At 37.0% G+C, this 70,370-nt stretch overlaps 7 protein-coding genes, 2 long non-coding RNA genes and 1 pseudogene across 21 annotated transcripts in view; 6 read left to right on the top strand and 4 right to left on the bottom strand.

The window, feature by feature from the left end:
• The window catches only part of LOC133743403 (uncharacterized), an 8,347-nt gene extending 7,575 nt beyond the window's left edge, over window positions 1–772 (top strand). For 2 of the 3 annotated variants that reach the window (XM_062171335.1, XM_062171334.1), the window contains exon 15: window positions 318–772. In XM_062171335.1, coding sequence (XP_062027319.1) covers window positions 318–541 — 224 coding nt within the window. In that variant the 3' untranslated portion in view covers window positions 542–772. The other variant, XM_062171336.1, reaches the window with a different exon arrangement.
• Window positions 773–2,264: 1,492 nt separating this feature from the next.
• Window positions 2,265–4,922, bottom strand: LOC133743587 (uncharacterized). Of its 2 annotated transcripts, none has more exons than XM_062171569.1 (3): window positions 4,763–4,922; window positions 4,189–4,264; window positions 2,265–3,008 (listed from the first exon to the last, which is right to left on the bottom strand). In XM_062171569.1, the coding sequence occupies exons 2-3, from the start codon at window positions 4,255–4,257 to the stop codon at window positions 2,436–2,438; spliced, it is 642 nt and encodes a 213-aa protein (XP_062027553.1). In that variant the 5' UTR covers window positions 4,258–4,264; window positions 4,763–4,922; the 3' UTR covers window positions 2,265–2,435. The 2 variants fall into 2 exon arrangements, with proteins under 2 accessions (XP_062027553.1, XP_062027554.1); XM_062171570.1 differs by lacking the exon at window positions 4,763–4,922 and adding an exon at window positions 4,588–4,750.
• A 1,162-nt stretch (window positions 4,923–6,084) lies between these two features.
• On the top strand, window positions 6,085–9,120 carry LOC133707284 (uncharacterized). The gene is made up of 3 exons (XR_009845032.1): window positions 6,085–6,484; window positions 6,952–7,013; window positions 7,547–9,120. It is a non-coding gene; the product is annotated as an uncharacterized LOC133707284 (long non-coding RNA).
• Window positions 9,121–19,830: 10,710 nt separating this feature from the next.
• Window positions 19,831–21,124, bottom strand: LOC133744576 (ferric reduction oxidase 6-like; annotated as a pseudogene).
• Window positions 21,125–23,488: 2,364 nt separating this feature from the next.
• On the bottom strand, window positions 23,489–36,746 carry LOC133745840 (uncharacterized). Of its 10 annotated transcripts, none has more exons than XM_062174001.1 (20): window positions 36,592–36,746; window positions 34,763–34,852; window positions 34,443–34,490; window positions 34,045–34,332; window positions 33,878–33,968; window positions 33,664–33,782; window positions 33,350–33,540; window positions 33,035–33,245; window positions 32,081–32,318; window positions 31,379–31,842; window positions 30,786–30,900; window positions 30,277–30,470; window positions 29,838–30,178; window positions 29,470–29,566; window positions 29,181–29,399; window positions 26,839–27,078; window positions 25,301–25,510; window positions 24,714–24,983; window positions 24,404–24,607; window positions 23,489–23,972 (listed from the first exon to the last, which is right to left on the bottom strand). In XM_062174001.1, exons 4-20 carry the CDS (start codon window positions 34,285–34,287, stop codon window positions 23,808–23,810), a joined length of 3,612 nt encoding a protein of 1,203 aa, XP_062029985.1. In that variant the 5' UTR covers window positions 34,288–34,332; window positions 34,443–34,490; window positions 34,763–34,852; window positions 36,592–36,746; the 3' UTR covers window positions 23,489–23,807. The 10 variants fall into 10 exon arrangements, with proteins under 10 accessions (XP_062029985.1, XP_062029984.1, XP_062029989.1 ...); XM_062174000.1 differs by having other exon boundaries at window positions 36,568–36,724; XM_062174005.1 differs by having other exon boundaries at window positions 34,045–34,317; window positions 36,568–36,724.
• Window positions 36,747–38,916: 2,170 nt separating this feature from the next.
• LOC133741725 (uncharacterized) lies at window positions 38,917–42,529 on the top strand. The gene is made up of 4 exons (XM_062169441.1): window positions 38,917–39,337; window positions 39,427–39,590; window positions 39,786–39,886; window positions 40,928–42,529. Exons 2-4 carry the CDS (start codon window positions 39,485–39,487, stop codon window positions 42,527–42,529), a joined length of 1,809 nt encoding a protein of 602 aa, XP_062025425.1. The 5' UTR covers window positions 38,917–39,337; window positions 39,427–39,484.
• Window positions 42,530–42,654: 125 nt separating this feature from the next.
• On the top strand, window positions 42,655–46,629 carry LOC133744575 (uncharacterized). The gene has a single exon (XM_062172666.1). The coding sequence runs from the start codon at window positions 42,655–42,657 to the stop codon at window positions 46,627–46,629; it is 3,975 nt and encodes a 1,324-aa protein (XP_062028650.1).
• Window positions 46,630–52,046: 5,417 nt separating this feature from the next.
• LOC133744574 (uncharacterized) lies at window positions 52,047–52,785 on the bottom strand. The gene is made up of 3 exons (XM_062172665.1): window positions 52,704–52,785; window positions 52,390–52,580; window positions 52,047–52,278 (listed from the first exon to the last, which is right to left on the bottom strand). Exons 1-3 carry the CDS (start codon window positions 52,770–52,772, stop codon window positions 52,047–52,049), a joined length of 492 nt encoding a protein of 163 aa, XP_062028649.1. The 5' UTR covers window positions 52,773–52,785.
• Window positions 52,786–53,463: 678 nt separating this feature from the next.
• On the top strand, window positions 53,464–55,195 carry LOC133744572 (3-isopropylmalate dehydratase large subunit, chloroplastic-like). Its single transcript, XM_062172664.1, has 5 exons — window positions 53,464–54,112; window positions 54,202–54,372; window positions 54,550–54,702; window positions 54,807–54,875; window positions 55,154–55,195. Exons 1-5 carry the CDS (start codon window positions 53,900–53,902, stop codon window positions 55,193–55,195), a joined length of 648 nt encoding a protein of 215 aa, XP_062028648.1. The 5' UTR covers window positions 53,464–53,899.
• A 683-nt stretch (window positions 55,196–55,878) lies between these two features.
• On the top strand, window positions 55,879–57,609 carry LOC133741998 (uncharacterized). Its single transcript, XR_009862312.1, has 4 exons — window positions 55,879–56,065; window positions 56,929–57,063; window positions 57,270–57,364; window positions 57,527–57,609. It is a non-coding gene; the product is annotated as an uncharacterized LOC133741998 (long non-coding RNA).
• Window positions 57,610–70,370: the final 12,761 nt, after the last annotated feature.

Below are 70,370 nucleotides of genomic sequence, written 5' to 3'. Positions count from 1 at the left end.
GACTCAACATATTGCCTGTTGATTAGGATTTCATGTTATATTTGAAGACTAGCCTGTTTCTGACTCGACATGCATTTCTTGTAAGCTTGAAGGACTTGTTACCCCGATTTTCAGTGAATTATGTATTTGATTGTTCACATGTAGCCATATATGTAGGTATATACGTACCTAACCATCAGTCTGATTTCAAATCTTTTGCTGAGATGAGAAATGTATTTGAATTTCTTTTCTGCCTTGTGGTCATGATGTATTTTCCAGTTTCATGCATTTCTTATTATGTTAACTATTTATTCTCACATATGAATACAAACTGACAGGGCACACTGATCAAACTGGCACAGCCAGTGGATCTGGTGAGACCCCCAATGAACCTAGAGCAAGCCAAGGAAGTGACAGCGCGATTAAGAGGAAGAACACATTTGCGGTTCCGAGGAATGTTGCTGCACTTGGTTGGATCACGAATAAGCCAAAAACTCAGGATCCAGATGATGAAAAGCCAAAATCTAATGATGAGTTCAGAAACATGTTCCTGAAAGGTTAGAGATATGTTGTTGGGTTTAGGGGATGTCTGTAATCTGCATCAGAAACATATCAAACCAACTTTTGCCATGCATAGGGATAGTATTGGGATTAAGAGCTTTCAGTTTCTGGATGTATGGAAAAATGAATAGGATCTGTTATCAGCTACAGGATGTATAGGACAAATCTGATTTTGCTAATGCACAATACATGAGATCTTTGTGACTTGTTAATTTTTGACGGCCTTCGGATTTTTGATCTCACATTTTTATTATATATTCATGCTTGGTGCTATACTCTATATCCATAGGATAAGCATTTTGTTTCCACCAAGCTAAAACAATTTCTCCACGTCTTTACCAAACCAAAGACATTGTGTAATTATAGTTAGAGCATATGATATTGGCAATGGCAAATCAGTAGTGGTAAAATACCTTTTACGACGGCACATTTGGCGTCCTAGTGGCGATGAATTGGTGGAGTGGGGTATCTCCGGGGACAGGGGAAAGGTAGTGGAAGATGTGCTCTTTGTAATGCTAGAGTTTTATTTTTCTAGACACTGTATAAGTGTGCAATCCGAGTTTGTAATAGTAGAAACGCTCCCGGTCTGACCAGTTTGTGGCTTTGATACTATGAAGGTGTTTATGAGTTCTAGCGTATGTCACTCTAGCGCTGACCTTGTAACAGTGCTACAACTTGAGGGGATCCGGATGATGGTTTAATTGATGTTGCGACTTGCGAGTTACTAGGATGATAAAGCTGACATTTTCAAAGATCTCCAAAGATGTGAAAGCTTTGTTTGAAAATCGTTAAAACTCGACATGTTTGATCATTTATGGTTCAATACTAATGAGCTAATCTAAAATTCAGGTCTCAACAAATGTATCAGTTTTAGTATCAAATTTTTGATTATGAGCAACATATAGAGCAAATTAGATGAGCTACAAAAGTATAGTTATGTACATGAACAGTTTAGGCCTATAATAGTCATATAATTATTATTTATTGTGATAAGTAAAAGTTAATCATCTTCGTAAGTTTAGGCCTAAACCAAATGCCCTAAAAAAAAAACCAAGGAAATAATATTACATAATTAATCCTACTAGGAGACAAAAGCTTGCAATACAATTTTCAAAATGGTACTTAAAAAATTCAACATCATGTGCTAGAGGGAAGAAAAGTCCTCTAGGTTGTAGCACTTTGAGGGATAAAATGACTACTTTTTGTAAAGAAATCTACTGAACTTGGTATTCTCAAAGTGGGGTGGACTGATTTCGAAATGTATTAAAACTGAAATGCACTATCATTTGTCTGAGATAATATTTAGTGCACTGACGTGTATTTGCACAAACAAAAATAGATGATTGGATAACATCAAGTATATTCCTGTTTTATTAAAAAATAAAAAAATTGCCTATAAATATCAAGGTTGAGATATGCTGAATTTGCTGGTTCACTACATAGAAGAATTTTCCTCATTTGCCTATTGTTGTTCTTATGTATTTCTCCTTTTGCTTGGCCTCTATATTAGTCCCTTGACAAAACCAGTAATGACTTGAAGTATAATGTATCTTTATGAAAAGTAAAATTACACATTAACAACAACAACCTGAATTTCATCTTTCAAAGTCCGAAATATAAATACGGTAACACAATTAACAGAATGAAACCATGAAAGAGTTTTTAAAAGCACTCACAACACATAACTTCTCCACAGAATGATTGAACTATTTACGAGTCAAAGAAGACGCAAAAGCATAGTACATTAATTTCATGTATTTCCTCTCAATTTCATGTATTTGATTTTTAAAGATCGTAGACCTACAAATTATACAAACACGTAAACATTGAATCCAATTCACCATATTGCAATAAATTTGGAACAAGGATGCAAAAATGAAGTTCTTCTAGGAAGTCTAAAATCGAACCCAGCAACGGGTGCATTGTGCCATACAATCTCCCTTACAATCAACATTGTAACCCAACACCCTTGGATTTCGAAGGAGGAGATTTCGAAGAGATTTTCCTTTTATTCCCCATTCCTTTTCCAAAACTTGGACATTGGTTTTCAGCTCATGTTCAAGGTTACATCCAAGAACTTCTGGAAATTTTTTAAGCAACTTACCCAGATCATCGTTAGACAGGTTTAAACTCCTAAGGTAGTCCATCTTTTCGCATACAATCTCAAATTTTGGAACTTTGTTTTTTCTTTCTTCACCCCAGTAGGGTGAATGAATCAGACCAAAAGCTTTCCCAAGTATCTTGTCTCCCTCTTCATTGCTGATACTCAATGCAGACAAAGTATCACGACATGCTTCTAATGTCTTCCTGTCGTCATCAGTCAAAGTCATATTTTCAAATTTTGCAGTTGAATGCAATACCCATTTCTTCTTAGAAATACTTGGTGCACAAGTTGCTCTATTCAGATTTTGTGAAAAACAATTCACATGTAGAGATCCGATATTTGGTGCAACAGTTATAATATCAGGCTGCAGAAGAATCACAATATATTAAGTAAAGCACGCTGATTACTTAAAGAATGAGAACGGAAAATCTTTAAAGTAAAATTAGAAGCAATGCGTCATTCCTTTGCATACCATAAGCTGACAACTTGAACTACAAATATAATGCAAGTCAAAAGTTAGAATGTGAATTGATCATATCTGTCATGCATGCACACACTAGCAATTTGTTCACATGAGAGAAAAACATATTGGCTACTAATTGTAAGGCCAAAATTCTTGCCTGGAAAGGACACCAAAAATCTCTACCCTTCCATCGCTTGGATAGTGACAATGTTTGTTTGTTGTGTGCATCCAAAGCAGGTGTTATCTAAGGCTGTCTTCATTACACTTCATAAGATGCTTTTGGCACATCTCACAATGTTCCTTTCATTTTAAGGGAAAACCTTATGGACCAAACGAAGTAAGAGATGAAAGCATTATAACCACATGCGGCAGGCAAACCCGAAGGGGAAAAGTATGACCCTGAATTGATTTTATTTATTTTTATATCTTTTCTCCCCCAAACACTTCCAACCATCATTTCCATATGGTAGACCACTAAGGTGATAAGCAAATATAGGTTTTTTCTTTTTCTTAACATCACTGGTCTTTACTTCTTCCTGATCAATAATCTAAACAAGCTTCCATCTTAAAATGTACTTACGCCTTTTAAACCATCACATTGGGTTGAAAACTGAAAGAGTTGGATCATAAATCCAAAGTCCAAAACAAGAATTGAAGAGAAGTTCTAGATAACAATATTCCAAAACATATCATCCAACATTCAAATTCAACAACTTCCATGGAAACTGAACAACTTCAAAATCATTCAAGTTTAAGCAGAAACTGAGAACCCAGCCCACCGGAAATGAGGAGCCACCCACAAACTACTATCACATAACATTCAGGGGGAAGAGAAGAGTCCCAAACTCTGTATGTCTAGGGTTATTTCTTTGTATGTCTAACATAAAATAAATACATAAAAGGAAGCAAAAAAAGCTGAAGGAGAAGAGGGGACCAAAAAGGGTAAATACAACAAGTTTAAACATTTACCAACATATAAGCCATTAGAGTTTCTAAGCCGTTACAGAGTAAAGCATCTACTATAAGAAGCAGGTTTCATAACAAACTAAGACTAGCAATGTTCCCTTGAAATTGCACTTACAGTGGTAAAGAAAAAGCGTATTGCGAAATCATGGGCTAGCATTGGAGAGGCTGAGGATACTCCGAGCATCGTCTAACTATAAAAAAATTAAAACAACAAGTCAACAAGGCTAGGAAAACAAAGACACCAGGCAGATAGTTAACCACGTTTACATGTTGAGACAGAAAATTGGAACAAAACAAACAAATATTCCATCTATGTAACTAAAAGAAAACAAATTTAGTAGACTGAAGCATGAGTAATAGTAATAGCAATAGCAGAAATATGATGCTAGTAGAACAGTTGTACAGTTAAAGAGCAAGTAATTCTGTTATGAAAATGCATTGAAAGTCAAATCTCAAGTGTTGTCAGAAGGAAAACGGACAACCCAAATAGCATAATTCAGTAAGCATTTCATACATCTTGAATCGAGACTCTCTCTGGACTAATCTGAGAAAGTCAGCAGCCCAGGGCTTCATTTCATGCATATACAAGTTGGCAAGTAGATGGGTAGCAATGTTTTTGATCAAGTATGAGTAGTGGGGATATTTGGATTTGGGATTTGTTTGTTTGAGAAATGAAGCAAGAAAAATACCCGTCGGAGTTTGGTCAGCTCTGCTGTCTCTGCTTCAGAATCTCAGAGGAGACCTGGCCTTCCGGACTCCACACAAATACAAATATGTATGGAATTGAATCGAAACGGCCACAGATTTATGTTCATTTTTCACTTCCCACATTTTACCTAACTGCACTCGCTGTCATCGTTCATGGACAAACTGAATCCCAGTAATAGCCCCGCCGTAATTCACGAAAAAAAAAAAAATTATTTTCTGGTTTTAACATTTTATTAAATATACAAGCAAAGTATCTAAAATATCAGTAATTTCAAAAACTATGAAAGATCATATTATTTGACTATATTAAGTTAACTATTTATAATCATATTATCTCGTATATTGACATTTTATAAATGACCATATATTATAAATATTATATAAATGTGGTTGTCCACTGTAAATATTTGTTAGTTATGTCCTTATGATGTAAACATTACTCCAATATAAAGGGGTCTAATGAGAATGAAATACACACTTTTACCTCCTCCTACACTTTGTTTCTCTATTCTATCTCTCTCTAATTCTCTAGTTTATAACACGTTTTCAGCACGAATTTGCTCTTATTTTTTTTCTTCTTCTTCTTTGAACTCCATGATGATCCGCAAGCCTTATGATGCAACATAGTTGCTTATGACCAAGGTTAATGATCTATGAGCTTTTCTTCTTTCTCTCCTAGATGAATATCAATTTTCTTTATATGATCATTTACATTTATTTGTACGTATCTTTTATATAATATAATTGTTGAAAATTTATATTTCATATACGACAATGAAACAACATGTTCCATTGCTCAAGACTCGAGTCCTCTGACTGAGTAGCCTTAGAACCTATGGTTTTATAGACATCACACGAATGTTTTTCTCGTGTGTTCCCTATGGGATCCATTGTTCATATTTATGAACTCTTCAAAACCTTTGTTTCGTATATGAATTTTTCATAGAACATACTGTTCTAATAATTATAGATATTGATATATCTCATCTTTTGTAACGTCCCGAACCTAAATTTACCAGTTTACGAGTCTTTCGATGGGTAAACGACAATTACATTTAATTTTTGTCTCCGTTTTGACATTTTAGGGGGCCCTAAAAGTTGACTTTTTGTTCGGATCAAAATTTGAGAAAATTTTGTTCATGAAAGTTGTAGAGGACGTCAAACCGGGCGCGTGCATATGTGGTACGTAAAAATTGGAGTTTGTATGCGAAAGTTATGACTTAAAATGTGAAATTATTGTTCATGATAACTTTCTATATATATCAGAAATTACTGTGGTAGGTTTCAGAAACCTACCCCCGACTCTCTCTCCTCTCCCTCTTCCCCTGCATCGCCCTCCCTTCTTCTTTTTCCGATTTCTTCGCCGTCCGGCGTCCGATCGATGTGATTCCAATTGGTCGTGGACCGTCTCTTCCTCCTCTACACGGTAGTACCAGTGGGTATCGGCGATTTGGCCGGAAAACCTCGAATCCCGGAAATCATTGTTACTGTAGCAGTTTGCTTCTCCGGCAAAATTCTCTGTTTTCCAGCCATTTTCGGAGGTGAAATTGGTTCTATTAGGAGCACCTCGAGCCACTGATCGTTTTCTATGAGGCTTCTAGCAGAAATTTCCACGTTTGGTAGGAGAATTTAAAGGATTTCCAAATTGGTGGGTTTGGAAATTTCTGGATTTGTGTTCATCGGCAAAATTGGAGCAGTTCAAGGTATTTTCTCACTTGGTCACAGTTATGAAAATTTCTTAGAATGTTGAGATAATTCTGTGCTTGAAATTTGGTGGCCGGAGGAGGAGTTGGCCGCCGCATGAACAGTATCATATGTGAACAGTGCAGTGCGTGAACAGTAGTGACCTTTAAACAGTGATTTAAAAAATTAACTAGTTAAATCCTATAATTTTTGTAGAGGTTGAATATGTGAATTTGGTTGGAATTGGAGAAGTTTTTAATTGATTATGAATTTCTGGGAATTTAGGATTTCGATTATCGATTTACGAGAATCCGACCGTCGGATATCTCTTGGTTCTGACTTGGAACCTTCTGAGATAACGAATTGGTATTAGATATAAAATTTGGGTTGAATCAGAGAAGAAGTGGAGAGATGATTTATGAGGATTTGATTTTGAGAATCGTATTTGATTGTTGAATAGTTATTCACGGAAAATAATTGTGTACAGGGCGACGTACCGAGCTATTGCTCGACGAAGGAACTCGTATGCATGGTCGCCTAAACAATCCTGTGAGTGGACATTTATTTTAAATTAAATGTGCATGCAGTATATTATTATTTTCCGATTGAGGTTTATTATTTGAATTATTGAGTATTATAACTTTATGAGCTTGATTTCTTGAAATTTATTATGCTCTATGAGTTACGGGATTTTTAGTGGATTTCCTTCCCGAGGGCTTTCAATAGATTTTCAAGCTAATTATTTATGAGTTATTGAGTTGGGAAATGATTTTCGGGAAGTGATTGATTCAGAAAATATTATGAGAATTATTGATTTCGAATATCAATTTTTATGATGATATACGAGTACGAAGGATTTAGCAAATATTTGAGCATGATTGAATTATCGAGATTTATTGAGTTTTGAGCTCCGCAATTATCAGCCTTGAGTTAGATTGAGATTTCTTTCTGAAAGCATTTATTGATTTGCAGAGTATTTGATTTATGCTTTCGAGAATTTATTGAGATATTAAGATTTGAGTTAGCGAGATAATCCTGAGTTATGCTTTCGGTGATTTTTTAATGTTTTATTGTTGTAACAGCAAGTTTCTTCCCGAAAGTAAGTAATTGGGAGAGGTTGTTTCCAGTTTATTGAGGAGGCTATTCAGTTTATTGAGGAGGCTATCTTCGGCGCATGCGTATATTACCTGGTTGGCAGTCCCTTCTAGGTAATAGTCAGGTTGGCAGTCCCTTCCAGACTACATCCCGGTTGGTAGTCCCTTCCGATGCGTCACTTGGTTGGCAATCCCTTCCAGATGACATGAGGTAGTTAGTTGGCAGTCCCTTCTTACTACCTGTGGCTAGTTGGCACCGCTTCCTATTCCAGTTGGCAGTCCCTTCCGATGCGTCACCTGGTTGTTAGTCCCTTCTAACTACCTGTGGCTAGTTGGTAGTCCCTTCTACCCACAGCCTCCTATTCTGGTTGGCAGTCCCTTCCGATGCGTCATCTGGGTGGCAGTCCCTCCTACATGGCATGAGATGACTAGACAGCAGTCCTTTCTAGTCATCAAGCGAGCCTCATAAAATGGATATTTTTTATAAGGATTGAGGATGAGATTTTAAGTGATTGCAAGATGTTCTATTTTTACGTGCTTAAGATTGCAGTAAAGATGATGATTAAAAGTATTTCCAATATTGTTACTGCATGCGAGGTTTTAGAGAATAACTTGGGAAGACATTAAGTTTTACTTATTCATTCGAAATTACTTATTTTCGTCCACTCACTCTAACGGTTTTTAAATGTTTTCCCCTGGGCCCTTCGGTTTTAAATGCCCAGTTTGCAGGCCAGTTTAGTTTGAGGTCGAGCGTACATGGGGTTGAGGCATAGCTGTCATAGCTTCCGCATTATAAAAGTATCAGTCCTTTATCTTGTATTCTATTCTCTTGTACGCCTGTACAATAGATTGCTCTGATAACCCAGGATATTGATATTCTTAAGTTCAGAATTGTTTATGAAATGGTAGACGTTGTGATACGGGAAGCAGGGTGGCTCCAGAAGAATAAGGGTGGATTATTTTAGAAGTGTAAATATCTTTCTACAGGTTTTTGGGTAGTCCACTTTTAGAGGGAGTTCCGCCAAATTTTTGGTAGAATTTCTTCTAAGATGGGCCCCGCAGGGCCACTTTGGATTTCAAGGTGAAAACCGGGGCGGGTCCTGTCAGTTGGTATCAGAGCACTAGGTTGTAAGATTCTGTAGACTTGTTTCGATCTAGTTACCTTATATACTTGATGTTACTCAGTACCTCCCGAGTGATGGCCTGACTGCAGCGGTTCCCCGTCGTTTACTCTTCGGTGCTGAAGTATTCATCAAGTGTGTAACGTACATGGTTAGTTGATTTTCCTTCAGGTGCTATGCCTCTTATACGCCGATCTCATAAGGATTTCTCTGCATAGCAGATTGTTTATGTGTCTTGCACCTTTTCCTGGTGATGTTGATGTAAGAATACCTTACACGGTTGAGTTATGCTACGAAATGTGATCCAAGGGAATGTGGTGGTTATCTCTCCCTCGATGCCAACAAGTTTGTTGGGGTAAGGTTTAAGGTGCAAGACTGGATTTTGTGTTTCATTGTTAGAGACTTAGAGTTGAGTGGGCATAGCTTTGGGTTGTCTCAATCTGCTATAAATTGCTTTGGAATCAAAATTGTTGATGGAAATGGAACTAGTAATATTGGTGGTTCTGACGTTGAACCAAGTTTCAGGAGATGTGCTACGTGATGTGATATGGCATGTAAGTGACATTTGTGATATCATTGATAGTTGTTGGAGATTACTTAGAAATCATGATTGGTTATCTTTGGCCTTTGACCTGACCATGATATTTGGATCTAGTTTTGTTCAAACCGGAAGAAATTGATCCTAGATACATTGACTTATATTTGATCCTTTTGAAGTTTTGAATTGTATTGAGTGAGGAGATAGACAGAAATTAAGTTTTTGAAATAGTTTTATGTTTGAAACTTGAGTATTCAGTTGGACGCTTAGAGCTTTACAATCAAATTACGATCTTTGGCAGTATTTAATTGAGAGGATTAGAAACAACTTTTATATATGAGATTGTACCAATGCGTGTACTTAATTGGTTATCCGTTTTTGGTTGAAATGGTTGTACTTGAAAAAAAAAATTAGAGAATAGCGGTAGTGATATCGTTGGGTATTCATAATGGTGCAAGTGGAATTACTTGCGATACGGAGTATGATTCGAGTTATAAATTGTGGAGTCTTGAAGATTAATTGTGATATATTATTGGTGAAGTTTTTGCTAGACAGTTGGATTGTGATATTGTAAGAGTGGTTAGTGGAATAACTCTGAGGAAATAAGTCTCCCAATTGGCTTCGAAAATATTTCTAATTAAGGTTTTACCAAAATTCTTGTTATATGTGGGTAAAATGTAATGCGGTATGTCAGTGTAGTGGCGTATTTCTACGGTAATTAAATGGAGGAATTGGATCGCCATGTGGTTGGATTAAATTTCAGATCCAGGTACCGCTTGGTGTGATACGAGATGTTGGACAGGTGTCTATTTTTCATCAAGGTTGTTGTTCGAGGAAAGACTCTGTGAACGGTGTTTTGCTATCTAGGAAAATTGATTGTTGCTTGAGTTGAATATGTATATTAACAGTTTGGTTTTGAGGAATTAAGTGAGTTTTTCTACCTTGGTACCGTTATTGGTGGTAATGGGTTAAACAGTTTAAGATTTAGTTCTCACTTTGATCGATCTTTCTACCGTATGGTGGCCCTTGATTGGAGAAGTATAGAAAGTTGTTGGTATGATTGATATTCGGTCACCATCACGGGTTTATAGGTACGATGACTTAGCAGGATGTTGGAGTTGAGTTTGAAAATTAATGATTTGGACTTAGGTTTTATTAAGGGTTTCAACTGACACTTGAAGTACTAAATTGTTGAGCGACTATGATTGAGTTGTGTTGTTGGATTTATGTTTAGCGAGATGAGGATTGGGAAATTTTGGTGCAATCTTAGTTAGCGCATATTAGTTTTTGCAATTGTTGTTGTAGCTGGAATATTATTGAATAAGTGTTGTTAGAGGGCGGATCTTCAGCTACTTCATCCTCAGTTTAGCAACGACAGTGTCGTTTGGGGATATCGGCTTTGAGCCATGCAAGGAGAGTTGGCTATACTCAAATACTTGCAAGTTTGACATTGATTATTGGAATATTATGGTTTGGAAACGCGGAGAACAAAGAATGGATTACTTTGCTAGCAATCTGGTACATAAATTTTGAACATGAACGGGTGTGTGGTACCCGAAGGGTGTCGCCTTGTGGCAATCAAAGAATTTACATGATTAGGAACTTATCGGCTTGATTGAGGCTATCCTATGATACATTTGGTAATTGGAGTATCTTTATGTGGATGACATTTGACCAGAAATCCAAGCACAAACAGACAAGAGAAAGTGTGGTTTTGGTGGTTTCTAAGGAAACTAATTGTTTTGGACTTGTTGGTTCACCGCGACTGTCTGGTAGTTATCATCATGTTGTTGGTGAACTAAGTGGATCTTCACTGTACGAGTTATATGAAAAGAGTATGAATGCTACTATTCAAACTGAATAGTTTGTGATAATGATACCATGAATTATCTGGACTGGTATTTGACCTAAATTTCTTGACGCCGGAGTTGTGTACTTGTGAGTATGTACTACTACATAGTTAGGTAAGACAAGGATATCCGACTTGGAACATTGATTAATTTGGGGTTTTAAGTATATGTTTTTTTTTTTTTGTTGCTTGTGTAATTGAGATTGTCGGAATGATCAGCTACTCCAGTCGTTGACTTAAGATTGCAAAGGGAAAAACTTAACCCAAAGAAGATTTGATTTTCGTTATGCAGTTTCAAGGTGTAGTTCGTTCAAGTAACCGACCTTGATTTAGCCTTGAGTTTTTATTCTGGAAATTTTAGTAGGTGTTTCTGCTCAAATAGTTGAACCATTTGCAGGTTGCTTCAAACATAATGCTTTGACGATGTTCTCCCTCAGTTGTTAAGGACTGTCAGTAATGAGTGGAAGTAAATCTATCTCCTAAGACACTGAATTTAGTACGAACGCTGTGGGAATTATTCTGATCACAATAATTGGCTAGATTTTAGCTAGAGGATTGTTTCTTGTAAGGGTTGATCTCCCTGTTCTAATTGGTCAAGTCTTGGATAAGTTTTGAAGGTAATTTCTACATGATTTGAGCAGACTTGCACATCTTTTCTGTGTCTTATCATCGCCACTATTGTAGGATTGATGTGTTATTCATCTTCGTGACTGTTTACTATGGATTGGCGTGTGCACCCATCTCTACTTCAACAGTATGGAATTTCGAGGACGAAATTTTTATAAGGAGGGGAGATTGTAACGTCCCGAACCTAAATTTACCAGTTTACGAGTCTTTCGATGGGTAAACGACAATTACATTTAATTTTTGGCTCCGTTTTGACATTTTAGGGGGCCCTAAAAGTTGACTTTTTGTTCGGATCAAAATTTGAGAAAATGTTCTTCATGAAAGTTGTAAAGGACATTAAACCGGGAGCGTGCATATGTGGTACGTAAAAATTGGAGTTCGTATACGAAAGTTATGGCTTAAAATGTGAAATTACTGTTCATGGTAACTTTCTATATATATATATATATATATATATATATATAAGAAGTTACTGTAGTAGGTTTCAGAATCAAGTTATGACTCTCTCTCCTCTCCCTCTTCCCCTGCGTCGCCCTCCCTTCTTCTTTTTCCGATTTCTTCGCCTTCCGGCGTCCGATCGACGTGATTCCAATTGGTCATGGACCGTCTCTTGCTCCTCTACACGATAGTACCAGTGGGTATAGGCGATTTGGCCGGAAAACCTCGAATCTCGGCAATCATTGTTACTGTAGTAGTTTGATTCTCCTGCAAAATTCTCCTTTTTCTAGCCATTTTCGGAGGTGAAATTGGTCCTATTAGGAGCACCTCGAGCCACTGATCGTTTTCTATGAAGGCTTCTAGCTGAAATTTCCACGTTTGGTAGGAGAATTTAAAGGATTTCCAAATTGGTGGGTTTGGAAATTTCTGGATTTGTGTTCATCGGCAAAATTGGAGCAGTTCAAGTTATTTTCTCACTTGGTCACAGTTATGAAAATTGCTTAGAATGTTGAGATGATTCTGTGGTTGAAATTTGGTGGCCGGAGGAGGAGTTGGCTGCAGTGCAGTGCGTGAACAGTAGTGGTCTTTAAACAGTAATTTAAATTCTATTTTTTTAGCTAGTTAAATCCTATAATTTTTGTAGAGGTTGAATATGTGAATTTGGTTGGAATTGGAGAAGTTTTTAATTGATTATGAATTTCTGGGAATTTAGGATTTCGATTATCGATTTACGAGAATCCGACCGTCGGATATCTCGTGGTTCTGACTTGGAACCTTCTAAGATAACGAATTGGTATTAGATGTAAAATTTGGGTTGAATCAGAGAAGAAGTGGAGAGATGATTTATGAGGATTTGATTTTGAGAATCGTATTTGATTGTTGAATAGTTATTCACGGAAAATAATTGTGTACAGGGCGACGTATCGAGCTATTGCTCGAGCTATCAGTTTTTATGATGATATACGAGTACGAAGGATTTAGCAAATATTTGAGCATGATTGAATTATCGAGATTTATTGAGTTTTGAGCTCCGCACTTATCAGCCTTGAGTTAGATTGAGATTTCTTTCCGAAAGCATTTATTGATTTGCAGAGTATTTGATTTATGCTTTCGAGGATTTATTGAGATATTAAGATTTGAGTTAGCGAGATAATCCTGAGTTATGCTTTCGGTGATTTTTTAATGTTTTATTGAAGTAACAGCGAGTTTCTTTCCGAAAGTAAGTAATTGGAAGAGGTTGTTTCCAGTTTATTGAGGCTATTCAGTTTATTGAGGAGGCTATCTTCGGTGCATGCGTATATTACCTGGTTGGCAGTCCCATTCTAGGTAATAGTCTGGTTGGCAGTCCCTTCCAGACTACATCCCTGTTGGCAGTCCCTTCCGATGCGTCACTTGGTTGGCAGTCCTTTCCAGATGACATGAGGTAGTTAGTTGGCAGTCCCTTCTTACTACCTGTGGCTAGTTGGCAGTCCCTTCTACCCACCGCCTCCTATTCCGCTTGGCAGTCCCTTCCGATGCGTCACCTGGTTGGCAGTCCCTTCCAGATGACATGAGGTAGTTAGTTGGCAGTCCCTTCTAACTACCTGTGGCTAGTTGGCAGTCCCTTCTACCCACCTCCTCTTATTCCGGTTGACAGTCCATTCTGATGCGTCATCTGGGTGCCAGTCCCTCCTAGATGGCATTAGATGTCTAGACAGCAGTTCTTTCTAGTCATCAAACGAGCTTCATAAAAATGATATTTTTATAAGGATTGAGGATGAGATTTTAAGTGATTGCAAGATGTTCTATTTTTACATGATTAAGATTGCAATAAAGATGATGATTAAAAGTATTTCCAATATTGTTACTTCATGCAAGGTTTTAGAGAATAACTTGGGAAGACATTAAGTTTTACTTATTCATTCGAAATTACTTATTTTTCAACCACTCACTCTAACAGTTTTTAAATGTTTTCCCCTGGGCCCTTCGGTTTTAAATGCCCAGTTTTCAGGCCAGTTTAGCTTGAGGTCGAGCGTACATGGGGTTGAGGCATAGCTGTCACAGCTTCCGCATTATAAAAGTATCGGTCCTTTATCTTGTATTCTATTCTCTTGTACGCCTGTATAATAGATTGCTCTGATAACCCAGGATATTGATATTCTTAAGTTCAGAATTGTTTATGAAATGGTAGACGTTGTGATACGAGAAGCAGGGTGGCTCCAGAAGAATAAGGGTGAATTATTTTTGAAGTGTAAATGTCTTTCTACAGGTTTTTGGGTAGTCCACTTTTAGAGGGAGTTCCGCCAAATTTTTGGTAGAATTTCTTCTAAGTGGGCCCCGCAGGGCCACTTTGGATTTCAAGGTGAAAACCAGGGCGGGTTCTGTCATCTTTTCTCTTTGTAGGAAGATGATGCATCTAACAAAATTGGACTTTGATCCTCTTAAAATTTCTCCCAAGAACTATTTGATGATGAAATTCACCTTATGGCTAAAAAACCTTGGAAATGCCATCAAAGTTTACAATAAGTCATTTGTGCAAGATCCCGCCAAGCCTATGATTTTCTTGCGTTATCATCTTGATTAGATCTTAAAAGATGATTACCTTACGGTGAAATATCCACTTGAGATTTGGCAAGCATTGGCTGATCGATTTGCTCACCAGAAAACCATTGTTCTATCTGGAGCACGATATGAATGGACGCATTTTGCGCATTCAGAACTTTAAATCTGTCACTGATTTTCAATTCTGCTAAACATATAATTACCTCCCAACTAAAATTATGTGGAGAATCTGTCAGTGAAGATAACAGGCTCAAAGTCTCTGATTTTTTTGTGGACAATGGAAAACATATTGATTACATGATCAGCGACGGTTTTCTTGACACTGATAAGTTTTAAGCCTATGTTTAGGCGTTTTTTTTTTATCTATATTTATTTTGTTTAGTCATTTTAAGCCTATGTTTTGGCACCGATTAAACGTAATTATGTTGTATTATCGTTATATGTTTAATCACATTTATTATGTTTATATTACCTTTATTACAAATCTTTCATAACTGAATTTGTCATGAGTATTTGTTGCAAGAGCTACAATTATCATGATAATGTTTTTAATTGCCATTATCTTGTAGTTATTGTTATTAATAACTCATTTTATTATAAATTTTATTACCATTCTCCGGTAATTATTTTTAAGTAACTCATTCTATTACCATTATTTGATACTTATCATAGTTATTTATTTTATTCGATCATGATGTCTTATGATTATTTTTGTCATATCTACCTCATATGATTATGTCGTTTGTGAAAAAATAACAAAATTATTTTTCCATCGCTGGGACTTGAATCCAAGTCTTTTTGGATGCGAACCAAATATCCTAACCAACTAGACTACAACAAATTTATGATTATTTTGTTATAATGTTATATTAATGCTTGTATCAATTATTGACTTTAAATGAGTACCCCTCTATTTTTGGCATATGGTACTCACATTTTGGTATCAACAATATCAATTATATTTTCAACAAAATTGAGGTATGTATTTTCATGAGTTTGACAACTTCAATTTAATTTTCTTTTATTATCTTATCTGATCATTTAATATAAAATTGTCACTTTATAATGAGATCGAAACTACATGTTTCTTGATCCAATTACATGTGGACTAAAAATTCTTCCACTGATTGTTATACAATCAAATAGATCGAAACCTCTTATTTCTTGATCTCCAATTATGTCAGGACCTTCGTCTATTCTCTTTATGAGTACATGTGAACCTCTGTTCACTCCACTTTTAGAACATACTTCTAATTGTGAAGACTCAAACTAAATGGTTTGAGTATGAGGGCTATGATCCCTAAATCTATTATTTATTGGAGTATATGCTTATACCCATATGGACTAATGTTCCAGACTCGAAATTTGAGTATATAATTTTGACATTTGTTTTTAGTGTCAAACAATAATATGAACCACGTGTTCATTAATAAATTCAATTTGAACCATGAATGTTCATGATAAATATAATGACAAACATAGTTGTCTTGCATGCATATAATGCAACTATGGACATGATCCATTGCAATTGTTGATAGTTTTTCACAATTGATGCTTAAAAAAGCTAAGGTAACAATCATCTTAAGAGCTGCAGATCTTGATTGATGGCTCCAACTGAGCTTATATTATGTTACATATATGGAACACCACTGCATATATTGGTGATGAAATTTTCACCTACTTTATGTTGTATTAATCAACTATGAGTATACTATTGTATACTATATCATGCATTAAAAATTTCATTGAGCCAAAAAAAAATTATTTTGGCGTGACTAGTGTCTCATTGTTTATATCATGTAGACTCATCTACATACTTTACATTGTTGTATAATACAACAATAATATTTCTACCTCACCTTGCAACAAGAAACTAGGATGCTTGCAGCACGGCTCATACACACTAGAAGGTCAGCCAACCAAGTAGCCCACCTATTAGCTCAGGATGCAATGCAATTACAATGTAATTCTATTTTCTTAGATGTCGCTCCTCTGTCTGTGGAGAGTGCGTTGAATTTCGATTGTAATGTTGTCTAATCAATGAAACAACTTCATTCCCCTCAAAAAGGGATAAAAAAAAAAGATAAAAAAAAGAAAGAAGAAGAAGCTAGACTGCCAACCAAGTTGCCCGTATTCTAGCTCAGGATGCTATGCATTTACAGTGTAATTCTACTTAGGACTAATTTCAGTTTACCCCCCTAAGGTTAGGGGTCATCATGTTAGTCCCTCGAGTTTCAATTTAATCAGTAACACCCTTGTACTCTCCAAATTCATCAGCCGTATCCAATTTCTACTATTCCGTCCAATTTGGACCGTTAAGTCTGACTTTTGAGGGCTAAAATGGTCATTTCAAGACAAAAAAAAATTCTTCTTTGCATTTTTTTTCTGTTTTTTTTTTTCATTAAATTTTTTTTCTTGTTTTTTATTTTCTTTTTCTTCGCTTATTATTATTATTATTTTTTATTATAATTTTGTCTTCAACCTATACACCACAAGTTATAATAGGTTTATAAAAAAAAAAAAAAAAAAACTCTAGGTGGTCAAAAAGCCGCTCGCTGGTCTACGATATTTGTGATATATCTCCGATAAAGCAAAGAATTTTAGGATATATCTGTAAAATATAATAGGTTTATAAAGTGAAGAATTTTAGGATATATCCCCAATAAAGTGAAGAAATATCTATAAAATATGATTAAAAAATAAATACATATATTTCTTCACTTTATTAGGGATATATCCTAAAATTCTTCGCTTTATCGGAGATGTTCCACAAATATCGTAGACCAGTGAGCGAAGAATTTTAGGATATATCCCCAATAAAGTGAAGAAATATCTGTATTTATTTTTTTAATCATATTTTACAAATATTTCTTCACTTTATTGAGGATATATCCTATTATTCTTCACTTTATAAACCTATTATATTTTATAGATATATTTTACAAATATATCCTAAAATTTTTCGCTTTATCGGAGATATATCACAAATATCGTAGACCAGCGAGGGACTTTTTAACCACCTAGAGTTTTTTTTTTAATTTTTTTTTATAAACCTATTATATGGTTTATTTGTAACCAGCCAGCGAAAAATTTTAGGATATATTTGTAAAATATATCTATAAAATATAATAGGTTTATAAAGTGAAGAATAATAGAATATATCCCCAATAAAGTGAAGAAATATTTGTAAAATATAATTAAAAAAATAAATACAGATATATCTTCACTTTATTGGGGATATATTCTAAAATTCTTTACTCGCTGGTTTACGATATTTGTGGAACATCTCCGATAAAGCGAAGAATTTTAGGATATATCCCCAATAAAGTGAAGAAATACATATATTTATTTTTTTAATCATATTTTATAGATATTTCTTCACTTTATTTGGGGATATATCCTAAAATTCTTCACTTTATAAACCTATTATATTTTACAGATATATCCTAAAATTTTTCGCTTTATCGGAGATATATCACAAATATTGTAGACCAGCGAGCGACTTTTTGACCACGTAGAGTTTTTTTTATTTATTTTTATAAACCTATTATAATTTGTGGTGATTATAAAAGAATAATAATAATAATAAGCGAAGAAAAAGAAAAAAAAAACAAGAAAATTAAAAAATGGGAAAAAAAATTAAATGAAAAAAAAAACAGAAAAAAAAATGAAAAAAAAAACGAAAAAAGAAAAGAAAAAAATTTGTTTTTTTTGTCTTGAAATGACCATTTTAGCCCTCAAAAGTCAGACTTAACGGTCCAAATTGGATGAAATAGTAGAAATTGGACACGGCTGATGAATTTGGAGAGTACAAGGGTGTTACTGATTAAATTGAAACTTGAGGGACTAACATGATGACGACCCCTAACCTCAGGGGGGTAAACTGAAATTAGTCCTTCTACTTATATGGTTTTTGCACCTCTGTCTGTGGAGAGTGCTCTGAATTTAGATTGTAATGCTGATTAATCAACGAGAATCAATTTCATTCCCCTGAAAACAAAGAAGCTAGGTTCACGTTTTAGGTACAGCAAGGTTATTAACTATGAAAGTTCAAAGCCAGCCTCAACTTGACCATTAGAACACTAACGCTTTAAAGCTACACATTTTGGCAATCTTGGAGAAGACATAAGATTTCCAATGCTTGGTACGAGCGAAGATTCTTCTACCCACCCGAGTGGGTGAGCAGAAGCCAAAGGAAAACTCGCAACATTCCCAAGATAATTACCTACAAGACTATGAACTATTGTCATGATCTTGAGAGTTGTGAATCAAACAACTAAAACCCTAATATTGCTGCAATATTGAGAGTTTATAGCTTCTAGTTAAGCTAATTGAGTACTTCAAACAATAAAGATAGAGGGGGCAAGGTATATTACAGACTAAAGCTATGGCTGTTGAAATGGTAGATAGGATCTCCAGATTGTCTTCTTATACTTTGTGACCTGATTTCTTTAGCTACACTTGATTGAAGAATTGGAGGACCACACACAATGACACCCACATCAACATGGCCCCAATTCTTTGATACGCTTCCAAAAATTTCTGCATTAGAAAAAGTTCAAAATATGCTTTAGTTGTAAAACAATGTAGCTATAGGACATTGTTTCAAACTATCAAAATCATTGATGAAAAGTAACTCTCTATTTGCACTATTTGCAGCTCTGTGTTTTTGGAATTGGTGCATCTTTCAGGGAGTTTACTGTATTCACTAAAGTGCCTTTAAAGTCTGGCCTTCCACCATAACGAATGCTCCTGGTTAAACTTGCAGGACTTTCCTGGTGTGCAACATTGTAAGTTACAGTTTCTGTGTGCTCAATCTTACCAAAATTTGATTCATCATCCTCACATTTTTCCTCTGCTGAAGTTCTTTTCTCCGAAAGATGCCATAAAGAAACCACCAGACCACCAAAGATGAAAACACTTGCGACCATACAGGCTAAGAATAGAAATCCTTTGTATGACCATGAAGTTATATCAAACGGGTTGATGTAGAAGAAAGCTTTGTATCAGATTCAAGCCTTTCTGTGTAATAATTGAACTTTCTATCAAATACTGTCCAAATTTTATTGCCATGACACCAGATAGTGTGCACATTATCAAGCATATATATGTCTCTCTTATTTCCTCATTTAGTGTAAACTGACTGCCAAGCCATTGATTAGTACCACCTGATACAATTTTTTGATTGAATGACAATCAAGGAAGAGGGTACATACATCATGTGGTACGGTATCTCATGCCCATAAGGCCCTTCAACAGAAGCTGTTAATTTAGTAGGAAGACTGCACGGCACATCCTCAGAGCTTTTCAAGATATTTCCTCTTAGCTTTTCTGTCCATTTCCCAAGAACCTTTATGAGCACAGATATATGATATTTACCATCCATAGGACTGGATGACACACTGAAAGGATGCCACGTACTGCAGCGATGATAGCTCCCGAACTTGAAGAAAAACAAAACTGAGGGCATTGTACCGCAGATCTGAAAGATAAAACAGCTAGTGGTCACTCATATGGTCATAAAACACTAACACACTAATACAGAAATACTAATCGGGTGAAGAGTTTTTACTTTCAGGTTTGGCGACAACCAGTTCTACAGTTCCACATGGAAGGCACTTTGCTGAAATTATATCAACAACCCTTCGTGATTGACAGAATCTTAGAAAACGATCCAGAAGAAAAATAAATATGCCTCCAGCAGCAAATGCAAAAAGGAAATCACCGACGTGCAAAGCCAAAAAGACGACAAAAATGACATATAACTGATGAGTGTAGAAGAATAACTCAAAATTCAGCTTTCTCACTGGAGGCATAGATGTAACCCACATCAAGAGGCCAGCAAGGAGGCTGATTACTCCCGGAAGAATGGCAATACCAATATCAGTCCATGACAATATCTACATCAAATAATGAAGACTACAAATAAGCAGTTCGACATAAGAATATGAGTCAAGTCGCCCTCTAGTATGGTTCTCCAAACATTTTATAGATAAAAAAAAAAAAAAATAGACTAAACTTAGACCAAATGGAAAGAAAGCAAGATAATGACTAAGACAGAAAATTCCGTACTGCATTGACAAATAACTCTAGAATCAAATGGACAAGGCTAGAAGCACATATGCTTGTTACTTAGTTCTCAGTGCTTATTGTTTACTCGTTATTATGGCTACGAAAATGAATGAAAATGAAATGTACAAGAGAATACTAAATCTAGCATGAGAACTCACTTCCTGAAGGAGATTACCCTCAATCGTCCATGCCACTACGTATAAAAAGGCCATGGACAGTGAAGAAGCAGCATTGTTAGATGTCCCAGCCATACATGATATTTCGTAGCATGCTCAAAAGGGATATTTATGAGGCGAAGAAGAACTGATCCCCTTGAGATCGGCAGGAACAAAAATGAGAAGCAAAACAAGCCAATTAAGCAGAAACGAAGTCCCAAAATTTCCATGAACAACAAACTGACAAGTTCAAGTAAACAAGTAAATCGATCAGCTAACAGAATTAATCTTAAAAACGGACGAAACAGCACATGAGTTTCACTGTTTGCATGCAAATTGTGAAGGAATTGAGTTTCATGTATACTGTTTTAAGCCCAAATATTAATACTTTGCTACTTAAGCCAAAAATTTCTCTGTAAGGGTGGATAGCTAAATACAAGTCTGCTGACAGGGAAACTTTGGGTTCTTCTCCCATTCATTAAGGTAAGAAACAAGAGAATGGAAGAAACATATTTCCCCTCCTATCACAGAGTGTACACTGAAGCAGGTAAATTTTTAAGGAAAAAAAAATAGACATATGATGTAATATCACACAATCTGTAAGCTTTCTTTAGAAGTTAAAGAATTTTTAAGTTCTCAAATGATTTGACAGGCAGTGTATAATCTAATAAGCATAAGAGTCGTACTTTAGATCTCACTGACTGAACCTCCGTAACTTCAGTAGAAGTTAGCTTGTGTGACATATTCATTTGGCGTCAGTTCCCCACTCGCATGAGTATGGTTATCAATTAATGTAAAAATCTTGAGATTAATTCTTACTTGCCAACCATAGGATTTCAAAAGATAACATATGCAGATTTGGAATGAACCTCAGAAAAATCTGAAACATTCTTCTATGATCTTTCCCAAGTATATTCATTGTTTCATAATGGCTGACATACACGAATGAGTAATTCCTGAGGATGAGAAAAATCTGAAACATTCTTCAATGAACCTTAGAAATTACTCATTAGTGTATCTGTGTATGTATACTTTAGAGAGGGTTGAATTCTTTGATTTAATCTCAGCCGTCCAAGATCATTAAACGAGATCCAACGGCTGTCCTTGTTGTCCCTCAAGAATGGATCCCTTAGTGGAAGACCCTAATATACAAGGCCTTTTCACTAAGAGATTTTTTTTTTTTTTTTTTTGCTATTTTAAGGGATTTCTTGTGGGATCCACTTTTCTCTAATATTTTGTCATCTCGACCGTTCAGTGTTTAGATCATAATGTATAGATCATTTCTGTAAATTTGCAGCCAAATTGATAATATAATGATTTACAATTATGAACACGAAAGGTTCAGGTTGGATAGATTCGCAACCATTCATAACTACGATTTACAATTATGAACACGAAAGGTTCAGGTTGGACAAATTCAGTTCGTTCATTGATTTAATCTAGTTCTGATATATATATATTTAAATTTTTTTTTTTTTTTTTTACCATGTAGCATTGTTAGGGAACTAAATATGTTTACTTTCAAAATTACCTAATACGATCTTTCTCAAAAAATAAAAAATAAAAAATAAAAAAAACTAATACCAATACAATTCTGTTATATTACGGATTAGATAGGAATATCATCAAAAAAAACCCTAGCTGCTTTCTCTCTCTCCCATAGCCGTCCAGGTCTCCTCCTCTTTTTCTAGTGTCGCTCGTCCGGCGGCGGCTCAGCGTCGGTGTCGACCTTGGTTGCGGTGATGCTATAGAGCTGCTGCCGGACGGGTGGTGTTTTGGCTTGTCTTCGGGCTTGAGATGGCTTTGCTTGGAGGCGGATCAATGGTGGTGATCAGTCTGTGGTCTAGTCTCATTGCAACGCTTGAGGCGGTATGGTCATGATCGGTTTCATGGGTCGGCGCTAGGCGGCGTGGGATGGTCTCACCATACGGCAGCGGCTGTGTGTTGGCGTAGGGTGGTTACCAGACGGCGGCGGCTGTGTTTGGTACCACGGAGGCGGTGGATCGGGATGCGGTTTTTGGGAGGATTGTTGCGGCAAGCCCTCTGGAGATGGTGTCGAGGTTCATCTGGCTCTGATGGTGATCCGATTTGTGAGACGGCGGCGACGGTCGCAGGGTCTGATGATGCTGCGCAGCGAAGCAGGGTTGGGCTGGGCTGGGCCAAATTTTGGTTTGCGTCTGGGCTGGGCCTCTCTTGGGCTTTTGGGCTGCTGCTCTTAATTAGTTTTGCTTGTTTTTTATTTGTCAATAAACCCCTTGTTCTATAGGGGATTGTTTTAGTGGGCTTCGGCCCGGTCTAGGCTTTTTACTTCCTGAGTCGTTAGTTAGGTGACAAATCTCGATCATTTTTAGCTCGATCGGGTTTGTCTTGTCTATGCTCGTTAAAGCTCCTTTAGGAGCCTCTGTAGAAGTACTTGGTTTCAACGTACCACAATTGCGTGCTCGGCGTTTGGAGTCAGGTAGAATAGATTGCCTACGAGGCGAGGTGTTTTTGCTAGCATAGACTACTCTGCGCTATCAATGTGTATACAGAGTAGTCCTTTGTACTATTCTAACCCATGATTCAGGGTCATATTAATGCTATGAACTCTTTATATCAAAAAAATTCTGTTATATTACGTAATCTGGCTTAATTTATCCGACATACAGTTAACTCGAGGAAGAAAAAGTTTCATCCGGAGTGGATTCCATCCAACTTTATCAAAGCCAAGAACAGACATATGACTCTGCAGCCGAGGTATTCAATGAATACCCTAATTACGATCATTTCTTTGACCCAGCATCAAATCCAAGTAGAGTAAAACTGCAACAAATTTTCTTTCTTCATGCTTCTATACTTCTAGCACTGCTGTTTCTTTGCAGGCAGTACACCACCTATTTAACCAAAAAGTTGTTGCAAACAACTACCATCAGTCCTCCGCGTGTCTCCTCATTTTCTTCTGAGCTTTGTCTTGCACCCGGTATCTCTCTCGTCGTTCTTCTCTCTGGCGCTTTCTTGTCAACTGCTCATCTTTGGCTTTCTGTGCTTCAATTTCTTTTCTTTTTTTCTCATCCTTTATCTTGCGCTTCTTTAACTGCAAGACCATGTCAAGTTGACTCAATTAACTTTCAAAACTCCAACAAAAGATTATATAAATTAAATAACAGCATAATCTGAAGAGAAAAACAAACAAGACAAGCTAAGAATGATTATCTAACAGACAACTATTACAACTAGAAAACTAATATATTCACCGTACATTCACTAGACATCAGGTATTTATTATGTTAATCACAAGACCAAAAAATAACAATCTCATAGCTAGGCCCATGAAGCTAAACATTTCCAGATATATTGATTATCACGTATATTTAACCCCCCAGAAAAGCCCTCCACAAGACATCAAAAAGTAAACTGCGGTGTGTGTGAAAACCTCTTTTACTTGTGTATGTGCACCCAATTCGATTTACAACAAATTTGATCATCAATTATGATGTTTGGGAAGACAATATTAGTCTAAAATACCTTCTCAGATTTGATTAACCGAAGATTTTGAAGCAGAGCATGAATTTTCTGTTCATGAGGCTCCCTCACAACAGCTCTTCTATCCTCAAGAAGTTGCTTTCTTCTATTCGGTGTATCCTTAGGCTTTGATTTAAATGGAAGACTTGCTTGTACTGCTTTGGGAATCACCAGTGGGTTGAACTTCCTCTGCTTCCTTTCAATTGGCTGTTGAGCAAGCAAACAGACAAATTTAGTTGCCTAAGCATAAGCAAAGGGGTATTGTTTCTGGGATGGAGTGTGCCACTGTATTGCTCATCTTTACATGACATACCTTGTAGAGTGAATCTTTGTTAACAGGAATAGGAATATTGCGTTCTCTCCTCAACTCAGCTACAGTTTTCATCCCTCGCCAGGTCAGAGCGCGGGGTTGCAGAGATGTGGTTAATGGGTTGTAAAAGCAAGGAACATCAACTTGAGTCCAAGCTCGCAAAAACACAATGTCACTCATCTTAATTTTGTCCTCAAAGGTGCACCTAACAATTCCTTCTTTTGGTTGTCCACCCTTCTTTTTTGGTTGGTTACCAATTTCTTCTTTTGCAGCCTGGCCAGATCATTAATCAGCATAACAGATCATATAAAAAGATGCCTGGCCACAATGCCAGTGCAACAGTCAAGACATCAAAAGTCATCATTTTTCAAGTCTATTCCAACCATCATTCAATACCAGCATTGAAAATATGACTTTGTGAATAGAAATCGCTTAATCACAAGGATATAAACAAAGCCAGCAAATAAAACCTACAAGATCCATAAATGAAGATGTTTTTTGAAAGCAAATGCAACCAACGGATTCACATGGACAAAATAACTTCAGTAGATATAAGGGCCTGAAGATAGATATTCCAGCATGAACCGTACCTTTTTCACCTGCCCCCGGATGCCACTGACTGTTCGAACAGAAGCACCTTCAAATCGAGCTATTTCAAGATCTGAGGTAAACATATCTTTTATAAGTGCTGTATTCTTGAATATCTTGCAAGGGTAACCAACTAGTTTGAGTTTCTTCACTATTCGCGATGCATGGTTGAACTCAAGCACAACTGCCGTGGCGGTGATCCTAAATGTTGCCTGACCAACCAAAGAGGAACACCATAAAGGGCGTGAAGTTATATTAGAAATTAAAAAAAGAAAATATATATATATATATATATATATCAGAAAATTAAATAAAACTAGGATAAATAACTTCGGCATTAGAGACTAGCACTACTTTTTGTTTTTGAAAACATATAGAAGAGAAATCTGGATTCCAGTGATCCAACTAACAATGTTGCATTGAATGAAATAGGAGAAACTTTGAGAATTATGCAGGTTGATGCAAGTGAACTGTTTGCTTGTGATATGCTACTTGGGCGTCCGTCATTGTTCCCTACGTATTGTGGAATTGGAAAGCAGCAGTGGGTTAAGGCACTGTAATTTAAGATTCAATGTCTATTATTTTCATTTTCTGTTGCTTAGACCGAGAAGAGTTTTTTTTACTTGCTGCTATCGTTTTGTCAGTTGTGGACGACTGAGACCACATGAAATAAACCCTACATTCTATGGAACTACTGACGAGTTTCCTTCAAAAGCTACTGGGGTGCAGCAACTGTATTCATCGTAAAATTTAAATCACAGAGCATGTTTCTTTCAAGCCTACTGTGACCACTTGAAATAAACCCTAAATTCTATGGATCTACTTATGAGTTTCCTTCCAAAGCTACTGGGTTGGTGCACCTGTATTTATCATAAAATTTCATTCACAGAGAGCATGTTTCTTTCGAGCCATTCTCTCGTTATAAAGTAGGAATGTTTTCAACTGAATTAGTATTCAGATCAAAAACAACAAAGGGATTCTCAGCAATTGCATTTGGAGATCTATTTGGGACTATGCTATGATCCAAACAATCTCTTTTTAGTTCCCCAAAAAGTATCATGTATAGACCCACCACCAACGCTATGCTATGATCCAGACCATTTCTTTTCAGATCCCCTACAAGGATCATGTATGAACCACACAGTAAATGGGTAACTGATGAGCCAATGTTTCATTAATGTGGACATTATTTATTTATAACAATAGAATATTCATGTGCCTAAAGTTTGGTACACGAATTAGGGATCTAGTGCCATTACATCATAAATCTTTAGCTATTTGAAAATCATCATGACCATTTCAATGTTTACTTAATCACTTCAAGCAATTTATGATCTGAAGTCTTTTATTAAAGTGATCAATGAAAGCAACAGAAAAGATGGACTTGACAGTGATCTTCAAGTTAAGTGCGCAGCCCAAGTCCTCATGACATTGACAAATCCTTGCATTAAAAACACAAAGTTTTCCATTTGCTAGTATGTGTAAATGTATATCTATGAAACAGAAAACTAATAGAAACAGAATACAAAACTGGCCAAACCTGATTGTTTGATAAATTCTGGAAAGCAACCACACCAGTATTGGGAGGGGCAAGAGGGCCCCAAAACATTGCAAGGCAATGCATGTGTTCTGGAGTATACTTAAGCATGCGATGCCTTCCATTGCAATCTTCAATGGCATAAACAGGAATTGTTTGGTAACGCCTCCACCCAATAGATACAATGATGGGGTCACTGGTCTTTAGCACTTTCTTGTGCCATCTATGCCGCTTTAACCTGGCCTGGTAGAACAGAGCAAAACATTGTAAAGATGAAAAATTCCAAGTTCATAAGTTTACACTGAAATTCACAGCCCAATTTTACAATCCACACTCCATTTTTCCTTTTATAGTATCTTAAGTTTCGTCTTTTTGTAGTGTGGATTACTAAAAATGAAACATGGATTGTGGATTGTAAAATTTAAGAGTGTGAATTTCACTCCTCTTTATTTATTATTGATAACCTTTTAATATGATTGGTTCATTAAAATGAATACAAAAGACAAATAAATTCTCATTTACAAGGTACCAATAAGTCACCCCATGCTTAGGGTGATACTATTTCTCATGCTCAGGATGCTTTCAAAGAAGTGAGACAGATTTTAGTTGCAGTTTTTGTCACTAATGAACGAAACAAGGAAGGGAAAAAAAGAAAGAACGGGCGGGTCTTCAAAATAGATTTCGAGAAAGCCTATGACCACGTGCGCGTTGAACTTGGAAAATATAGGTTTTGGAGCTGGAAGAAGAAAACGGATAGAGGGTTGATTGAGGTTGACGAATTTTTCTATTTTTGATAAAGGAGAAGGTGATCCCCAATCATCTTTTCTTTTACACTTGGGGTGGATCTTTTTAGCAGACTTATGGAGAGAGCAAGGGATTGTAAATTAATTGAAGATCTAGTAGCCAAGAGGGAAAAGGTTGAAATTATAAGCTTGCAATTCACTTATAATACCATATTCTTTTTGAAGGATGATGATCAGAATTGGAATAACCTAATACAAGTGCTCAAAATCCGGGATCAAAAATCAATAAATACAGCTCACTAGTTGCAATAAACACAAGGCCTGATAGAGTAGAGAGACTGGCTGGTGACTTGAATGTGAAGTAAGAGTTTGGCCTATGAGATATTTAGGTCTTCCTTTGGGTGGTAACCCTAAAATCGCATTGTTTTGGAATCCAGTGGTAGAGAAAGAGAAGAGAATTGAGTTGGAAAGAGGCTATTTAATCTAAAGGGCGCAGATTGACAGTAATTCAAGTAGTTCTTGAGAGTCTCCCTACTTATTACTTGTCTTTATTTCAAATTCCAGTGGGCATGTTAATGTACGATGGAGATGGAGAAGGTAAGAAGGATCAATTAGTTTGGTGGGAGATTGTGTTGCTAGAACAAAGAGAGAGGAGGCCCAGGAATTAGGAACTTATCAGCAAGGAATAAGTCTTTCCTGGGAAGGAGATGAAGGGTAGAGTTTGCTTGGAATTTCTGCTGCAAATCTTTTCATAGCTTCCTAATTGGTGACGATTCAGACCCAGTCTTTGTTCAAACAAAATTTCCACGGAAAACTAAGGTCCAAGTGTAAGGATGATTTTTGGCACATGGGAGGGTGAATACCTGGTATGTTCTCCAAAAGAAACGAACACACAACCGTTTCTCTCCCCAATGTTGTGTTTTGTGCAGATCTTCAGGGGGGGGGGGGGGGGGGGGGGGCGTGGATCATGTTTCTGTCAAGTGAAAAAGGCCAAAATTCTTTGGGGCTGCGGAGTGTTAGCTTCAACAGGGATGGTATGGATCAAAAAAAAAAAAAAAAAAAAAAGATCTTTGAAGCTTGTGTTGGTGCGCAGTTGGAAACTTGGGGAGAGTTAAGTTCTCGGCTTCTCTTTGGGCCTCTATATCTGAGCAGTTTAAAGATTACATCTTTCTTCTATCACTCTAGATTTTCAAGCTGTTGTAGTCTAAATTTCTTTGTCTAGTTTGTTTTAGGGACAGTTGATCATTTGTTTACTGAATAAAAAAAGCTGTTTCTTTTAAAAAAAGATAACAAATTGGTCACCTACGCTTCACCATACTCTAAGCTTTCATAAAATCACCTATTGTGTCTCAAGTTATCTAATTGTTTAGACATCCTATTAGCAATCTTAGATGTGGAGACCAGACTGGAAAGTGAGTACAAAACATAGAAACCACCTTTCATGTACACTAACCTGAATGTGAATAGTTCTAATTGTCTAAAATCACCCTATCAACAATAAGATATGGGCAGCTATCTTAAATTAGCAACGCAGAACAGGAGAGCTAGCATAAAACAATAGAAACAAAACCCAATTGATAAATACTTTCGATGTACACTAACCTGCATGTATCCAGTGCTTTCTTCCCCAAGACCAATTCCTCCAACCAAAACAGGCTGGCAGGGATCAAAATATTCAACCATCTCATAAGGAACATCATGAACTTCCAACCGAAGGTAAGTCCCTGTCCGGAAACCCTCAACCTCTAATCGGGTGTCCTCATCAAGGTCATTGAGTTCGGCTATATTCATTTGTTTCCGGAGTTCAATCTCCTCCTTCAGCTGAAAGAAGTTGGCGTCAGCTCCCACCAGCTAGTGTAGAAATGATCTTGCATCTAAGATAGAAACTTACCTTGTCAACATAGCCGCTTTCTTTAGCTCGATCTCGTCCAAACTGGCTTACATGTGTATCATCAGGTTCCTCCTCACTTGTATCAGGTTCATCATATGTAGATAATATTAAGGTCACAAAAGAAATTCCGTCTAAACATGCAAGACTGCAGAGAGTTCATAGACACACTATGACTTCACATATGAACAAATGTGATATAACCAAGAACCTTCAATATGGACCCATCAACCTAATTAAACTCTCAAACACAAATGAAAATGGAATCGACAAGAACTTTTCTTTGGTTTTTGGTAGAACAGATGGTGAAGGACATTAAATAAATAAAATTGTTTGAAAACTATAAGAAACCTTTGGTGTCAAAAGGATATTGAGCATCAAACTTGGCACGAAGAGCAAGCTTTTTGAGCCTCCGCTCCTCTTCATCTAAGCCAGCTTTCTTGTTGTTTGCAACTTTTCTCGTCTCATTTGTATGATATCCATCATGCTTCTCACCTGTTTCTAAATCTTCGAAGTCACCAAAGACAGCTTCTTCATCTTCAAATGTCGCCTTTGTGTCTTGATTTCTTTTAGCAGCCTTCGACCAATCACCAGTGACAAAGCGATCGCGCACACTCTCTATAAGCTTTTTATCATTCCAGTCCTTGATTGAATGATTTGTAAATTTGGAAGAATCCTCAACATTCCAATTTTCTGCTTCTACTCTATGTTTCTGCAAAAAACAAACAACGAAAATAATAAAACAACGCTCATCAACAAATTTAGTTTCAGATATGTAAAAATTATAAACAAGCACTCTCTACAACAAACCTTAATTCCGTCTCCTTTTGGCTTAAAAAAGTCATCTCCATCACTTTCCTCCTCACTACTGTCTTGTTCTTCATTGGCTTTAGTTGAAACCGATGAAGATTTCCCATATACAAGTTGCATAAGGTTAGTAGTTTGTCTCGAAAATGTCCGTTCTGCCAAAGCCTCCTTCCACTTTGCTATGTTTCCCACATCATCTAGTATGAGGCCAAAAAGGGTAAAAGCATCAGACACAGAATGAAAATTTCTTTGTCAATGCAGTCTGGAACAACAATTGAGAGATTCCAGTGAATGAGCCATTGGTGAATGAAATTTTGTGATTTATGCATTACAAATCCATAGTATATATTACTGTTTGTACTCATAAGAGAACTAGTAGCAAATGACTCGGGGCTTTAATTGTAATATAAGCAACCAGGCTGCAAAAGCTCTAATTGTCACAAAGCCTTAGTATGGTTCTTGCACAGAAAATGAGAACATTACTACATAAAAATTGAAAATGCAATGTGTACCATCTGTCTCATCGATTTCTCTATCTTCCTCTGAAGACTCTGAACCAGAAGAGGTATGATTATCTGCATCATTATCGCCACCGTCGTCATCATCTTCTGACTCCTCTTCTGAATCCTATAATGAAGCATAGAACATTAGTAATATAGACCAAGATCATGGCTTGTAGTTTAAACATGGTGCATACCATCGGATATAAAGCATGCATCCAATCCTCAATTGAAAATTTAACGCCAGGATAGCATAGTTCAAAGACATAGTAGAAAAACAAGGGATTAGAAGGAAATAAAATATAACAGTGCTTTCGTACCACCTAACCATGACCAGCCCATGAGGATCATTAGATAAAACAAAGTAAAAGCCAATAAGATTACAAAGAATGGGATCATATATGATTATTATACTCATTACTCAAAGTAGCTTTACTGTGATTATAGCAGAGTGATGTGAACTCCAGAAAAACACCCAAGTAGTGAAAACAATTTAGAGCTCTTAAGTGTACAGTACAGTATGTGGACCACCAAATTCTACTTGCAGAAATGTACGCGCCTTTATTTAAAACAGATATTTAATGATGATATTAAGCTTTGCTCACCTCCATATCAGTAGGATTAAGGTCATTTTCAAAGATAACTTTTCTCCTTGACCTTCCATCATGAAACTCAACATGTTCCTTCAAGTGATCTTTAAGGTTAACATCTTGATCTGATACGTCACCATTTTCTCTATCAGATCCACTAGAATCACTTTTTGTTAGTGCAACATTACGAGCAGCATCATTCTGATAAGATTTTGATTCTGAGCCATCAATATCCTCAACATTACTTTCTTGACCAGAACCCCCAGCTTTCATTGTTTCCCCAAACTGATGTTCCTCTAAAGGCTCTCTCATACGAATGTGTTTTCTGGATTCATCAAGATCTTTTTCATCATGTTGAGATTCCAATTTAGGCTTCTGGATATAAAAGTTAATGAAGCTCTGCTCCAACTTTTCATCAAGCGAATATTTTGGGTTTTGAAGACTTTTAACCATGGTCGCACCCACATCCTCAAGCTCTCCTGTGACACGGACCCAAGAAATCAACAAATGAAATTGATGGAAGTGAAAAAGGAGGATAGAAACTTGATTTTACATTGAAACATAAAAATGTGTGTAGTGAATCAATAATAAAATAAAACTTCACATTAACAAAATGGTGACGGAGTGCAGTAGAAATAAAATGTTTCCTTCTGATTCAGCCAACAAATAAAAGTATTTTTCAAACAATCAAACAAAAAATATAAAAGAAAAATCAACCTTTGTTCGTTGCTTCCTCCTTTTCATCCTGGTTTGAAAACTGAACAAAGTGATCATTTATATTTATATAGACAGCATCTTTGTCATACAGGAGATCCCCAAGTCCAGACATAGGTGCATAAAACAATTTTTCTTTATCACGCAGCCCCTTCTTTTTGGCAGCAGAGGGTAAAGGACAGGGGTCAGCTAAGCCTGTCATACCAGCGACACTGTAATCACCAACACCTGCAATATGAATCTGACACACAATGTACATCAGAAAAATATATCATTCCAAACAAAAAATCAAAACATTAACTGCAACCACCAACACCCATGTGAATCTGGACAATATACAAAACATAATCATATAGCATACAAAACGGAATCACATGACATCTATGACACCTAGTTTCAAAGCAGTACAATGTTTGCAGGATTAAGGAATGTGAGACACTAAATTTTAAGCAATGCATATTATTTCTTTACTACACTGTCAATCTGTCCAAATTGATAAAGACACATTATAATCAATCTCCCAAATTTTTTTGGTAATAAATCCTGTAATCTTATGACAGAAGTTTTTTTTTAAAAAAAAAGGCATGAAAAAAACTATGCACTAAATCTTCAGAAGCATCCAATAAGGCAATCCTAAATTTCAACTGAACATCTGAAGTTACGGTCACCATTCCATTCAATCGAATTTTTTTACTGCTACCTCTGAAACTGTTTCCTAGAAGAATTATTTTGATGGTAGAGAGAGAGAGAGAGATAAAATTTTGGGACGGAATTCCTGGATAATATCATTTTGATTCTCTACTAAATGAAATAAAATCTGAAAATGAGTTAAATTAACAATCCAATGTATGAGGAGTATTGTATATCTGATCATAATCTTGTCTTCAAAGAATATATTTTGATTATAAAATTTATGAATAGTCAAAGCAAGAATAGCTTCATAATTCCAGCACATACCTTTGTTCCTTTTTTCATGTTACAACCCCGCAAATAACCATAAAGTGTGACATTTCTATCACATTTATCATTCAAGCGCACTTTTTCAGGGGGAGTGACATCTTCAAAACGATCTACTAGAACATAAGGATGAGCAGTTCTCCAAGATAAAGGATGGAACTTCATAACAGATATGAAACGAGCCAGATTGTGAATCTCACGTTTGACATACCTATTTGTTTAAAAGGGATAAAAAAAAATTAACAACAACAACATCAGTCAAAACACCTGTCAATATCCACGAGTGGATGACAATAGAGAAACTTCATTACTTACTTTTCATGAATAAGACCGGATAAATAAAACAATTTAGCTCCATCATATATTTCAGTCCAGAACCGATGTTTTAAATGCTGCTTTGCTTTCCTCAGTTTCTTTGCATCTTTGAACTTATCAAGGTGAGTGAGAACTCCCATGACCTTTGGGAAGCCATGGACTTGCAATATATTAAGGAACTCAAATGTTTCCTGCAAAAGGAAATGAAGCGCATCACAAATGATCAGAATCCAAAAGAGTAAGAACAATATCCCACAATACATAGAAATGACACATTTATCTGAGTGGAAAGAGTAGAAGTCTGTTGTTCTCACCATTTCAAAACCATAGCTTCCATCTATAAGAAGCAATGCTAAATCAGCAAATTTTGCGGCATCAATCATACCATTGATATCATTGGGGCACTCCACAAACTGAACCCGCCTCTGCTTCCCTATCAAAAGGAAGGTGAATAACAGTGAAAGTTAATATCAAACAAGATTAAATAATTGCAAGTACGGGAAGAGAATTAGAGATGCAATTTGGCACCTGATACAATGGTAATCGGGCCTTTCACCTCCCGTAAATCATGTTTGGTATAATGCTTTACAAGGGACTTGATCAACAAAGACTTGCCAACCTAGAATCAATATCAGGAGTAAGTAACAACGTAATACGTAGAATCGGAGAAAAATGTATCAGCGAATGAATGATACCTTGGGAGGTCCATGAACAAGAACAACAAAAGGAGGTTGTTCGCCGTAGGAGCGATCAATGGTCGGAACATGAAGTCTTCGCTGCTCTTTCTCGACGGCACGAGACTGGAGACGCTTGGCTTTGACAGTTGAGCTGAAAGCGAATGCCTTGGGGTTTTGCTTCTTCGAATCTTTTTGGGACTTCTTCTTATCGGCCTTGGAACCCGACTGCCGGGACCTATGTGCCTTGTGCGACTGCTCCATACTTCCACTATCTATTGAGCTTGTGTTCTTCTAACAAACGATGAACTCAATAATGGGCACAGATATGCTTTAGTAATGACAGCATTGAATTTGTGTTTTGTCATCTTTTATAAAAAACTTATAGTACATTAACAACATCAAGTAAACATTTGTACCTGAATTTGAAATACTTGTATTTTTTTATAACACACTATTCCTGATGTCTACAGAACCAAAAACAAACAGCACATTCCATTATTTAAACAATATCAAAAAACAGCAGCACCGTAGCAAGATATGCAACCTCACTCAAAAAGAATTATCAACTGAAAAACCACACTTATTCAATTAGCAAAAACAGGAAAAAACAATCACAGAACTCTTACCAAAATGAAAATGCCATTTTAATCATTAATCCAATCACATCTTCTCAATAGAAAACAAATAATTACAAAAAATTCAAACAGTTAATAATCTGCCAATAAAGATGACATACCTGAATGAAAACTGGGCACTGAACCAACACCAAATAACAGAATCAGGAATAGTGGCAACAGAACAATGTAGATACTCCTTTGCATATAACCTATAGAAGCAAAACAAAACAACTATAACCAGTGGAGGGGGGAAAAAAGATCTAGATACTGTATACACATTGAAGATATATAACTAAATTTATTTTCATAATGTGCACACAGTATCTCTGCTATGACGAAAGAAAATATACATTAGTAATTCAAGATTTCACATGATACCTACATTGTTTCAATTTTACCAATGAAGTATTAATTGATATTTCATTTCTATTTCAATTTCAGCTATACTGATGTTATGAAGTACAAAGGTGGAAACAGATTATCAATTGAATCTAATTATTACAACAATACTGAAAAAAAAAAAGGACCAATCAGCATAATACAAACATTTTATAAGGAAAAATGTTTGTGTACAGAGACTATTGCAAGCAATTGTGAAATAAAATCTGATTCAATTGTTCATGTAATCTCAGAATAACTCATACATTAGATTTCTTACCAAACTTAGGCTAAAGAGGATATAACAAAACAATAATTGATAAAGGTTTTTGAGTTACCAAAATTGATAAAATCATTTCATTGAAAATTGCTCATATCTGCAATCCCTACTATCCAAACCAAACTCAAATATATAACAATCATTCATTCTTTGAATTAGTTTCACTCCAGATCCTAGTTAGTAAAAAACGGGACGCGTATAATTCGGAAAAGAAACGTACGTGTATTATTCGGTTTACCTAGTCTAACGATACGGTCAAATATTCGGTCAAAAAAACGCCATACGGCAAATTTATAAGTTTGAATTATACGTGTATAATTCGGCAAGTAGTAGAAAAAACGGGTTCAAAAATACGGATATATAAAACACTATTTTTGTAAGAAAATAACTAATAATCTACTCTAAACTCTTGCTTTATTTTATATCATTTATGATATGTGATACAACATGAAAAAAAGGATATGGCACCCAAGTAAAATATAATCAGGCGCTTGAATTACAATACGCTATATAGAAGTTTTTCTTTAATTATACGCATACTGAAGTTTTATACGCGTTTTAATTAACTAGCGCTTTAATTTTTTTTTTCAAATTCCAAGTATTTTTACTCCGTATAAAACGGATACGTGTATAAAACGTGTTTTAAAAGGTTGAACTCAATAATACGCGAAAAAACCCGAGTCTACAATTTCAATACGCCGTACTGAAGTTTTTTTCAATTATACGCGTATTAAAGTTTTATACAAACGCGTATTAACTAACTAGGCTCCAGATATATACGATCACTATAGTTACAATTGACTATCTGTCTGATATATATAAGACACTTTGTTCAAATGTCAACCACTTTATCATACTATCACTTTCTTTAGAATGCATATCCTACCATTCTGCCTGGGTTCATCCTTTAACCAACAAAGCAGCCAAAAATTTAACAACGTTTTCTTTTGCAAGACTCCCAAAACTGACACCTTAATACCATGTTTGACATTCCATGAAATAACAAATTTGACATCAGAAGTTGACATATCAAACAAACAAATAATTAAACAAACAAACACCCTTATCACCAAAACCATGAACAATGAAGCAAAAAACCAAACCCTTAATTCTCAATTTCCACAATCGACGATCAAACAAAGCAAACCCGAAACCCAATTTCACCAAAAAAAACAAAACAATGGAAAACCCACAAATCAGAAACCCCCAATTTCCATCCAAAGACCACAACTTGGAGACAATATTCACTTCCAAATACAACCAGACCTGAGAATTCGGCGAGACAATTACCGGATCAAGGGTTCAAACTTTGCCTCTGATCTATCTCTCGATCAAACACAACCGATTTCTCTCTCCCTCTCTCTCTCTCTCTGTGTATCTCTCTATCCCTCTGAATTGATAAAGATGGTTACAGGACTGCAGAAGAAAGAGGAAAACAACGCGCAGACACAATATATCCAGATCCGTGGTAGAGCGGCAAAACAAAAAAAAATTAGTAGCGAGGGCAAAAGCGTCAAACCACTTGGAGCCAAATCACTGTTAAATGAACAGCAACCCAACTTTAGTATATAGTAAATAACTAGAAAACTTTCCCGCGCTTTGCTGCGGGATGTATCGTTATCAATGAATTAGATGTAATAGAACTAAACTTAAAGGACGACAAAATTGTTTTCAATTGTCTTGAGACCATTGCTACATTATAAATCAAGGATCTCAGACAAAATTGTACAATATGACAAAATAGTACAATATCATCACTGCAGATCATCTAAAACAAAAGATGAATTAAATCGTGCCCTAGCTTTGAGATGTTATCTAAGTTTCTACTGGCAACATTTTCCATTATAGTAGTTTTCAAAAAATAGGCTATCTTAGTTTAAGGTCAACTGCTGGAACATTTTCCAAAAAATAGTTGCTCTAGTTGTTCCAGGTGTATGTATACAAAAGGTGTTAGCCTATCAAAAGTTGGTCATGGAGTCTCTCCAAAAACATTGCTTGCTGCAGTTCTATCTATACAAAAAGTGGTGCAGCAACAAATAGTAATTCAGCAGGGAATAAAATTTAGAAAAGGAGACTGAAACAGTGAGCACTGACCAGGATCACACTGCTTATAAAATTTCTTCAAAATCTGCAAACAAAAATCGAGAGCAAGGAAAATTCATACTCAATATCCAGAAATTTACTAAGAGGAGGAAACCAATTGGAAACTGGAAACCAATAGTGAAGTGATACATAATAAAGGATACAGTTAAGTGATATCAAATCCTTTATTATGCATCACTTCACTGTTTAGGTAATACAAACCCAACAGAACAGCATTCACTGACTATAAATATCCCATAGATTCATTTGAAAGTTAAACACTAAGTATGAATCTGTAACTCATATCAATATCAGCAAAAGAATAATGCAATAGAAGGGAACAACAGTGAACTACTGAAGTTCATGTATAGAATTAAGCTTTGAAATTAAGAATATTGCAGAAGATTAACAAAAAGGCATCAATGACACTACTAAGGGACATGTATGTTAACTGTATACAAAAGTGCACATGATGAGGCATCAACCAAATGTTAATACAAAGAAAAGAACCAAGTTGAGAAGGTAACTTAATTGCAGAAGTTACAGAATTCTACAAAACATAGCACTTATCAGAGGATTCCAGTAATAAAGTTAGGACTACTTGCAGCAACTGCCCCTAAAAAGTCATCAATCCTCATAAATAAGCCAGGAAGGTCTAAATCCCTACATCTTCAATAATTCCCAGAAAGAACACGAATCAAAAAAAAAAAAATTCATAGAAACAAAACGACTTAGTTTAATTTCAACGATCAATATCAAGGAGCGATGATTAAGGAAAAGAAGAGCAAAGAGAGAGCCGGGAAAAAAAAAACAATGCCGTGGCTCATCAAGAGCAATCACAAAATGATTCAAAACCTCATTTCTTATCATCAACTATTCTAATCCTTCACCCATCAAATACAGCACCCAGAAAGAATTTCAAATCACATTCTCACAAAGTCACAAATAACTTCCACTTGTCCTATTTTAAAGCGAGAAATATACTTAAATGAGAAAAGTCACAGAATACTCAATCAACCAAACACAGGACCAGCTACTTGATCATATTTGAAAGCGAGAAATATACTTAAATGAGAAAAGGCACAGAATAAAAGATTGAAGTCTCACCTATGAAATTCGAGATGAAACTAATTTCCCTTCTTCCCTTTTCTATTTGAATGCCTCAGACTTTACAAAGACTGCAAATTATGGAAAATCAAAAGTTATTTAGAGATAAAAAAAAAATTAGTTCTAACATCAGAAATTCCCAGCATTGTCTTTAGTCACAAATTCCCATAAAACAGAAATTGTTCTCTCTGTTGTTTTAAATAAAGCTGGCAGCCAATTTTCACTTATACTATTTAAGATTACTCTTAATGCTTCAGGTGTTTGAAGATCACATCTTATTGATCCCCACTTACTCAGAATCCACTAATAAATATGGTTCAGAGCACGATAATTATGAAACCAAACCCAAAACCTCTCTAAGAAAACCAAACTCCAATAGCTCACTTTCAAAAAAAGAGGAAATAAAAAAAAAAACTCACCACCAAAAGACACTAATCAAACTTGTTAAGAACACTAAACAAAGAAAACAGCAAAGAAAAGTTACCTCTAGCAAAAACTTCAAAATCAACAGACCAACAAAAAAAAAATCAAACAAAAACAGATAGCAGCAGCACACATTCCAATTTCACACCAGCACTTCAAGTATAATCATATCAAATCAAGGAAGACACACAAAAATTCATCCAATCAAGGAAGCCACTATCTAATGTCTGAGAAATAAAATAAAATAAATAGAAAGAAATATAATCCGATAAAAATACCCATTGCAATTGAACAGCCTTAATTTAACAAGTCGAGGTTGTTTGATCCAAGGAGAGATTGAGAGGGCTCGGTCCGACGAGTCGAAGCAAATCGAAGCCATTAGAGACGAAATTGAGACTTTGAAGCTGGAGATTGAGAAAGGAAGGTAAAAAATCGAATCCTTTTTCGAATTCGTGAGAGAATTATGAAATTGCTGAGATTTGGATATGAAAATTTGAATCTTTTGACATGTAGGACTGCGGTTGAGATTGAGAAGAAAACACGAGCTAGTAACCTTGAGCATCGTCAAGCTATGGAGAATTATATGGCTAAGTTGGCTCTCGAAATCGAAAAACTTCATGGGGAGTTGGCAAATGCAGAGAAGAGAGCAAGGGCTGCAGTAGCAGCTGCAAATCCAGGTGATTGTTCCCCTTCAACTTGAGTGTTCTTTCCATTGAGCTGTCAATTGTTTTTGAGATTGCTTTTGATGCTATAGTATTTGAATTCCATCATCTGTGAAATAGTAAAATTCACGTGGGGATAATGTAGATGTCTTAATCCTCTAGATTTAGATATCCCAATGCTGCAACATGTGAGTTTATGATAAGCTTCAGGTTGTTGTTTGGTTGCAGGTTCTGGGTACCCTATGGCTTATGGCAATGCCGAAATGCTATATGGAGGAAATGCATACCCTGACCCCTATGCCATGCATCAGGTAAATGACCTTCGCGTCTTGATGTTTTCCTTAAACCGTTCTTATTGCAATGTCTCTTACGGCTCATTAAGGTTGAAATTTTAGGAAAATCTGAGACTATAACCAGAATGCAACGATCTCTGTAATTGTGGGTATTATTACAAAGTACGTATGATAACATGGAGGTCGGGGTGAAAAGTTGTCCTGCATGATTGTTTTCACCAGATGGATAGCGAGTCACAATGATATGTTTCCAATTTGATTAATCAACTGTCAGGAAACACAAGTGTCTGGTTTGATCATGATGACTAGGATCATTTGTATCTTAAGATCTCCATAGACTAGCAAGAATGAACTGCTTTGAGGTGAAGCATGGTCATCTAAAGATAAAAAACAGAGATTGAAGCTGTTAAATCTTGAAGGTTAAAAGATAACAAGGAAAACTTTGGCTCTCTTACTTGGAAACATTGCCCAAAATTACTGTAAGGTGCTATACAAAAAACATTTTTACTTGCAGTTGCATTTTCACATATACCTGTAATGTGCAATTTAGATGATCCACTGTACTTAAAAATCTAGCTCAAGTACCATCAATAAGATATAGGTATAGTTTAGGTAATATTTCTAATTTAAAAAAAAATAAAATACAAAGTGAAAAAAGTAAGATGCCAAGAACCCGATTTTGTCAACATTTACAAAGTAAAGTTTGGAATTTTTTTTTTTTACTTTTTTTTTATATTTACAAAGTAAAAAAAGTAAGAAAAAAGAATAAAAGAATAAAAGAATAAAAGAATAAAAGAAAAAAGAAGAACCCAATTCTTTGTCAATAATGGTGACAGCAAATGGTATATGGAATTTCATCCTATATCCATTGAACAGAGCAAAGTATAATCCTTCAGGTACTATTTGTGATTTTTTCTTTAAAAAAATAAAATACAAAGTGAAACAAGTAAGATGCCAAGAATCCATTTTTATACATTAACTTCAAAGTTCATTCTCATCATTTTTAATTTATTGAATTATGTTTTTACTAACCACGAGTCCCTTCTCTTTCGGAGTTAGGGTTTGAGAGTACACGAGGGTTTTCTTGAAGTTCGATCACAAAGTGCCGCCGCATCTGCATATTCAGGAATCTCAGGTCAACCACGGTGCATGTGGGGGTTCCTTCTCGCTCTACAGTGGGTGTGGTCGGCTTTTGAGACAGTTGTGCTCAGCATGGAGGAAGTAGTGGGTGACTTTTCTCGGCGCCTTGCTATCCAAGACGACGACGATCTGGAAGTCATAACAGTGGATGATCCCAAATCTTTGATTGCTGAGAGATTTTGGCTTGTGGGGAAAGTCCTCACTAGCAAGAAGATTAACGTGGAATCGTTCAAACGGATTATTAGGAAGATTTGGTTGACGAAGGAGGAGTTTTCCATTTTGGAGTGGGAGAGCTCGGAGCGATTTGTCTTCTCCTTCAAGTCTGATGGGGATCGACTCCGAGTTTTACAAGGAAGTCCATGGTCGTTTGATAATTCTTTGCTGGCTTTGGTATCTTCAGACGGAATGGTCGACCCGGGGGTTGTTGACCTAACAAGCCAAGACTTTTGGATAAGAGTAAAAGGGTTGCCTCCTGCGCTGTTGACAGATAACATGGGAAGGAAAATTGGCAGTAGCATTGGGAGCTTTGTGTTGACGGATTCTACTGTTACTGGAGATGGAAGTGGGAGCTTTCTACGGTTGAGGGTGAAACTTCGTCTTTCTGATCCTCTAAGGAAAGGCATGCGTCTTCAGTTGAACCCAAGAGATACACAGTTAAGTAAGCTCACATTCGAATATGAGCACCTGCCTCACTTCTGTCTATTTTGTGGACTTTTGGATCATGTGGGTGCTACGTGCAATGCAAGAATAGAGGGAAGGATAACTGAGGAAAAATACGGTAGGTGGAAGACGTTGTCTAAAGATGTCTACTCAATTGATTTATATGGTCAGTTACATGGGCGTTCTTTTGGCCTACTACCTAGCAAGAAGGGGTGGTCAGTAAGAGCCCCTGAGCTCAATGTGTGTGGGTCAATACGTGGTAGGGAGGACGCGGAAGTCGGGGTGGATGAGGAGGATGAAAGAGGGGTACGTAGCCAAGGGTCGTTTGCTTCTTGTTATGTCAGGAAGTTTCGGAAACTTATATGGGAGAATCAAGTAGAGGAAGTGACAATGACTGATACCACTTTGGAGAAATCACAGAAAGATGGTGAGGAGGTTGGTAGGAGTTCAGAAAAGAACCAGGCAGACACTTTTTTGTTTAATGTTCCAATTTCGACCTGCAGCTTTGGGTTGAATAGTATTGGTAAGTCTACTACTGGAGAGAAGGGTGTTAGAGGTGGGGCAAATATTCAAGATGGGGAACACCTTGGCTCCTCCCCAAAGAAGAAAGGCCGAGGGAAGGGTAGGAAGATATCGGAAGATCCTGTAGACTTTAAAAAGAGCATGAAGAAAGGGTTTTCTTCCTCAGGGAAGGGAACGAAAGGTAAAGGCTTTGCATTTTCCTGTTCCCCAAGTAAGCGGCTTGCACTTGGTTCTTCGAAAAACCTGTTGAAGAAAAAGAGTGGAATTACTGAAAGTTCTAGTTCCGGGATGGGGACGAAAGTGGTGGGTTCCGACACTCGGACCCACCACGAACAATGAGTCTACTAAGTTGGAATGTGCGCGGGCTTGGGAACCCGTCCACATTCAACGCCCTTAAGAAACTTTTGAGGGTACAAGATCCCGATTTTGTCTTCCTTATGGAGACAAAAAAGAAGAAGGCTGCAATGGAGAAGATTTGTGGGTCACTAGGGTACGTGAATTGTAAAGTGGTAGAAAGAACGGGGAAACAAGGAGGGGGTTTGGTGTTTTGCTGGAAGGACAACTGGACTGTTCAAGTGATTGACGCTACGACAGGTTTTATTGATGTACTGGTGTTCATTGAAGGAAAGCAAGTGAGATTGACGGGTTTTTATGGTAACCCAGCAACTGGGGAGAGACATCACTCTTGGGAAGTTTTACGCCGCTTGTCACACTTATACCCTCATGTTGCTTGGTTCGTTTTCGGTGATTTTAATGAGATTATTAACACTGAGGAGAAGTGTGGGGGTAGACTGCGACCATCATCTCAAATTGACAGATTTAACCGGGTTATTGATGATTGCCTTTTACAAGGTGTTGATTTTTCAGGGCCATTGTTTACCTGGAGTAATGGTAGTGTGCATGAGAGGTTGGATCGAGGGTTGATGAATAATAAAGCTGCTGATGATTTCCCAAAGGTGCATGAATGTCATTTGGAAGTTGGAGCCAGTGATCACTTGCCACTAATCTTTGATTTCGTTGGGCGCGGGCTTCCAAAGAAAAATATGGGACGAAGACGATTTCTTTTTGAAGGGTTTTGGATTAAAGAACAAAGGTGTGGGGAAATTGTCAAAGAGGTTTGGGAGGATGAAGCAAATGCGCACACTAATCTAGTCACAAAGCTTAATAAGTGTGCTGAGGAGCTTTCTAGGTGGAATAGGAATGTCATAGGCCATGTGCCAAAGAAGATTGCAGCTTTGAAAGTTTCCCTGCAGAAGTATCCGATTGATGTCCAAAATGCTGAAGACAGAACACAACGTGCTTTAATTAAATATGAGTTGGAAAAGTTTGCAGAGTTTGAAGAGGTCATGTGGAAGCAAAAATCTAGGATCGATTGGCTACAGGAGGGGGATAAAAATACAAAATTTTTTCATGCCTATGCAAAGGGGCGTGGAAAGCAAAATAAAGTAACCGGAATCTTTGATGAACATGGTATGTGGTGCGAAGATTTGCAAGAAGTTCAGGATGCTTTTGTTTCATATTTCTCCAATCTTTACACTACGGAGGGGTGTGCCAACCTTGATCTGATTTTGGATAAAATCCCTCGCCGGGTCTCTGATGAGGTAAATGTGAAATTATTGAAGAAGTTCGAAAGATGGGAGATTGAGTTTTCTTTGAAGCATATGGCAGCACAAAAATCGCCAGGCTTCGATGGTATGTCTGCATTATTCTTTAAAACTTATTGGCCTATTGTGGGTGATTCGGTTTGTGCTTTTTGTCTTGGGGTCCTCAACGATGGGCGAGCTATTGAGGATTTCAACCATACCCTCATTTCTCTTATTCCTAAATGTCTAAGTCCCAAAAATGTAACTGAGTTTAGACCAATCAGCTTATGTTCCATTATCTACAAGCTAATTTCGAAGACGGTGGCAAATAGACTAAAGAAGCATCTTCCGGACATAATTTCCTGTACTCAGAGTGCATTTGTACCGGGAAGAAATATTCAAGATAATGTGATTGCGGCGTTTGAAACTGTCCATACAATCCGAGTACAGAAGACCACGGCATCACCAAAGATGGTTCTCAAGTTAGATATCAGTAAAGCTTATGACAGGGTAGAGTGGGGGTTTCTGGAAAATGTCATGCGGAAGCTTGGGTTTGGGGAGAGATGGGTTAAATTGATTATGAAGTGTGTCAATTCCACTTCCTTTTCGGTTTTGTGGAGAGGACAACCGGTTGGACAGTTCCGGCCAACCAGAGGCATTCGTCAGGGGGATCCGTTGTCTCCGTATCTGTTTCTGTTTGTCTCTGAAGGGCTTTCTGGTCTGCTTCAACATGCTGATTACTCAGGTCTGATTCATGGAGTGCGGGCTGCTCCTACTGCACCTTCAATTTCCCACCTACTTTTCGCGGATGATAGTCTTTTATTTGTAAATGCAACTGTAGAAGAATGTGTGTCTTTGAAACAATGCCTCCTCCTTTATGAGTGTGCGGCTGGGCAGCGCATAAACTTTCAGAAATCTGCCCTTTCCTTTGGGCCGAATGTTCCTGAACGGTTGAAAGATGACGTCAAAGTTATTTTGGATGTGCCAGTGGTTGAGTTCCATGAAAAATATCTTGGTTTGCCAACAACACTTGGAAGAAACAAGATTGATGCCTTCAAGAAGTTGAACGAAAGGCTTGCTATACACATACAGGGATGGCAGGGAAAGTTCCTCTCAAAAGCGGGTAAACTTGTGTTGATCAAAGCGGTTGCTCAAGCAATTCCCACTTATTCTATGAGTGTTTTCCAGCTACCTGTCGGTGTGTGCAAGAAATTCCAATCCAAGGTTAGCAAGTTTTGGTGGGGGAAAGGAGGTGAGACTAGAGGCATTCATTGGTGCAGTTGGGATAAGCTCTGTAAAAGAAAAGATGAGGGAGGACTTGGGTTTCGAGACTTGCAAGCTTTTAATCAAGCTATGTTGGCTAAAACTGTGTGGAGGATCTTCTGGGGGAAACGTTCTTTAGTCAGCTCTTTACTCCAAGCCAAGTATTTCCCGGATACTTGTTTTCTTAATGCAAGGCTAGGACGAACCCCTTCGGCTATTTGGAGAGGCATATTGTGGGGTAGACAGGTGATTGAGCTGGGAACTAGATGGAGAATCGGAGATGGTAGGAGAGTGAGTATCATGTCGGATAAATGGTTGCCATGCCCGGTTAATTTCAAGGTTGTGACTCCCTTGCAAATACCAGCTCAGCAGAAGGTAGAATCGTTATTCACAGACTCAGGAGCTTGGAATGTACCAATGGTTAAGTCTCTGTTTCTCACACATGAAGCTGATATGATACTAGGAATGCCACTGGGACTTAGAAGCATCCCTGACAAATTGGTTTGGCACTACACAAAGAATGGAGTTTATAGCGTGAATTCTGGTTATTGGGTAGCTAGAGATCTTCAGATTCGTCAGAGTGGCTCTGGAGCTGGGTCTAGTTACAATGGCAGTAAAGGAATATGGGAGAAAATCTGGAGAATAAATGCACCGCAAAAAATCAGGGTATTCATGTGGAGAGCAATACATGGCTTTCTCCCATGTGCAACGAATCTACAACAAAGAAGGATTCTTGATGACCCTAGCTGTTGGTTTTGTAGGGGCCCTCTGGAAACAGCTTTGCATGCTTTGTGGGACTGCCCAAAAGCCAAGAAGACATGGAAAAAGACTTTTTTGAATGGGGTGTGTAAGGTGTGGCAGCTGCCTACTTTCTTGGACCTTGTCCACCACGTTTACACTATAGCAAATGAAACAGAGTTTGAGTCCTTTTGTTTTACCGCTTGGTGGATTTGGCGCAACAGAAACCTTGGTAGACATGGTGAGAAAATAAGGGAACCAGCTGAAGTTGCACAATTGGCGTCTGAATGGCAAAATGAGTATGCGAGCTTGAGTTGGACCAAGTCCGGGGGAGAGGTTGGGATTGACCAAAATAAAGTTGTCTGGAACCCACCACAACAGGGACATATTAAGATGAATTTTGATGGAGCTTGTGACTTGAAGAATGGGATATGTGGGCTGGGCGTTGTCTTCAGAGACCACCTAGGTGGTTTGAAAGGTGCATTGGCTGTCCCACAAGTAGGCAATCTTTCTCCTAGGTCGGTAGAAGCTCTAGCACTTCTCCACGGGCTTCGTTTTGCTGCTCATGTTGGCTTCTCCAATATCGAGATCGAAGGTGATGCTCTCTCAGTCATCAACACGTTGCATGATAGTTCGGAGGATCTTAGTTCTGAAGGCCATATTATTGATGAAGTTAAGTCTTTAGCTCAGTCTTTATTTATTTGCAGTAGTCACTTTGTGAAACGTGTTGGCAATCAGGTTGCCCACCGTTTGGCAAAAGAGGCTTTAAAAGTTAGTTATCCTTTGCTTTGTTTGGAGTCGGGGCCGTTGTGGCTCCATGAGTCTGTCAGTAAAGATTTCCAGTGTGGAGTCTAGTGTGGTCGATCTTGTGTTTTGCACAGATGATTGATCCTTAAATCGTTGTAAGCAGTTCATATTAATGAAGTTCACTCTTGATCAAAAAAAAAAAAGATGCCAAGAATCCCATTTTGTCAATAAATACAAAGAAAAGTTAGGAATTTTTTAAATTTTATTTTCACATTTACCTGACCAACAAACTCTACCAAGCACCCACGGATCAAACAAACCAAACACAAAACCCAATTTCACAATCGAGGATCAAACAAACCAAACAGAAAACCCAATTTCACCAAAAAAACAAAACAATGGAAAAACCCAGAAATCTGAAACCCCCAATTCCCATCCAAAGACCACAACTTTAAACAAAACCCACAATAACCGAGCCCAGAAAAATTGAATTGAGACAATATTTCATAAATTCGAAACCCCCAATTTCCTCCAAAGACCACAACTTTAAACAAAACCGAGCCCAGAGGAACTCGAATCGAGACAATATTCAGATTCGGATGCAATCAGACCTGAGAATTAGGTGAGAGAATTACCGGATTAAAGGTTCAAACTTTGGAACCCTAGCTTGAAATTATCGAATTCAATTGGATTGACTGGGCGACGACTCTATGCTTTAGGGATTTGCCTCCGATCTATCTCCGATTTCTTTGTCTCTCTCTCTCTCTCTCTCAATCTCTCGATCGTTCTTGATAATTGAAAAAGATGACTCAGGACCGTAGAAGAAAAGGAAATCAACGGGAAGAAAGGATATATCCAAGGCACTAAAGGCAGTGGCAGAGTTGTAAACAAATTTCAATCGAGGGCAAAATCGCTAATTCAAAATAAACAGTGTCGAGGAACAGTTGAATGAACGGTACTAGGAACAGTGTTTCGACTTTAGATGTATGTATAATAACTAGAAAATTCTCCCGCGCGATGCTGCGGGTTTAATTTTTTTTTTTCTCCCCTGAAATCTTGATCTACATAATATAATACAATTATAATTTTACATATTACAAAAATTGGTATTTCAATCGTAAAGAGAAAGATTCAGCTAACACCTGGTATTTTAAGCAAGCTGGTATCAGGAAATAATGCCTGTCAAAGTATGACATAAAGAAGAAGGTTCTGAATGCAGTGAAGAAGAGAGTGGTTTTACGAATGAACTATTCTTAAATTAAATGTCTTAAATGATAGTAGCTTATCCGAGTCTGCAATACCGTAAAGCATGAAAGATTTATCCCTCTCCCTAATGGTTGAGTAAGTAAAGCCCCCCTTCTCCGACAAATTCGTTTAAGTCCGAAAGGCTTGTTTTTGTCCGACATCCCTTCTTTTCTACAATGGGGGTTTAGCACTTATCTAATTCATTGGCAGAGTTTCATATATTATTGAGTATATGTTTGCCCACTGATTGTTTAGTAAACTATCTAATCAGCACCCTAAATAGATCCAAGTTAATAAATAATAAAAATAAAAAACCCAACAAAAACAAATGACAAAATTCCAATTGTAACCAAAACATATGTATGTTTCACAAAACGCACCTAGACCATCAATTAAATAACACACAGAGACAACAAAACAAAGCTTCTAGACGACCAAATTTCTTCTCTGTCTATATTGCTTTAAAGGTTGAACGAAACGTTAATTCTAAGAAACAAAATCAAAGCCTAAAACTTCATTCCAGGAGTATGGAATCTAGCATAAAACAGTGAATGTCGATCTTGATGGTCTTCCCGAAGACACAAAGAATTAGGGATTCTGCTTATATATTGTGGGGAAATGGCAGCATGGTAATTCAGAGAAAATCGAGGGCAATACCGTCATTTCGCACCCTTAAGAACAGTTGAATGAACATGGATGAACAGTTAAGGGATTCGGATTTAGATTATAGTATAATAATAATAATGGCATGTAAAGTTGAGAAAAAAAAAATAAAAACAAAACAAAAGAAAATAACAACCTCTTAGGAACCATTAGCATTTTAAAAAACATAGTGATTCTCACCAAAAAGAGTTACACAACATAGCTTGTTCAGATGAGGTAAGTAACTTTTGTTTGCTCTGTAACCATGATAAATATATAAGTAAATTACATGCAAGTGTCATTGTAAAACTTTAATTAGTCATAAGGTCATCAAGTTTTTTTTGTACACATAAGGCCACTTACATCTTCAAATTATTTCCTCTATGACGATTTTGTCCTTTCACCTAACAAAACCAATTGCATCTGGCTTTACAATTAAATTGCAGATCTCTCTCCTCTCTCTCTCTCTCGTTCGCGATTCAAGAGTCGATGTCTTGGTGACTCGCACCGGAGCCGGAGCCTCAGCCCGATCTCTCATGTTATCCTCCAGTGGCGGCGGCGAGGCACCGGCTACTCCCATGGTGGTCCGACCAGCTTTCCTTCGTCGAAGGCCTTCTTTCAAAACCCTAGGGTCGTCGTGCTCGGCACCAACATGGCTAAGGTCATCAAGAGGCTTGAGGCCAGGTACAACATCGAGATCAAGAACGTGGTGGATCTGAACCAACTCAGTATCTTCCGATTTGCTACTAGTATCTTCTGATTTGGCCAAGCCATTACCAATATCTTCCGATTTGTCCAAATCTCCGACCTCCACCGCTCAGAACCTTCCGGCAAAGGTACTTCACAAATGGATTATCCTACTTTTTTTTTGTTCTGTAATTTGAAATTGGAGCATGAATTGGATAGTTGAGTTTCAAAATTGTTTGATTTTCAAAGTGAGATGATCGATCTGATGAAATTTGTATAGATTGTGGCAATAATCAGCACATCTACTTCTTTGTTTTCAGAAAACAAAGAAAATTTCAAAGCTGGTAGTTGCTTCAAAGAATGCTTGTGTTCAGTATGTTAGATTGCCATTCATGAGTTTCATTTGTATATTGATTTTGAGATACACTCTGAAAATGTTACTTGAACAGTTTTGAAAGGCTACTATTACTGTCAAACAAACCTATTGTTAGTTCTTTTATTTTTTCAAGATAACTAATATACTGTGAAAAAAAAAAAACTACTAATACTGTTTGTAAATGCTACTAGCATGCTTTTGAAAAACTATTATCGATGCCAAACAAACCTACTGTGCATTTTTGTTAGTTACTCTATATGTTTTCATTCATGTCAAAACTAGAAGCTAATAATCAAGTTGATCGAGTTTTAGATTCATGTGTTTTCATTCACGCCTGTCTACTGATCTTTGTCATAACTCTGTTCTTCTAAAATTTCTTTCATTTTTTGTTGCAACTGGTAGCTTTTTATAATTGTTCTAGTGGTCTTTCAACGTAGTGATAGTAGCTTTCTATCCCTATGTTAGTATATTTTCAATCTGATGTCAGTAGCTTTTCTGTTTTCATTTTGATTCATTTCAAGTGGCCTTTTGTTAATAGCTTTTAGTTTTTATTTCAAATACTGACATTTTGTTGTATCTTTGTTCTTGTAGAATTCTTCCCCTTTGCATTTGTAGTGGTAGATTTCGAAACTTAATTTGGATATTGAAGTCTCCATTGGCCAAGAGAACATTCGACTAACCAAGAAATGTGGAAATGAAGTCTCGTGTTGAAGGTGGCAAAATTATGCCTATGGGATTAGGGCGTCACCATTGAATAATGATAGTAGCATTACAACATTGACAATAGTTTTATATAACTATTGTAATAGATTTTCACAACTATGTTAGTGGCTTTTTACAATTATAGAAGTAGCTTTTTACATAGTTATATCATTGTTGAACCTTGGATACTTTTTGTATCATAGAATATGATTTCTTTTCTCGATTGTAGTAGCATTTTTATTTTGGTTGTATCCTTTACATTTCCATAGCTTTGTTAGTCTCTAAGAATAGCTTTCTCAGTTGGTTATTGCTTTTGGCATTGATGAGAGTAACTTTTGGTGATGGTGAGAGTAGCTTTTGGTATTGGTGACAGTAGCGATTGTTGCCGGTGAGAGTAGCTTTTCGTATTTGTGACAGTAGCATTTGTTGGTGGGGATAATAGCTTTTGGTTTTGGGGAGCATAGGTTTTTTTTTTTTTTGTAAGGAGTAGCTTTTGTTGCTAGTGATAGTAGTTTTGTCACCTCACCGGAGGTTACCGGAAATCTCACCAGAGTAGTTTTTGTTGCTAATGACAGTAGTTTTTCTTGCTGGTGAGCTTTTGTGACCTCGCCGGAGGTTGCCGGAAATCTCATCAGAGTAGCTTTTGTTGCTAGCCACAATAGCTTTTGGTGTTAGTAACAGTAGCTTTTGTAGTCGCCGGAGTTCGCCGGAGGTCGGCCGGAGACCTCGCCGGAGATGAGAGAGAGAATGATTGTTGACTTTGTACTCTAGTGGCATTTATGTAAATATGTTGGTTTTTATATCTAAAATATAACACATTTTTTAATCTAGTGGCCTTATGAGGGAAAAAAACTAGTTGGTGGCCTTATGGCTAAAAAAACATTCAAAGATGCACTTATATGTAATTAACCCTAAATATATTATGGATGATACATTATTATATCTATTATACGCTTATGATTTTGAGTGCACCATTTTTGTCTCCGTTGTGATTAATTTCGCTTATATTAGTACATGTGCATCCTGCAAAATTTGGTAAGTTTTGAAAAAGATTTCCCCTAGGCACTCTCTTGGCACATCAATACCAGTAGGCTGTCTGGAGAGAAATCAGTTATGTAAGTGCAAGTTATGCACTATTCTGTCTTTGCAGGTTCTGAATTGTTTATTATATGGCCCACATAGTGGGTTCGTCATCGATGGGTGACGTCTGTCTCCCACCTATATAAGTTTGGGTCTCACTGGTATGTCGTGTCTAGAGGAACCTCGAAAGTTCAGTTTCATTTGTTTTGATCCATGTACCATGCATTTTGCTATATTGTATATAAGTATGGAATGCCCCCCTATTTGTTCATTTGTCATTTGTGGTGTGTTATAGTTACTTACTGAGTTTTTATCTCATTAGTGATTTGTTGTGGTTTCAGACACTAAAAATGAATTGAATGCTTAGAAGACTTGGTGGCAGCTAGTGGTTGTGTCAACGTCCCCAAGGATTAAAGTTCAAGTTTCTTGTTTGAGATTGTTCTAAATTTTAGAATGGAGCTTCTGCTACATTTAAAAAAAAAAAAATTTCAAATTAAAATGTATTTTGAAGCACTTCTTTATATCATTTTGACTTAATAAAAATACCATTTTCACCTCCAATTTTTGGGGTGTGACATTCCTTATTTTACCCTTGTTTTTAATCTCCTCATAGTGATTATCGGACCGGGGGGGGGGGGGGGGGGGATTTCATAATGGCATGAGCATGTTGCGTCTTGTTACTAAGTTTGGTACAAAGGAGGTTAGGTGTGATGCCCTACAACCCCTTTTCATCATTTGATACATTACTCTCCATTTAGTTTGTGTAGTTTATTTTATCTTCCATTTAGTGTAGTTAACACCAATACACATCGCAACCAGACTCACTTTCACTCATTTGTGAATACCATCTCGCTAGCCGTGGCTTCCAAAGTGCCAAGTTATTATTTAAGCGCACTTTTTCAGGGGGAGTGACATCTTCAAAACGATCTACTAGAACATAAGGATGAGCAGTTCTCCAAGATAAAGGATGGAACTTCATAACAATTATGAAACGAGCCAGATTGTGAATCTCACGTTTGACATACCTATTTGTTTAAAAGGGAAAAAAAAAGAAAAAAAATTAACAACAACAACATCAGTCAAAACACCTGTCAATATCCACGAATGGATGACAATAGAGAAACTTCATTACTTACTTTTCATGAATAAGACCTGATAAATAAAACAATTTAGCTCCATCATATATTTCAGTCCAGAACAAATGTTTTAAATTCTGCTTTGTCTTCCTCAGTTTCTTTGCATCTTTGAACTTATCAAGGTGAGTGAGAACTCCCATGACCTTTGGGAAGCCATGGACTTGCAATATATTAAGGAAATCAAATGTTTCCTGCAAAAGGAAATGAAGCGCATCACAAATTATCAGAATCCAAAAGTGTAAGAACAATATCCCACAATACACAGAAATGACACATTTATCTGAGTGGAAAGAGTAGAAGTGGGTTGTTCTCACCATTTCAAAACCATAGCTTCCATCTATAAGAAGCAATGCTAAATCAACAAATTTTGCGGCATCAATCATACCATTGATATCATTGGGGCACTGATCCACAAACTGAATCCGCCTGTCACTTGCTAAACTAAAAGAAAAATTGTAAAATGGCTACGTGCACTAGGCCAATAACCTCAACATACAACACTTTTTGCACAACGAAAAAAAAAAATTTGTTGTGTGATAAGGGAAAGTGAATCATACAACACGTTTAAAAAACTTGCATTGTATAAAGTTGTTAAAATTCTGAAGTTTTTAGCTAGAAGGTCATTACACAACACTTACAAGAATAATTTGTTGTGTGAATGAAAAAAAAAATAGCGGCAGATTTCCCTCTTAATTTGACTCAAATTTGGCTCAAAATTGGTACTACATAGTACAACAGAATAATTATATCTGTTGTATGAGAGTGACATGCAAAATATCATACAACAGTTTTTTACTCTGTGTTGTATGATCAAGAGGGAAAGGTTTGGATGTGCCTATGTTTGCCCCAAAATAGCACTCATTCCCCCCAAAACATATAGATTTTGATTGAAATGTATCTGGTGATTGATAATCCCACAACTGAATGACTTATTTGTGTTGTATAAACGAGTAATGCCTAACCTAGCGCCAAAATTGATACTTTGAGTTCACATAAGCGGGAACATTTAGAAGGCTGGCCCTTCATTCCATCACTTGTAAAAAAAAAAAAAAAAAAAAAGAAAGAAAGAAAGAAAGAAAGCAGGGGTCAGTTCACTCTCACGTTGTACACTCTCTCTCTCTCTCCCCGTCTCTCCCTCTCCCCACATCGCTCCTCTCCCTATCTCACTCTCAATCTTCTCTCACTCTCTTCTTCATCCAACTCTCTTCCTTACCCAGAAATCATAGTCTTCCTCTCTCTTTCATTCTGAAATCTCAAATAGGGAAACCCCCAATCTCAGATTCCCCAAAATCAAGTCGAAACCTCAATCTGAAACTCAAATTTCATTGACCTAACTCTCTTCTTCGACAAACCCCAACCAAAGCTCTTTCTTTTCGACAAACCCCGACCAAAACCATCTCTCCCTCTAGCTAGGTTATTCGATCTGGGAAATAGCGAAGGGAAGAAAACCTAATGGGTAGCCTCTAGGGTTCTTCAGATCTTTCAGCGATGGTGATTGTTGCTTTCGTCGATGGTTACAACTTTGAAAGCAAGTTGTTTGACATCGCCGGATTTGGGTCAATACAACTTTGAAAGCAACTTTGAAAGCAAGGATTTGGGTCTCTCTGCTTTCTCTTCCACGTCGCCGGCTTCATTTCCGAGATGCAAGAGATCGGTCTCCAAGAAAATCTGCTCCGTCATATCGCCACAGCAATCGGAGCGGAAGCCAGCCACTACTGGCTCGGTTAGTTTTTTCCATTGATTTGGTGCTCTGGGGTTAATGGGATTCTTTGTTTTCCAGTTTGTGATATTGGGTTTTGGTTGATTTTGCAGGTCAAGACGGGGATGACAATGACGGAGAAGATATTGGCTAGGGCTTCTGAGAAACCCCAATTGAGCCCAGGTGACAATGTTTGGGTTAACATTGATGTTTTGATGACCCATGACGTGTGTGGCCCTGGTTCATTTGGAATCTTCAAGAAAGAGTTTGGACAGAATGCAAAGGTAGCTTCATTTTTCAGCTAATAAGATCATTGCATTGATCACCATATAGACAATGTATGGTGTATATATATGTATATCGGTTCTTCCTTTCGTTTAGCCCATAGTCTTTGTCATCTTTGTATTGCTGCGTGTTCTGTGAAGTTATTTAATTGCTACTTCATTGTCTTGGCATTGTAGGTTTGGGACAGAGAAAAGATTGTAATCATACCTGACCATTATATATTTACTACTGATGAGCGTGCAAACCATAATGTGGATATCTTGAGGGATTTTTGCACGGAGCAGAACATCAAGTACTTCTATGATATCAAGGATCTTGGTAACTTTAAGGTGTGGATTTGAAGTTTAATTTTATGTCGATTTGCTAGTGTATATTTTCTTATGTATTATTCTGTTTTTGCATCAGATGTTAACTTTAGTTCACAATTTGGCAGGCTAACCCAGATTACAAGGGTGTATGCCATGTTGCTCTTGCTCAAGAAGGTCATTGCAGGCCTGGAGAGGTATTTTTCTTTAAAAATCCCACGATTTTAGGGTTTGTTGCATTCTCGTTAATAATATCACTAGTTCCTTCAATTTCTTCGTTTGCGGTTTTCACTTAAGAAGTTTGTGTACGTACAAATTCAGTTCTTCTCAGATTAGCTTCGATTAAAGAAATTTTTGTAGTGGGTTTGTGTTTGCATAGCTTTACTTGTCTGAAGTTTAGGATGTAGTGTTAACTTGTGTGCTTTGATGTTGATTTTTCTTTGTCTAATTTTTATCGGTGCTTCTGTATATGAAGGGTGCTAAAATGAAGGTCAGAAATCAACAAGGAGTCCGGTGATTTTCTAGTGAAGAGACCCACAGAGGAGGAAGAGACCGAGACTGGCAAAGAGCCGGATTGCATTTATGCTGTTATTCATGGATGGACTCCAATGTTAGCCCAATGTGACCCGGTTAGTTTTTGATTACATCCACCATATTGTTTCACTGTAACATGTGTTTGGCTGCTCATAATGGTACAAATAGTGTATTTATAGCTAATGACTATTGTGGACGTGTATATGGATTTTGTGAATCATTATTTGTATGAGTTTTGGGTGAGAAATATTTGGTATTGAAGTAGTGTAAATATGGTTTTGCACCAGCCGTACATGTACATGCTTTATTACTATATATGTGCATCTTATTGTTCTCAATTCTGAGCAAAGAAATTTTAGAACAAATGCCATTAATACTTAGGATTTTAGGGGTCCTCACTCTTTGTTTAAGCTCTTAACTTTTCATATATCCTCGGTACCTCAATTTCAAACTTAATGCTTCGATCTATATGGTCGGTAAAGGACTGTACCCTTTTTGGTGACCAATCTGCAGCTTTGCACATTCAGGTGCTTCCCTAAGTTATTATTTTCTTGTACACTTTTACGTGGATAATGTGTTTTGATGTTGATGGACTGACTTGTTCTCTATTAATGCAAAAAAAAGTGTCAAAGGCACAAATCTATTCAATTGGGTGTTGGGGCCATTCATGTCCTAAGATATATTGCTATATATGAATCTGTAGCTCCTGATAAGGACAAATCTGTTGTCGCTTTTGTACAATGAAAATTAGAATTTCATTGCAGTTCTTAATTCTTTTCAGATAATTCAAGTAATTCATTCCATGAGCTGTTTACTTGCAGGAACTTAAAATTGGGAAAGTCTGCGTATTCAAGTAAGTTGCATCTTGTTCTTCATTAGAATAGAGAGGGCTTTGGACTTTAGAGTAGTTAAAAGTGTACATGGGTCATAATAATGGCTCAAGCTTAGTTCAATACAAAGAAAAAAGATTATAAAAAAAAAGTACCTTCTGATTTTTGTTAAGTATTTGGTGAATACAAAGAATTATTGCTTGATGCTTAGAATTGAAATAGATTAAGGTTCAAATATTGCACACCATGTGTTCGATAGTATGCCTCAAAGACAACCACCAAGCTGAACTAGTGGGCTGTTCTGTTGTTTTCGAATAACCTATACTTCTTCTTTTAATCTCAGTTTTTGGCACCTTAAAATAGATTCTTCAATGATCGTTTTAAACTTGGTTTCATGCAAAATGAAGTTGAAATGAGATACTTATGATATTTTGAAGTTAACACAGTGTTTCAGGATTTCTGCAGAAATCAGCATTTTCTATCACTTTGGATCTCTGTTTGACCATTCATTTGAACTCCGAATAACTTGAAATTTTGTAAAATTGTGGCTTTACATGTCTAGTTCAAATCTGGAGAGTTGTGCTTGAAAGCACTAAAGGGATGATTGTTGGTGAATTTTTTTTTTTGCTACCACTTTTCTGAAAATTTCTGAAACTTGCAGCAATCTTGTTACAAAACAAATGATATTAGAAACTATTACACTTTTGTCAGTCCTCAGTCTTTAGCATGTTAAATTATACATGTAAAGCATGCTTTGAAAGTTAAACTTTAGTCCAAGAGGCTTACTCAACCTTATTGAAAAGGATTTCATGTTTTCATCTGATATATTTATTTAGAAACATTGGATTATCCTGCTTTATCTAATGTTGCTTTTTATCATTGTGAGGAACCTTGCTAATACTGAACACTCCTATCATGGGAGACTGCTGGGAGCAAAATCCCCAACTCGGAATCTTAGCTTAAAACCACCACAGACAGAACACTATGTTCCTACACTACTCTTCCACCTTTAGATGTAGATGTAAGTCTTTTTCTTTTGTCTTTCTCTGCAGCTTCTTGTATGTATCATTTTTAGTTGACATTTAGGTGATTGATGTTGTTACAGAAAAGAATTCAATGTTGGAAACGAATGTGGTAGTTGATTGATGTTTATGTCTTATTCTAGTTGCAGCAACAATAGCTAAATCTTATAAAGTAGATAATAACAACAATTTGTTTAACATTTAGGTGAGGTTCTTGCTGATATCTGGAAGGGAATATGAACAAGCTTTCGAAGCTAAATGCATTTGTGAAAGTCACTTAGTAGCCACATGCTCCTTCAGGTATTTCACTCTTACAGGTTGTGTGCATTACCACTTAGACTAGTTCGTGTTTGGTAGTCGTTTAGTTAGCCAGAATGCTGATCATATATGAATTATCTCCAATTAATGTCACTAAGTCTTGTGCTTTGGTGTTCTTACTGCTCAATTTTTGTGATCATGTAGGTTGTTCTACCTGTTTTTGTTTGTGCTGACAAGGATATTGAAAGCTTGGATGAAGTGAAGAGAGGTTTAAGGAAGAGTAGTTGTTCAGCATTTAATAATATTGTTCTCAATCTTATTCTTGTGTTTTAATGTATAGATGATTGAGAAATACTACATTTATAGTATATTTGATGCTTTAATGTATGGATTGGAGTACTTCATTGATGAATAGCATTTAGATTTCTTTCTAATATGGATCGGTATTGTTATTTAGACAACAATGGAGTATTAATTCCGCAAAATTCAGATTACACAATAATCAAGCAACAATTCACACAACAGACTTCTTATAACACACTAAAATTCAGTTGTCTGAACTAAATCATACAACAGTCATAGTCTACAAACTGAAGTGTGAGGAGCAATCACACAACAATAAAATTCAAATACATGTTGTCTGATGAGCTTGACCAACAACAGTTTGAAAATAAGTTATGTTGTATGAAGGATGCACCTGCCACGCACAGCATGGCTACACGACAGCTGTGCCCGGCATCTGCCGAGGGAAGGTACAACGCTGATAACAAAGAAACTGTTGACTGTTTGTGTTTCACACAACGGCTTTCCACCGTTGTGCCATTTTTCATCACACAACGCTCCGATACACAACAGAGATCGTCCAAATCACACAACGATTTTGGTCCGTTGTCTGTTAGCTTTTTTGGCCTAGTGGTGAGACACCAAGTCTCACACATGCACGGCTTTGGTCTCCCGAAGCCAAAAAGTAGCCAAGAACTCACCAAAATAAATTGGTAGGCTCAAGGCCTTATGGTACTTACAATGAAAAATGTGAGCAAATATTTGGGGGAATTGATTTTTGGTTTTGTAAATTAAAAACTAGGAAATTAAAATTTGCAAAAAAGTAAAGTGCTAGAAATTTAAAGGTTTGGAAAACAATGGACAAAATTTGGGTACTAAGACATCCACTCTAGCAATCATTTACCATAACAACACAATTTTGGCACACATCAAAAGGGAAATGGCGCAATCCCTAACTCTAAGCCGGACTAGGGCCTTAGAATGATAATGCAAATCCAGACTAGGGCATTCACATTCTCATAGTACAAAAACAATTTGCTCATGACAACATGCTCATTCATAAAATTAAGCCACTAATTAAATGAATTTCATGATGAGGACAAGAACTAGTCATAAAATTGGCTAATTTCTATAACAAATTCCCATAGAAAATTACGCAAAGTTATAAACAAAAACCACAACACACTTTCATTAAGCACCAAAAATTAATGTCATTACATGGTAAAAATTGCTAGGGCATCAAGCCCTAGACCCAAATAAGAAACTACTCACAATCCATTGTTGGAACTTGTGGGACTCTAGTCCCACATGGAAGAAACTTTGAAGGATCATATCCTTTTTAAGGACACACCCATGTAAAGAACTAAATGGGCAACAAGCCAAAATGTGGGTTTCGGTGGGCTTTCCTATTGGGCTTCCCATAGGAATATAAATATATATACATATATTTATATTTATATTTATAAGTCAAAGATGGGCCTTGGGCCTTGGGGCTCTTGGGCTCGGTTTGACTAAAATAAGATTTTATTTTTTGCGTAATTTACTGTTCAATTTCCAGATAAAATCGAACAGTTGCAACGGATGGAATCAAACAACGTCAAACAACTGCCGACGCAACCGACGTAACTCCTCGATTTGGGTTCTTTATAAGGACGACCTTCGGTCGTCATTGATCAATCAATCGATCTTCTTCTTCCTCCCCCAAAAGTTATTCTGAGAAACATAAAGTAGAATTCGTCAGGGTCAAGTTCTTGTGCAAGAACTTGTACCAGATAGTTGTATCCTCTAGATAGACGTCCGAAACTACAGCACAAGTAGGGGCGAATTTCTGTCTTAGGTCACTGCATCGCAGGCCTCTATCTGATCAAGTTAGTGATTAAATTTCGAATTAAAGTTATTTGATTTCTATTAATTATTATATATTCAATTTGTGATTTAGATTTTATATATATACTGTTCGTTTATACTGATTGGTTCTAACAATCTAAGACAGAAATTTTCAATGGATCAATCGGTATCTACTATGAAGAATCATGTGGAGAAACCTGAGAAATTCAAGGGTTCGGATTTCAAACGTTGGCAACAGAAGATGTTGTTCTATTTGACAACTCTTCATGTGGCAGATGTTCTCACAACCGAGGCTCCAAAGGATCTTCCCGAAGGAGATGGAGAGAATGTTCCAACTGATGCTCAAAAGGCCGAAAATCAGAAGGCCATTGTTGCCTGGGCTAGCAATGAGTTTCTGTGCAGGAATTACATTCTCAATGCCTTAGACGATTCCTTGTACGATATTTATTCATCATTCAAAACAGCAAAGGAATTATGGGAGTCATTGGACAACAAATACAAGACTGAAGTTGCTTCTTCAAAGAAGTTTGTCATTGGCAAGTTTCTGAATTACAAGATGGTCGATGCCAAGTCTGTTGTCAAGCAAGTGGAGAAACTTCAAGTCATTGTTCATGAGTTAGATGAAGAAGGTATGGGACTGAACTTGAATTTTCTTGTTGGTTCTGTTATTGAAAAGTTACCTCCTTCATGGAAAGATTTCAAAGTTTATCTGAAACATCTAACTGAGGACATGAATTTTGAGCAATTGGTTCTGAAACTTCGTGTTGAAGAGGATTACCGGAAGAATGAAAGGGCTGATGCTACTTCTATGGAGCCAAACGCAAACATGATTGGAGGAAGTCCATCAAAGGCCAAGTTTCAGAAAAACAAAGGCAAGAATGCTGCTGCCAAACCAACTCTTGCTGCTGCCAAGAAGTCACTCGCCCCACAAAAGACTAAAGCTTTCAAAAAGCCACAAACTGGTGGATGTTGGGTGTGTGGTAAACCAGGGCATAGAGCAAAAGAATGTCACTTCAAGAAAGATCAAGGAGGTGGTGGTTCTGGAAATTCCAACAACCAAGCAAACCTTGCTGGAACTGAAAATCAATTCATTGGAGTGGTTTCTGCAGCAAATCTGGTAACTAATACAACTGATTGGTGGATTGATACTGGTGCTTCAATGCACGTATGCTCTGCAAGGGAGATATTCACTTCATACCAGCCAATCAAGGAAGGAGAACCTTTGTTCATGGGGAATGCCACAACTGCCAAAGTTGAAGGAAAAGGGAAGGTGATTCTGAAATTCACTTCTGGAAAAGAACTTGTACTTACTAATGTACTTCATGTACCTGAAATATGTAAGAACCTAGTGTCTGGTCCTGTTCTAAGTAACAAGGGATTCAAACTAGTGTTCGAATCTGACAAATTTGTACTCACCAAGGGTGGGATGTATGTAGGAAAGGGTTACCTTAGTGAAGGGCTCTTTAAACTAAATGTTGTACCTACTATGGCTGCAGCTATTAATAATAATAATGCAGGCACTAGCGCTGCTTCTATGTACATGGTTGAGTCCTCTTCCTTATGGCATTCTAGATTAGGCCATGTTAATTTTCGTTCTTTACAAAGAATGGTAAATTTAGACATGCTGCCAAAGTGTTCAATGAATAATATGACTAAGTGTGAAATCTGCATTGAATCAAAATATGCAGGTCACTCTCACAAATCTGTAGAGAAATCCAATGAAGTACTTGGTTTAATCCATAGTGATTTGTGTGATTTTAAATCAACTCCAACTCGTGGAGGAAAGAACTATTATATATCATTTATAGATGATTGCAGTAAATATTGTTACGTATATTTGATACATAGCAAAGATGAGGCTTTAAATATGTTCAAAACATATAAAGCTGAAGTTGAGAATCAACTTGAGAAAAGAATAAAAATTCTAAGGTCTGATAGAGGTGGAGAATATGAATCCAAAGACTTTGCAGAATTTTGTTCCTCTCATGGCATTGTGCATCAAACTACAGCTCCATATACTCCACAACAAAATGGAGTAGCCGAACGAAAGAATAGAACCTTGAAGAATATGATAAATTCAATGTTAATTAGTTCGGGAGCACCACATAATCTGTGGGGAGAGGCTTTGCTTACTGCAAATATGATATTAAATAGGATTCCTCATAAACTAAGTGATCAATCTCCTTATGAACTATGGAAAGGAAGATTGCCTACTTATAAAACTATGAAAGTGTGGGGTTGTCTTGCTAAAGTTCAAGTTCCCTTTCCAAAGAGAACTAAACTTGGACCAAAAACAATAGATTGCATATATATTGGCCCTGCCAATAATAGTGCTGCATATAGATTTTTGGTTTACAAATCCGATATTTCTGATATAAGCATAAACACAATCATAGAATCTGCTGAAGCAGAATTCTTTGAGGACAATTTTCCTTACAAGGATAGGACAAATCCAAGAAAAAGAACGTATGAAGATACATTGTCTCAAAATGAGTTAAACAAAAGTGCAGAAATTGGTGAAAATAATACTTCTACTGTTCAAGAAGAAATTCTAGAACCAAGGAGAAGTAAACGTGGAAAGATTGCTAAAGAGTTTGGACCCGAATTTATGACCTTTAATCTTGAAGGAGAACCTCAAACATATAAGGCTGCCATGGAATCATCGGAAGCACCTTATTGGAAAGAGGCTATTCAAAATGAAGTGGAATCCATTATACAAAATAACACTTGGACATTGGTTGATTTGCCTCCTGGACATAAACCAATAGGCCATAAATGGATTTTTAAAAGAAAGATGAGACCTGATGGTACCATAGAAAAATATAAAGCTCGTATAGTAGCTAAAGGGTATCGTCAAAAAGAAGGTGTAGATTTTTTCGACACTTATTCGCCAGTGACAAGAATTACGTCAATACGAACTTTAATTGCTATAGCGGCTGTACACAATTTGGAAATACACCAAATGGATGTGAAAACCGCATTTTTAAATGGCGAACTAGATGAAGAAATCTACATGGAACAACCTGAAGGGTTTGTTATTAAAGGTCAAGAAAATAAAGTTTGTAAATTGGTTAAGTCACTTTACGGACTTAAACAAGCTCCCAAGCAATGGCATGAGAAATTTGATAATACACTATTATCAAATGGATTCAAAATTAATGAATGTGACAAATGTGTCTATGTTAAAGAATGTAGAAACGCATTTGTCATTGTATGCTTATATGTGGACGACATGCTCATTATGGGAACAAGTAAGGATGTAATAAATCAAACAAAGAAAATATTGCATTCCTCATTTGATATGAAAGATATGGGCATTGCGGATGTGATTCTTGGTATTCGAATTCAAAGGAATTCGGATGGTTACATACTTACTCAATCTCATTATGTAGAAAAGGTCCTTAGAAAATTTGGACATTATGATGATAGACCGGTGGTTACTCCATTTGATCCCTCTAGTCATCTTAAGAAAAATCAAGGTGATAGTGTGTCTCAATTGGAGTATACACAAGTTCTTGGAAGCTTAATGTACATAATGAATTGTACAAGACCGGATTTGGCATATAGTTTAAGTCGCCTTAGTAGATACTCAAGCAATCCTGGAAAAGAACATTGGATTGCCTTAGTGAGAGTATTACGATACCTAAAGCATACATTAAACTATGGGTTGCGTGTAATCATGTACAACAATGATCCTGCAAAAGAAAAAAGAACAAACTATTAGGCCCAAAACAGGGCCCGGTTATGGTCTCCCATGATCTACCAACAAAATTTTCATTCAGGTAAGCCTACATGCCACGGGAAGGAGAGTCTGCAAATTCTATCGCTGCGTAGTCATGAGTCATGAGTCATGACCAGGTGAAACCCCCGCGCATTGCTGCAGATTTTTCAACCGTCAAAATATAGGTAATATGGCATGTAAAGTTGAGAAAAAAAAATAAAAACAAAACAAAAGAAAATAAAAACCTCTTAGGAACCATTAGCATTTAAAAAAACAGAGTGATTCTCACCAAAAAGAGTTGCACAACATAACAAAAAGAGTTACACAACATATGTTGTTCAGATGAGGTAAGTAACTTTTGTTTGCTCTGTAACCATGATAAATATATTATGGATGATACATTATTATATCTATTATACGCTTATGATTTTGAGTGCACCATTTTTGTCTCCGTTGTGATTAATTTCGCTTATTACATGTGCATCCTGCAAAATTTGGTAAGTTTTGAAAAAGATTTCCCCTAGGCACTCTCTTAGCACATCAATACCAGTAGGCTGTCTGGAGAGAAATCAGTTATGTAAGTGCAAGTTATGCACTATTCTGTCTTTGCAGGTTCTGAATTGTTTGTTATATGGCCCACATAGTGGGTTCGTCATCGATGGGTGACATCTGTCTCTGTCACGCCCCGAATTTTGAATAAAGAAAATTCAAATCCGAAACGCGAGAACAAACACAAGAAAACACATATAGAAAATTTTTCAAATAAACTAAGCAACAAACCAACTGAACTCACAATGTCAATACCGACTCGTTCTTTAGAGTCACATATTACATTACAGATAGTTTACAAATCAAACTGAATGACAATTCAATAAGTAAACACACCCACCACAACTCACTACTCAGCGAAAGACTTAAAACTAAGAGCACCCTCCACGTCCACGCCATCGAACGTACACTTCAGCTTTGATAAAGATCACTCGATATTCTAACCTGCAAAATAAACCCTACACCATAGAATAGTGCACCGGGAATGAACAAAACAAACCCGGTAAGCTTTTCAGCCCGTATGAGTAAACTCAATTAAAGTGACTCACGTCACGCATGCTTACAATTTCTCAACTCGTGAGAAGAATCAAAGCAACAATATTTAATTTCACAAAACACGACCAAACATCAAGTTCATATCATATCATATCATGCTCAACGACAAATCACATTCACTTGCCCTCAACATAAAGCATTTGTCAAAACGATGACCTCACAACTCACTTCCCCATCACTACATATCACAACCCACAATTGTACCCCAATAAGAATTAAGCAAAATCAGTAATCCCTGCATAGAAACTTAGTTCAGGAGATCACATGAAAACAAACAAAAGAATTCATAATAATCCCTGCATAAAAACTTAGTTCAGGAGATCACATTAAAAACAAACAATAGAAATCATATAAATCCCTGCATAGAGTTTAGTTCAGGAATTTACATTAAACAAACAATTCAAAAAGCTGTAATCCCTGCATATAACTTAGTTCAGGAGATTACATTAAAATTCAACAATTAGAAGGAAAAGGAAAATCAATGAAGAAGTCCAACATCTCACACTAAAGTCAATGATCACCCATCAACTCCAAACTAAAGTCGATAGTCGATGTTCACCCATCGACTCCAACTAAATTATCTCACAACAACCCATTGCATCGTAACCTGCCCCCTTGACCAAGGTACAAGCATCCGATAACTGAACCGTAACCTGCCCCCTTGACCAAGGTGCAAGCATCCGATGACTTACACCCTAACTGTATCGTAACCTGCCCCCTTGACCAAGGTACAAGCATCCGATAACTGTATCGTAACCTGCCCCCTTGACCAAAGTGCAAGCATCCGATGACCTAACAACAGGTTACCAATGTAACCATCGGACTTCGGACCACCTGACCCTCAGAACAAAACCCCCCCCCCCTAACAGGTTACCACTGTAACCGTCGGACCTCGGACCACTTGGCCCTCAGAACAAAACCTTTTAAGGAAATCCCACACGACTCACAATGTCACATCACATTTTCAATTCACTCTTTCAACAATATAATCATCAAACATATACATATCACAACGCCACACCATCCATATATATATTCCACGTAAATATATATATACGTAGTCATTCACGCAGGAATGACCACTAATACCAACTATAGTTTTATAAATTATACTTCTCGAAAATCATTTTATACCAAAACCATGTTTTAACCTACCCATGAACCGTTGTCAATCAAGTTCATATATTTTAAAACAAATAATTAGTTTTGATAAATATGATTTTGCATGCTAACAATTAAATCTACTAAATTAAACATAACTACTTTATCAACCGAAACACCGTGAGATTTACTCACCTCCAAATCCTGCTGCGTCTTCACACAAACCAAGACAAGCACAAAATCACAATCGCAACAGTCCGTCCAAAACAAATCCGTCCATCACCTAATCACAATACGATCCTAACTTAGCAATTGATTCATAACACACTTAAACTACGATCCAACGGTCAGATTCTCACGGATCACCCTTGGGATCATCCTATCAAAATTATAAGAAGATCCAACGGTTGGATCCTCGCGGATTGCAAACCGAAGATAATGCGTAAAACCGAAACCCTAGCATGCATCAACTTTCTCCAAAATAACCTTATAATATATCAAAACGATCGTAACGATGCGTAGATGCATAAACTGAAAACAGAACCCAAAAATATGATCTGACCCGCCGCCACGCGCCGCCACAAGCGACAGGTCAGCAGGCGGTCAACGGCGGCGGTCAACGCCGGGTCAACCACCTCCAATGGCAAAGTGACCAACTACAAACTGATTCGAAATGAAGAGTTGATCGCCTTTCATACCTGGAGCTAAGCGAGATTCGGTCTAGATCGTCCTAGATCGAGCTTGGAAGTTGGATTAATCCCTTGCGTCTGATCAGATCCTAGATCGAATTAGGACCATCGAAAAAGTCAAACCTTGATCTAGCGCTCTACACCCCAAATCGTGATGCAAGGAGGATATGAGGATGATCAGGATGAGGAGGACAACCCAAAACTGAGGAGGATCGGCCCGTGCAACGCCGGCTAGGCCGAGATCCGATCGGGTCGGTTTCGCTTGGCTGGGCGTCTTCGATCCCAGTCTAGGGGCAGCGGCTCAGCAAAACGACGGCAGAGGGCGGCTGGGGGTGGAGCGACGAGCACGGTGAGGGCCGGGTCGTGGTCGGAGGACGCCGGAGCAGAGAGAAAACGCCGGGTCGGGTCGATCGGAACCCTAGGGTTCTGAGGAGAGAGAACGGAGAGAATCTGGGGAGGAAAATATAATTTCCGAAACTTTTGAGATTTATGAAAATATCTCAGATTTTTCCATATATATAGAAAAATCCCAAAACTTCAATCCTCCATAACTTCTTCATACGAACTCCGATTTCCGCGTTCCACATGTCCACGAACTCGTATCGACATGCTCTACAACTTTCGTGAAGAACGTTTTCGGAGAAACCCAACGTATAAAAAGTCAACCTTTGTGAACCCCCCTAAAACCATATTATTCGACTAATAATTCGTCCGAAACACTTCCGCTCCATTCACGAGCCACGAAATCGTCCAATAACCACTAATTAAATTCCGGAAATCCTCAGAAAATAATTACGAATTTCCGTGGCATCACAGTCTCCCACCTATATAAGTTTGGGTCTCACTGGTATGTCGTGTCTAGAGGGACCTAGAAAGTTCAGTTTGATTTGTTTTGATCCATGTACCATCCATTTTGCTATATTGTATATAAGTATGGAATACCCCCCTATTTGTTCATTTGTCATTTGTGGTGTGTTATAGTTACTTACTGAGTTTATATCTCATTAGTGATTTGTTGTGGTTCCGGACACTAAAAATGAATTGAATGCTTAGAAGACTTGGTGGCAGCTAGTGGTTGTGTCAGCGTCCCTAAGGATTAAAGTTCAAGTTTCTTGTTTGAGATTGTTCTAAATTTTAGAATGGAGCTTCTGCTACCTTTTTTAATTTTTTTTTTCAAATTAAAGTGTATTTTGAAGCTCTTCTTTATATCATTTTGACTTAATAAAAATACTATTTTCACCTCCAATTTTTGGGGTGTGACATTCCTTATTTTACCCATGTTTTTCATCTCCTCATAATGATTATCGGACCGGGGGGGGGGGGGGGGGGGGGAGGAAGGGGGGATTTCATCATGGCATGAGTATGTTGCATCTTGTTACTAAGTTTGGTACAAAGGAGGTTAGGTGTGATGCCCTACAACCCCTTTTCATCATTTGATACATTACTCTCCATTTGGTTCGTGTAGTTTATTTTAACTTCCATTTAGTGTAGTTAACACCAATCCACATCAAAACCCGACTCACTTTCACTCATTTGTGAATACCATCTCGCTAGCCGTGGCTTCCAAAGTACCCAGTTATTATTCAAGCGCACTTTTTCAGGGGGAGTGACATCTTCAAAACGATCTACTAGAACATAAGGATGAGAAGTTCTCCAAGATAAAGGATGGAACTTCATAACAGATATGAAACGAGCCAGATTGTGAATCTCACGTTTGACATACCTATTTGTTTAAAAGGGAAATAAATGAAAAAAAATTAACAACAACAACATCAGTCAAAACACCTGTCAATATCCACGAGTGGATGACAATAGAGAAACTTCATTACTTACTTTTGATGAATAAAACCTGATAAATAAAACAAATTAGCTCCATCATATATTTCAGTCCAGAACCGATGTTTTAAATTCTGCTTTGTTTTCCTCAGTTTCTTTGCATCTTTGAACTTATCAAGGTGAGTGAGAACTCCCATGACCTTTGGGAAGTCATGGACTTGCAATATATTAAGGAACTCAAATGTTTCCTGCAAAAGGAAATGAAGCGCATCACAAATTATCAGAATCTAAAAGTGTAAGAACAATATCCCACAATACACATAAATGACACATTTATCTGAGTGGAAAGAGTAGAAGTGGGTTGTTCTCACCATTTCAAAACCATAGCTTCCATCTATAAGAAGCAATGCTAAATCAGCAAATTTTGCGGCATCAATCATACCATTGATATCATTGGGGCACTGATCCACAAACTGAACCCGCCTCTGCAATATATTAAGGAACTGAAATGTTTCCTGCAAAAGGAAATGAAGCGCATCACAAATTATCAGAATCCAAAAGTGTAAGAACAATATCCCACAATACACAGAAATGACACATTTATCTGAGTGGAAAGAGTAGAAGTGGGTTGATCTCACCATTTCAAAACCATAGCTTCCATCTATAAGAAGCAATGCTAAATCAACAAATTTTGCGGCATCAATCATACCATTGATATCATTGGGGCACTGATCCACAAACTGAACCCGCCTCTACTTCCCTATCAAAAGGAAGGTGAATAACAGTGAAAGTTAATATCAAACAAGATTAAATAATTGCAAGTACGGGAAGAGAATTAGAGATGCAATTTGGCACCTGATACATTGGTAATCGGGCCTTTCACCTTCCGTAAATCATGTTTGGTATAATGCTTTACAAGGGACTTGATCAACAAAGACTTGCCAACCTAGAATCAATATCAGGAGTAAGTAACAACGTAATACGTAGAATTAGAGAAAAATGTATCAGCGTATGAATGATACCTTGGGAGGTCCATGAACAAGAACAACAAAAGGAGGTTGTTCGCCGTAGGAGCGATCAATGGCCGGAACATGAAGTCTTCGCTGCTCTTTCTCGACGGCACGAGACTAGAGACGCTTGGCTTTGACAGTTGAGCTGAAAGCGAATGCCTTGGGGTTTTGCTTCTTTGAATCTTTTTGGGGCTTCTTCTTATCGGCCTTGGAACCCGACTGCCGGGACTTGTGTGCCTTGTGCGACTGCTCCATACTTTCACTATCTATCATGCCCATTCTAAAACCCTAAAACCCTTGCACCTACCTCACAGGGATGAAGCCGTTGCTGTTACTGTTAGTAGGGTTCTCTTTTTTATTTTTATTTTTCAGTTAAGTTTATATATATATAGTTCTTTTTTACTTACTTTGGGCATTTACTTTTTTGTTGTTTCGGTGTGTACAACAAGGAGCCTACAAAAGAAAAAAGAACAAACTCTTAGGCCCAGAATAGGGCCCGGTTCTGTTCTCCAAAGATCTATGATGCGGCCGAAATAGCCTCACAATTTAACCCTGCAAAATGTAGTTGTCAGTATAGGATAAGCAGGGATCGTTCAGTCTGGGGATTGTAGGGTACACCTACACAAAAAGGTCAATTAACAAATAAAAGAATAAAATGGGGGGTTTTGAAATTTGGGAACTAATCTACTTAAAAATAAAATCAAAACAAATAAAACTATCTACAATGATCGACTTCCGTAACCTAGACCACTACCACTGGGAAATTACTAAGTGTAAAAACAGAAAATTCATTTCAACATGCTACAAAAACGTGCCCATCTTAAATGCCTAGATAAGAGTCCAAATGAAAAGCCTTAGCGGATCAATCCATTTATCTAATTCGTTCTAATATGGGCTTGGATAAAAAAGTCCTTACCAAGACTTGGTTGTAACAATGGTGATGGGTGGAGCTCAGCATGTTTCAGACAAGTATGATTCATATCCTCACAAGGTATATCCACTATTTCTTCACTCAGATCAAGGCAATGCTTAAAAGCTTATAATCACTCAATTATATGTGAGAGAAAATATTTTGAGGCAATCAAATAGCTCACATATATAAGAAACGAAAAGCACTTTGTGAATATAATTTTTCAAGATCTCATGAAAGATATCAACTACTTGCACAAATGGACCCAAGTCATAGGTTCAACTCTTATAACTCATCTCCACAGATCAAAGGTTGTCCCATCTTAAGGATCAAAAAGTGTTTTATAAAGGGTTGTAACGGGGCCAAGGCTCAAGGTTTTAAGAAATGAAAGGTAAGGGATTTAACAAAGTATCCTAAAAACCTAGTAGAGCTCATGTTGATGTAGAGAGACTTCTAGAAATCCACCAAAACGTCATAACCGATAGAGGCAAAATAAAAGGGCCTAATGTCTTCATGTTGGGCCCAAACTTCTTTCTAAACTTCTTTTGAACTCTCGTGAACTAGACAAAGACCAAATTTTCTATAGTGGGCCTTCAATTCAAAACAA

The sequence above is a fragment of the Rosa rugosa genome, chromosome 4 (assembly GCF_958449725.1).
Source record: "Rosa rugosa chromosome 4, drRosRugo1.1, whole genome shotgun sequence".
In the NCBI taxonomy this organism is placed as follows: domain Eukaryota; kingdom Viridiplantae; phylum Streptophyta; class Magnoliopsida; order Rosales; family Rosaceae; genus Rosa; species Rosa rugosa.
This window is presented reverse-complemented; position numbering and strand designations above follow the sequence as displayed.

Excerpts from the sequence above, each read along its gene's own strand:
- LOC133743587 (XM_062171569.1), bottom strand. The coding sequence starts at position 4,257 with ATGCTCGGAGTATCCTCAGCCTCTCCAATGCTAGCCCATGATTTCGCA. Across the intron at positions 3,009-4,188 it reads TACGCTTTTTCTTTACCACT|CCTGATATTATAACTGTTGC; the intron begins GTAAGTGCAATT and ends ATTCTTCTGCAG.
- LOC133745840 (XM_062174001.1), bottom strand. The coding sequence starts at position 34,287 with ATGGAGCAGTCGCACAAGGCACATAGGTCCCGGCAGTCGGGTTCCAAG. Across the intron at positions 33,783-33,877 it reads CCCGATTACCATTGTATCAG|GGAAGCAGAGGCGGGTTCAG; the intron begins GTGCCAAATTGC and ends TCCTTTTGATAG. Across the intron at positions 33,541-33,663 it reads GAAGCTATGGTTTTGAAATG|GAAACATTTGAGTTCCTTAA; the intron begins GTGAGAACAACA and ends TTCCTTTTGCAG.
- LOC133741725 (XM_062169441.1), top strand. The coding sequence starts at position 39,485 with ATGGAGAATTATATGGCTAAGTTGGCTCTCGAAATCGAAAAACTTCAT. Across the intron at positions 39,591-39,785 it reads AGTAGCAGCTGCAAATCCAG|GTTGTTGTTTGGTTGCAGGT; the intron begins GTGATTGTTCCC and ends GATAAGCTTCAG. Across the intron at positions 39,887-40,927 it reads ACCCCTATGCCATGCATCAG|GGTTTGAGAGTACACGAGGG; the intron begins GTAAATGACCTT and ends TTTCGGAGTTAG.
- LOC133744575 (XM_062172666.1), top strand. The coding sequence starts at position 42,655 with ATGGAGAAGATTTGTGGGTCACTAGGGTACGTGAATTGTAAAGTGGTA.
- LOC133744574 (XM_062172665.1), bottom strand. The coding sequence starts at position 52,772 with ATGATTGATGCCGCAAAATTTGTTGATTTAGCATTGCTTCTTATAGAT. Across the intron at positions 52,581-52,703 it reads GAAGCTATGGTTTTGAAATG|GAAACATTTGATTTCCTTAA; the intron begins GTGAGAACAACC and ends TTCCTTTTGCAG. Across the intron at positions 52,279-52,389 it reads TCAGGTCTTATTCATGAAAA|GTATGTCAAACGTGAGATTC; the intron begins GTAAGTAATGAA and ends TTAAACAAATAG.
- LOC133744572 (XM_062172664.1), top strand. The coding sequence starts at position 53,900 with ATGGTTACAACTTTGAAAGCAAGTTGTTTGACATCGCCGGATTTGGGT. Across the intron at positions 54,703-54,806 it reads AGGATCTTGGTAACTTTAAG|GCTAACCCAGATTACAAGGG; the intron begins GTGTGGATTTGA and ends ACAATTTGGCAG. Across the intron at positions 54,876-55,153 it reads GTCATTGCAGGCCTGGAGAG|GGTGCTAAAATGAAGGTCAG; the intron begins GTATTTTTCTTT and ends CTGTATATGAAG.